The 72,089-nt window shown below is 35.8% G+C and overlaps 1 protein-coding gene and 2 long non-coding RNA genes across 5 annotated transcripts; 2 read left to right on the forward strand and 1 right to left on the reverse strand.

The window, feature by feature from the left end:
* Positions 1-15,914: 15,914 nt before the first annotated feature.
* Positions 15,915-18,682, forward strand: LOC110713385. The gene is made up of 3 exons (XR_002509905.1): positions 15,915-16,438; positions 16,673-16,747; positions 17,350-18,682. It is a non-coding gene; the product is annotated as an uncharacterized LOC110713385 (long non-coding RNA).
* Positions 18,683-22,609: 3,927 nt separating this feature from the next.
* On the reverse strand, positions 22,610-26,319 carry LOC110713442 (40S ribosomal protein S5-like). The gene is made up of 5 exons (XM_021891891.1): positions 26,185-26,319; positions 25,449-25,644; positions 24,377-24,648; positions 23,378-23,581; positions 22,610-22,894 (listed from the first exon to the last, which is right to left on the reverse strand). The coding sequence occupies exons 2-5, from the start codon at positions 25,542-25,544 to the stop codon at positions 22,840-22,842; spliced, it is 627 nt and encodes a 208-aa protein (XP_021747583.1). The 5' UTR covers positions 25,545-25,644; positions 26,185-26,319; the 3' UTR covers positions 22,610-22,839.
* Positions 26,320-26,428: 109 nt separating this feature from the next.
* On the forward strand, positions 26,429-31,821 carry LOC110713443. Of its 3 annotated transcripts, XR_002509923.1 has the most exons (6): positions 26,604-26,846; positions 26,940-27,060; positions 27,329-27,424; positions 27,946-28,137; positions 28,430-28,491; positions 31,131-31,821. It is a non-coding gene; the product is annotated as an uncharacterized LOC110713443 (long non-coding RNA). The 3 variants fall into 3 exon arrangements; XR_002509924.1 differs by having other exon boundaries at positions 26,429-26,846; positions 27,198-27,424; positions 27,946-28,491; positions 31,131-31,819; XR_002509922.1 differs by having other exon boundaries at positions 26,532-26,846; positions 27,946-28,491.
* Positions 31,822-72,089: the final 40,268 nt, after the last annotated feature.

The following is a 72,089-nucleotide window of genomic DNA, read 5'->3' on the forward strand; positions in this document are numbered from 1 at the left end:
AGACAACAATGCAGATCTTGAGCAAATCCTGAAAGCGCTTGATGTCTGATCACCCTTGCAGCCTATCCCAGCCATCCTTTAACTTAATCCATTTTCTGTTGGTTTAAGAACAATGATCTGTTTACTTTGGATGTTTTTGAACTTTATTTGTTTTTAAATATTTTGGAACTTGGTCTGTAATATTTTAAGTACTCTGGATGGTTGGATTTTTTTAAATGCTATGGAACTTTGTCTATATATGCATGCATTGTTGCGAATAAACAGGAAAATTTGTGTGAAAGTACTAGCTTAAGAGAGCTAGCCAGCGCTGCTTCCAGCTTCCTAGGCCACATTCGATGAATTGCCTGTGGGGTTGTGAGTAGATGAATAAAGCTTTGAAAAGTCAAGTTTTTGATAATGCCAAAAGGGGGAAAAACAGGAGCAAACTTGGAAGCTGAAGTTGTTCTAGTTCCAGTTAAGTAAGTAACAAAGGTTGTTCTCTTCTCTTAAAATTTAAGTTTTTAATTACTTTTTGTTTGTTTTTCATTCTGTTTTATTCTGTCATTTCTGTCTGTTTTGTTTTTGCTTATATAAAACAATAAAAAATTGAAAAATGAAAAACCAACCTTCTGGTTCTTTACTTGTTATCCTCAAGAGTTTGCTCAGTTTGTCATCATCAATAAGGGGGAAATTGTTGACCCTTATGAGGTTTTGATGATGATGTTAAGAATTGAGCAAACTTCCTTTTAATAAGGATTTTTTGGTGTTGTGATGTTTGCAAGTTCAGTAAGCATTGGGAGCTGAAGTAGGAACTGAGACAAAGGAACTTTAGAAGATCCATGAGGGCAAGTAAAGACAGAAGAAGAGTTCCAGCAATGGAACTTCCCGAAGTTTCTTAACAGGAACTTTAAAACGGGTTGTAACGACCTGGTTCCAGTGTAATGCTGGGGCAAGCCTCAACAACCAAGGATCAATGCAAAGATCGAGATATCAACCGAAAAAGATGGACTTCATAACTTATAGTTGTATAAAAGATAAGTTTGTTTTGTAGGTTGATGTAAACTCATTAATGGATGTTATGCATGGAACTTATTAGAAATCAGATAAGGCTTGGCAAACTAATCAATTCGTAAAATATAATTGTGAAAAAGTATTTATTTGATTTAATCCTAAAAATCTGATTTAACTCGGTTTTATCTTTTTCATAAAATTCTATCTTTTAACTAAAACGAATTTGATAAAATTTGGTTTTCAAATAAAACGAAATTAAATCTTTTTGGGTTTCAGTTTTAAAAAGATAAGATTAGATTTTTGTTTAACTTATCTTATTTATGAAAATCTTATTTTGTGAGCTAAGGAACCTCTATAAATATAGAAGCAATTCAACAAAGCAAAATGAGAGTTTTAAGCGTGAAAACCACTTAGTGCTTAAGAGTGAGTTTGCCAAAGGTTTAAGCTTTATCATTTTGATTTCGGGTTTCATGTGTAGATTTCCATTTATGTGTTAGAGTGTGTCTTTGTGTTGTAATTGGTTTTGGGGTGAGATTGTGAATTCTCTTAAATTTACGTTTGAGTGTATGAGTTTGAATTCTCTAAAATTCGAGTGGTAGTTAGTCACCCCGAGTGTGTCTTGGGTTGCACAGTGAGAAAAAGGAACTTGAGTGTGTCTTAGGTCAAGAAAGGAACCTGAGTGTGTCTTGGGTCGAAAAAGGTGCCTGAGTGTGTCTTGGGTCTGATAGGATAGGTTCTTATCAATTAGCAAGTGTCCAAGGAGGAACTTGCGAAGCAAAGGTCTGTGCAATAGGTTGTACTAGGAGAGTTGCCTATTATAGTGGAATTGTTTATAAGTCCCACCGAGGTCTTACTTCCAGCTAGGCACTGGATGGTTTCCTCGTAAAACTTGTTGTGTGCTTTAAGTTCCTTTACGTTTTGTTTTTAATATTCCGCATAAGTTCCGCGATTGGAACCTACTACCATTCACCCCCCTCTTGTAGTAGTTCATCTAAACTAACAATATTAAAAATTAATTATTACCCTAAACATGATACTAGGAAGCAATAAAACATCCTAACATGAGGCTAGGAATCAATATTACAAAAGCATGATTTCTATATCAAAAGAATAACAATTATATTACTTACTTGGATGCCTCGTATCTCTTTCTAATAACAAAATACACACGTTAGTAACTTCAAGGAAATATTAAATCAAACAACTAAATTAAATAATTGAAATAGAGATTTGGGACCAAACCCTCAGAAATTATCAACCTTTCACGTCTAGGGCGAAGGCAACTTTGAACTTGGCTAGGTGTGTTTAAAACTAATGAATGTGGAATTTTGTCCTAGGGAAGGTTTAGAAAAAGAATAGAGAGAGAGAAAGCTTCTAGCTTTAGAGAGAGAATAGAGAGAGATGATGATTGTGAATAATGATTCTGAATGAATGAAAACGGGGATATATGACCCCTATTGATAGAAAAAAGCAGTTCGAAATCAAATCAAGTCCTATTCGGAATAAAATACCTCCTGTCGCCAACGACAGGAGTTAGCGCCAAACGACAGGATTAGGGCCAGGCGACAACTATCAGCGCCAGGCGACAGTTGTTAGCGCCAGGCGACAACCTTGTCGTCTCGCGCTGAGTTAGAATTAAAACGCGCTTTCCACGCGAAATTCTATTCTCAATACGATAAAGCAGCTAATTTTGTGTTGATCAGATTAAAATCAAGTTTGTGACAAATCACATATTTTATTCAAAATAAAAATCTTTAAAATATAATTATTAATCCTAATCCTATTATAATTTAAAAGAACCTTCTAGATTTTCTAGAAGATTAAAATCAATCCTAATAACTTTAGGAATAATAATTAACAGGCCCTCCTCTAGATCATTGGGCCACATTTAATTTAATCTATAACTTCCTCATTATTCATCGGAATTAGGCTTATAATATATCGTTGGAAAACTCTTTTCGAGCCCAATCCAACTACACTATTATTGGAACCCTTTTCATGGACCAAACTAAATTGGATTGGCTATTTTCATAAAAGAAATATTTTCAAAAACAGAAAGAGAGATATTTAATAAAAACATCCACATCACTAGAATTTTCACACTTTCACTTCGTTCGATAATCAAATGATATGAAAGGTATTCATCACTGGGTTTGGTTTTGGGGATACACATTTGGGGTGTCTACGAAAGCCCCCACTTTGACTAAGTTTGGAGAAACGCAAGTTTTGAAAACAAACGTCAAAGTAGCGATAGGGACGGAGAATGATTCATAATGTTCTGCGATCCTAAATCATTCTTGTAATGCTGATACCTGCAAACTAGCATTAGTCAAACAGATAAAAGAGTTAAGAAACGCGTATCTTGCACCGTCAAGCACACGTCTCTGGAGTAACTGATTTGTTCCTGTATTGTCGGTGTGACGACCTCCACAATACCTCATGAACGCCATCTAAAGGTAACAGTGCCTCGCTATCTTCACTTGCTTGTGACAATCCTCCACAGTGCCTCGAGAACATCGTCAAAGGTGACTGTGCCTCGTCATCTTCAGGTTTGTGGCAGTGCCTCGCCACGGCTGTGCCTCGCCGCTATAGACAATATCCTCTCTGCTTCAGGACATCGTCGAAGGTGACCGTGCCTTGCCATCTTCAGGGTTTGTGGCAATACCTCGCCACGGTTGTGCCTCACCGTTATAGACAATATCCTCTCTGCTTCGGGACATCGTTGAATGTGACTGTGCCTCGCCATCGTCAAGGTTTGTGGCAATACCTCATCACGGCTGTGCCTCGCCGCTATAGAAAATCTCCTCTCTGCTTCGGGACATCGTCGAAGACCACTGATTGTAGCTATCTTATTTAGAGATGAAGGCTTTACTTTTTTCTTTAATAAGTGGAGGGAAACTTTCGCCAAGATGATTGAGTTGCCCACCGAAAAAGAATCTGTAAGGATGTTTATCAAGAATCTCCAAGAGAAGTATTCAAAGAATTTAAAATATCAACATAATTTGAATACTTTCAAGGCCGTCTATGACATCGGTATTGAAATCGAAGATGACCTCGCTAAGCAAAAAGCTACTAACAATAGTAAACACAGTGGCTGGAAAGGAAAGAAGAATGACAATCCTTCTTCTTCCAAAAACGCCCACTCTAGTAACAATGTTAATTCCTTTGATCTCAATGAACTCTTAGCCATGGATAATCAAGGTTCTAAAAAGAAACACAAAAGAGAACTCACACCCATTGGAATGACCTATGATGTTACTCTCGATCATCTCTATGATCGAGGATTAATCAAACCTATTGGCCCTGCCGAGGATCCAACATCAGAAAAGCGATATTCAAGATGGGACCCCAATTCTTATTGCAAGTACCATAAAGGAAATGGTCACACCACTGATGAATGCTACAGATTTCAAAATCTCATTCAATATCTCATGGAAGCAAACAAGATCCCATTGCCTCTAGCTAGAAAGAAGACCGGGTGATGATGAGCACAAGACACAGGGCGAACTTCGACAACAAGATTTCATGACCTCTTTTTCTATTTCTTTTTCATTCTTTCTTTCCCCAATAAGTCTAGCATAGGCACCTTTTTTTTCCTTAGATTTACTTTGTAGATTTTTTCTTTTTCCCTTTAAATAAAATGAGCATATATGATCATTTCATTACATCGCTTAAAAAAAAATCCATGTCAAACTAAGCACAAGGTATACCAATGATTTGAGGCACCCCTTGTAGCCACATCATATCACCTTTCACCCTTCAAATATGAAATCCTTTTTTGACAAACCACTTTGAGCCTGGTCTAACGATAGACCTTTCATTTTTCAACCCATATCTAGCTAACCTTGGGACGGGATGGTGTGTAACTTATGCAATTTAAAAAGCTTGAGTGATTTAAAAAAATAAAAAAGCAATAAAAAAATAAATAAAAGTGTACAAAAGGGCAAGTGTTCCAATGTCTTTAACATGACCATGTCTTTGATATGAACACATCTCATATTGCGTCTCTTATCGAGTGCTTGGTACCATGCCTGAGAAACATGAATGCCAAGTGAGTAATAGATCGCATGATCGGGATTGCCCACACTTATCAAAAAGATTCAAAATAAAAAAATGCAAAAGCAAGAAAAAAAAAGAGAAAAGAGAGCTAAAAAAGAGTTAAAAGCCTCAAGCATAAAAATATAAAGATTCAAAAGCAAGGTTGCACACCTTGGGGGCTTATCTAGGGTCTTAAGCCTTTATCCCTTTCTCTTCAAACCTTTAGCTTAACCACGTTACAACCCTTATAAAGACCTTTTTGAGGTATACACACACTTGTGCGAGGTTCGGCTAGAGCTACGTTCGGCCTGATTCCTAATGGATATGTAGGCAACCTCACATCGAGGTGCGGCCATAATAAAAATTCATTCATTCATATATCTGCTTTCATAAATGATCATGTCAAGGGATCCCCTATGCTCATCCCTATTCATTTAGAGATAGACTTAGGGGCTTGATCCCTACATCATTAGCCTACCTAGCCTAAGAGTCACCACCATTTGACTCTTTTCAATGTATTTTTCCACACACTTAGCCCTTGCAGCCTAACTTTAGTGTCACTTTTACACACATCACAGATACATGACCAAATATACTTCCCTTAGGAACCCTTTGTCATGAAATCTTAACACAACGCTGAAGCATGCCTTGTCATATCAACGCCAATCATCATCGCATCATGAAGTATGAAGTGCTTAGCCTCCGTGCCTAAGTTACCTAAATACTTCCATTATCAAGTCAACTAGGATAGCATAAGATGAATTATTCCTTACATCTTAAGAGAACAACATCAAACACATATATTTGACCAAGCTCATTCAACATGCACCTTCAAAAACTTCGCTTCTTTCTTTTTTGCGTCTTTCTTTTTCGGGAGAAAGTCGGTACCCTTCACAAAAAATGACAAATTTTTTTTGCTTTTTTGCATTTTCGAGTCACACAATTACATTACGATGCACACACGAGTCATGTACACAAATCACATTAAGTTAAGTCTACGCACACACGAGTCACATGAAGTGAGTCATCATACCTTGAGTCATGTCAAGTCAATGAGTCAAGCAACAATCACCTTAGGACAACCCTAATTACATGAGCAAAGTCCTATAGTCCAAATGTAAATGCAGGTACACTAAGGTTTGAAGGAAAAGGATGTAAATAACTTAGCAAATCAAGTAGAGTCAGCTTGATTACAATCATATTTGATTGTCGATAGGCCTGACGGCGGTCATATTAATTGATCGGGTTCCCTAGTACGCCAGTTAGCCCCTATAAGCAAATTGACATGATCAGTAGTCGGCTCGATTACAATCGCAGTAAGTGATTATCCTGACGACGATCGTCTCACTTAGATTAAGCGCATAAGCATTGGCTCGTTACAGCACCAACGCATCGGTTCAAAAGCAAGCACTTATACGACAATTTTTCCAAGATTGGACTATCATCCCTAACTGACAATATTTCCAAATATGGATTGTCGCGCATCTTCTTCAACGACAATTTTTTCAAGATTGGATTAACATCTTTGGCAAAGTTTCCATGCGTGGATCGTCGTGCTCCTTCTCTGTTTGGCAAATTTTTCCAAGTTCAGATTGTCATAAATTCATTGATTCATTGGCAATTTTTCCGAGATCGGATTGTCATACACCCAATTCCCTATGGAAAAATTTCCCAAAGGATTTTCGTAGGTCTCTACTCATCATAAATTTCGGCAAAGGGTTCGTCAACATGGATTGTCATTCATTTCAGTAAGTGGCAAATTTTCCCGAAGTGGATTGTCAGTCGACTCTTTTTTGCAAATGTTCCAAGACGCGGATTGTCAATAGTGGCAATATTTTCCAAAAAGGATTGTCGCATAGCGTTGGCAAATTTCCACGGTGGATTGCTTTCAAGAGTTATATTCCATGATGTGGATTGTCGCTCGTAGCAAAATTCTTATGACAGATTGTTACGAAGCATTGGCAACTTTTCCCAAAATTGGATTTTAGCAAATTTTCCGAGATACAGATTGTCGCCTCATTGTGGAAACATTTCCAAGGATAGATTGTTGCGAAGCATTAACAACTTTCCCTAAATTGGATTGTCATAAATCATACAAGAGTTGTGTTGGCAACTATTCCCAAAGAAAAGAGGATTGTCATCACCCAAAGTATCGCAACAAATGAGGATGGCTTCAGGCGAAGCAATCTTCGATCATGTTCCCTGCTTGTGGAAGATGGTCACAAAGTGGTAGAAGATCGTTTCAGGCAAATAAATCTTCGATAGGATTCTCTGGCTTGTAGAAGACTATCACAGCGGAAATTGGAGGCAATTACAGGCGTAGCAGTCTTCAGGCGGTAACCCCCATCTTGAGGAAGATCGTCAATGCTCTTTGTTCAGAGACGCGTGAACATCAAAACAAAAAGATAGCGTTCCCTAGATTGTGGAAGGTTATCACAACAGCAAATGCAACACAAATCGGTTACCCTCAGAGACGTGTGCTTGACAGTGCAAGATACGCGTTTCTCAACTCTTTCATTTGTTTAACTAACGCTAGTTTTTAGGTATCGACGTTACAAGAATGATTTAGGATCGCAGAACATTCTGAATCATTCTCTGTCCCTATCGATATTTTGACTTTTGTTTTTGAAACTTGCGTTTCTCCGAACTCAGTCAAAGTGGGGGCTTCTGTAGACACCCATTTGTGTCTCCCCAAAAACCAAACCCGGTGATGACTACCTTTCGCGTCGAATCATAATCGAATGAAGTGAAAGTGTGGAAAGTCTAGTGTTGCGGTTAGTTTTTATTAAAACTCTCTTTTTTATGTTTTCGAAAACTATTTTATTTTATGAAAATAGTCAATCCATTTTATTTTGGTCCATTACAAGGGTCCAATAATAGTGTAGTTGGATTAGGCTCGAAAAGAGCTTTCCAACGATATATTATAAGCCCAATTCCGATGAATGATGAGGAAGTTTTGGCCAAATTACTAAACTGGGCCCGATTTGATCTTTATATGCGGCCCAATGATCTAGAGGAGGGCCTATTATGAATAATCATTCCTAATGAAATTAGGATTGATTATAGCCTTCTATAATCTTCTAGAAGGTTCTTTTGGATCCTAATGTGATTAGGATTGATAATTGAGTTTTATGAGTTTTATTTGAAATAAAAGAAGTGTTTTAAATGAAATTGCAGTTTTACCCCTCGTACGGACTTTTACGCTTAATTTTATAAGAAAAATAGAAAATGTGTGGGAAATTGCCTACAGCGCCGCACGCCAGGCTGTCGCGCGGTGATAGAGGCAGTTGCGGCGACAACGACGTGTTTTATTCCTTTGCAAACTCTGATTCTTTTTTTATCAAATCCGGACTGTTTTCATTATAAATAGTGTCCTTAGACCTCCTCTTTTAATGATCAATTCTCCATTTAATTCTCACCAACTCTCATCAAGAATTTCTTGATATTCTTTCTCTCTCTCTCTCTCTTTTTCTAAACCAACTTTTTACAAACAAATTCCGCATTCACAAGATCTAGACACACCTAGCACAATTCGAAGTTGCCTTCGCCCTAGACGTGAAAGGTTTGATATTTCTGAGGGTTTGGTCCCAAATCTAGTCTAAGTTTTATTTAATCTCTCTTTCAATTATTTAATTTAATTGTTTTGATTTTATATTTTCCTTAAAGTTACTAACGCGTGTATTTTGTTATTATAAAGAGATACGAGGCATCCAAGTAAGTGATTTAATTGTTTCATTGATCTTATGATATATAAATCGTGTTTAGGGTAAAGAATAAGTTTCTTAAATCAATTAGAGATGAGATCTATAAGTAAGGTCCATGTCTAGGTTGTATTACAAAACACAATTAACAGTTAATTGTGCATCAACAGTAATCCCAAAACCTCTCTCTCTCTTTCACACGCCTATCTCGTCCCCCCATGATCGTGGTGGTTCGTGATTTGTTCGTTGCTCGTTCTTCTCCATAGAAGGTCAATTGAAGTGTTCGATTGCGACTAACTAGCATTAGTGGAGGTCTTAATCTGTGCCAGTGGACCAAGTAGAGGAACCACGCTTGAGGTTCTTTATCTTTCTTGTTCTTGTTCGATCGCACGTGGAATCACGCATCAAAGGTATTAATTATAATTCTTTATGTGTTATGCATGATCTTGGGATTAGGTGCTACATGAATATGATTCATGTTTTCCGCATTCGTAACTATAAACTCCTACAGGAATAGGTTGTTGCACGGTAATAGGAGGTTGCATTTTCCCGGATCTTGTGAGAACGTCTATGGGTGAATCTTCTTCGTCCCAAATGTTTTCCACTGGATATATCATGGTCAGTGGGGTTTCCTCCATATCCTTGAGGTAGACGTCCTCATCATCACTGTCCTAAACTCCATTCATGGTATCATCTTTTTGTTGTGGAATTTGGACTAACTGTTTATTATCAATCAGTTTCTGAATTAAATCCTTGAATTTAATACAACATCTATAGTGTGTCTCCTTGATTGATTATATGGACAGTAGAATCTGTTTTTCCTCTTTAGTGATTCAAGTGGTCTCGGTTCGAGAGGTTTGATCTTGCCACTTTCAGAGAGCATTTTGAACATATTTGCATACGTGGTCCCAATTGGAGTGTAAGACTTATTGCTCCTTTTGGGCATTTCGACTACTTGGAGAGAAAATGGCTTCCTCTTAGTAGTCTCTGTATGTGTTACCTCTTTATTGACATGTTTACTTTGTTCTATCTTTGTATGTTCAAGAACTTTTCTACACATGTCTATTGTTTTTCCCATTGTATATATGAAGAGAAAAACGTCTTCTTTAGTGGTCGATTGTTGAATTGGGGCCCAATCACTCATGGCATTGAAAAAATTTCTTCTTCTTCTTCAAGGGCATGATTTTCTTTGACTGGTTTGATTAAAGATGAGGGATCAGCACAATTTTCCTCATCAGATTTAGCCAAGGAGTCAGAAAGTGGTGCACTGTTGATACTTGGCTTCTTGTTCGCAGGAGGCACTGGGAGTTTATTGCTATCAATCAAGTCTTGGATAGCTTCCTTTAGTTTCCAGCAATTCTCAGTAAAATGACCCCTACCTTGATGGTATATTCAATGTGCATTAAGGTTCCAATTAGTCGTTCTCCTTTCGACTGGTGGATCCCCAAATGGTCCAATAGGAGTTATAAGACCTTTTTCATGAAGATGGTCAAATGCGATGTCATAACTCATACCAATAGGAGTAAAGTTTATCCTAAATGGTTTGTTTTGTCCTTGATTGTTCATGGCAAGGACTTCATTCAGATTAAAGGTGCTAACATTATTTGAGTGGGCGGTTTTGGAAGAAGAAGGGTTGTCGTTCTTCTTTTCCTTTCCATCCACTGTTGGAGTTAGTGTTAGCAGGTTTTTGCAAGGTCGTCTTTAATATTAATTCTAATATCATAAATGGCCTTGAAATTATTCAAGTTGCTTTGGTACTTGAGATGTTTGGAATACTTTTCCTGGAGATTCTTTATGAATAATCTCACAAACTCTTTTTCAGTAGGCACTTCATTCATCTTAGCAGAGGTTTCCTTCCACTTATTAAAGAAAGAAGTAAAACCTTCTTTCACTTTTTGTTTAAGTATCTCAAGTTCCCTATGATTGGTTTCAACTAACATATTACATTTATATCTATTAATGAAAGCGTTTACAATAGCATCCCAAGTAGAGGTTTTCTCTTTGTCAAGGGAAAAGAACCATTGTTGAAAAACGGTTTCAAGGGATAGAGAAAACAATGAATGAAAGACTTTCCAATCTATCCCCTTAATATTCATTATGGTCTCGAAAGCCCTTGGTGGAAATAAGGATTGTTTGTTTCCTTCAATCTAGGGATGTCATTGGAATTGAACTTTTGCGGAAGAAGCTCCTTGTCCAATGGGACCCCTTGTGAGCTAATGCCCTGAAATCTATGGTCATTGGAGATTTTGCTCAAGCTTTCTTGCATGAGCTCCATTTATTGTTGCTTCACAGGGTCATTGATTTGAAGGGCCATAGTCTTCATCAATTCAATTAAGTTGGCCACGTCCTTCCTAAGTTCATTGACTTCTTCCAGAGACGCCATTATCTTCTTAGCTTTTCTTTTACGACTAATTGGTTTGTCAAAAAGTAGTACTTGAACAAAGGTGTTGTCCTTGATTAATCGCCCTTCCTTTCTTGACCAAGCGCTGTAAATTAAACCATTTAATTGTTTTAATGACTTGACTCAAATTGACTTTGACTTTATTGGTTTAAAAAAAAAAGCAAAAAAGCAAAAATAAGGTGTATATTTTGGGAGTCAAGTAAGGGTTCAAAAAACTATGGTTTAATTGGAGGATTAATATCCGACTTACCCACCTAAAAAATGAAGGAAAACACGCGCATACAATACTTTCTAGACATGGTCAAAGCGTAACATACGTATTGGGTGTGTGCTTTAATAGTGAGTGTGAGTGACATGCTTTGACTCTTGTGTGAGACCAAGAGACTATGTGCCTAGACTCAATTAAGGACTGAGCATGATTACTTTCATTAATAAACTGATTAAACCGTTTAAGCAAATTGATTAATTAAAGGGATCTCAACAAAGCCGCCGGCGGGGAGGGGAAAGCTGCCTAGGGTTACAAGGCGATGAGGGGTGGCTGGGGGTTTTGGGATTTTTTTTTTCTAATTTTTTGTTTTTTTTTAAAAAAATTTTGCTGATTTTTTTTTATGAATTTTCTAATTGTATTTTAATTTTTTTATTGTATTTTAATTTTTTTGTTTTATAAATTTTGTTTTTTTCGTAATGTTTTGATATTTTTTCTGATTTTTTTAGTTTTTGATTTTTTTATTAATTTTTTTTTTAATTTTTTGGATTTTGTTTTTAAAAAAATTATTATTATGTTCTGATTTTTTTTTATTCTTAATGAAATTTTCTTATTTTTTTCCTAATTTTTTAAATTCTAAACTAATCATGTGTTGATACGTGGTAAACAAATTTTAAAACTATCTTTTCAACAGACTACCGGTCATTAGGACTGCTGGAAGAAAATAAGGGGTAAAGTTGAGACTTTTAGAAAATAATCCTTAGTTGAGATTATTCTAGGTAAATCGGCAATAGTTGGGAATATTAAAGTGTATTTTTCCTTAATTATACTAGTTGGAGGTCGCGTACTACGCATGCGTCAACCAACTCTAAAAAAATTAATATTTACTCTTTCTATTCTATTATTAAGTGTCCGTATACATAATTTAGTGTAAAAAATCACTTTTGTAAATACACCTTTTCATATATTACATGTATAAATTATTTTGAATAATTTATACATTTATATTTATTTATTTATTTTTGAAAGATTTTTCCATTTTTATTGTTTAAAGTATGTGCAAAGAAGATTTCAATACAATACTATAAATATGTTCTATTCAAAATACATGTAAAGCAAAGTTAAACCACGTCCGGTATTAACCGGGTAACACCCATATTTTTATATGAACTCCATTAAGTAACCCTTTCTTAAATAACTCCAATATTCTCTCTCTTACTTTCACTTTTATTTTTCTCTCTCTTCACCTTAAAACTTTCATCCACAAACACCACCAATCAAAGCACCACCATCAAGCAAACCACCACAATTCTGTCACCACCAAGCAAAGCCACCACAATTCCATCGCCACCATGGGTTGCCACCGGCTACAAGGTACGATATCAAGAAATCGGAAAGGTAAGGGAGTTGGCGTCAGGTATTTGTTTTCCTTTATTTTTAGTCATTCCAGACGAACGCCTGAAATTTTAGAATGTTCCATGGAAGGAACACCTGAATTTTAGAATCTCCCCCGGAACATTTTATAATTTCAGGTGTTTCCTCCAAGAACATTCTAAAATTTCAAGTGTTTCCCCCCTTGAACGCCTAAAATATTAGAATGTTCCACGGGTGATTCTAAAATTTCAGGTGTTCCTTCTATGATTACGAAATAAAAAAAAATGGAAAAGGATAAAAAAAATTATAGCACTCACCGACTCCGTATGCTCCGACGATCTTTCCAGTGGCGTCATTGCTTCCTTAAACTCATCCATTCACCGTTTGCGCTGATTGGTGTAGAGTAAAGCAATTTTTTTTAAAAAAATACGACGTGATGATTGTTTGGTGATTGATGGGGGTAACAAGTTAGAGAGTGGTTAAAGAAAGTGAAAGTGGAATAGGGCACATTTTATATGGGGGCATGTTTGTAAAGTCTTGTTAAATTACGGGCGTTACCCGGTAAATACCGGACGTCGCTTAGCAATTCACAAGATCTGACTTGCTTTATATTTCAAGAGTTGTTTTATGTTTTCATCATAAAAGCTTTCTTAGTGGCTTTATTTCCCATATGATTCTTACAATTTTCATCTTACAGTAGTATAATATTGTTATTATTACTTTTATTTATTTATCAGCTTATGATTTCACGTGGTTTCTAACCTATTACAAATATTATATTGCTTCATTAATAATTTCATTTTTTTAATGATACATGTGGTTGTGTAATGAAGGTTTGAATAGTATACATATATTTAAACAATAATGAATTTAATTAAGAATATATATGTGTAATATTAAAGGTATATATTAACCACGACGTTGTACCCAAAAAATACAATCCTAAACCCTAGTCAGCTAGCCTCCTTTTCTCTCTTCTATCTCCTAAACCTAGTCTCCATTGTCAATTTTATAGGAGCTTCTATCAGATTTCACCGGTGGAAATTTAAGCCTTTTGTTTTAGGTTACAATAATTTCTCCCTCGAAATAAAGGGTTTATCTCCTTCGAAAGACAAGGTTTTTTCAACCTCCTTCGAAAGACAAGGTTTTTTCGATCTCCTTCGAAAAACAAGGTTTTTCGTACTTCTTCGAAAGACAAGGTTTTATTTGTGCTTAATTTGGTCTCCGGTTGTGCGGGGCTACTATTGATTATGGCTCGAATTCGGGTTACGGAATCGGCACAAGAATTTACTTTCTCACAAAATTGTGAAGCGACGACAGATCCACTCAAAAAGTTATATGAGACAACGAATCGAGAATATGCCCAATTGTTATATTTATGTATTTGGATTCTTAGCCCTTCCCCGATTAATTCTTGTTTGATTTTGTTATATTCGTTTTCATTAATGTTCATTGTCAATAGTAGATACCGTATGGCTAATATTAATGACATTCAGTGTCTTTTAGGACTTCTTTCAAAAAAAAAAGTATATATTAACCAATATAATACATGAGACAATATCGATTTCTTTTTTAACTTTATCCCTTTTGGTATGTGTCATATCATGATTTTAATAAGTTTGAATAATTTTTAATTCATTATATGATATATATGTCATATGATTTTAAAAAACAAAAAACCAAAATAAGAAAATTATTGTAATGCCAAACGAACCCAAATTTTTAGTTTTCAAAGGGAAAAAAGCACATAGATTTTTGAAAATAAAATAATTTTAAAGTTCATATTATGGAAATTTCTTTTCAAATAGAAAACTAACTTGTGAATTACACAATAGTATGAAATATCATACTTTCCTCATTTTGTTTTAGAAGCATCACTTTATAAAAGATGAACTCTTAGGTAATTTTTGAAGCTGAGGGAGATAAAGCGAAAGGAGAAAAGGAAAGCGGTGAAATATTAATAATTTATAAACTAAAAGGAAAGTGATAAATCTAATTTCAAACTTTCTCATTTAAATTAAGTTGGGAAAACTATTAATCTAAATAAGGGCTTGTTTGACATCAGTTTTGGTTTTCAATTTCCTTTTGTTTTTTTAAACCAAAAACAGGAAACATAAAAAAAAGGTGTTTTTACTTTTCTGTTGTCAGTTTTCAAAATTATCATAATTTTAATAAGTTTATATAATTTTTGATTCATTATGGGAAAATATCATGTACTTTTAGAAAACAAAAAACCAAAAAACAGTTAACTACAGCAATGCCAAACGAACCCTAAGTATTGAGATTTATTTTTAGATGGAGTGATATAATTAATGAAATAGACTTTTAGAATCATGTCATTAAATGTGAAATCATAATACAAACAAATTTAGTTACACCTCAATACTTATTCCTCTAGTCTGTTTTACTTTCAACATTAAGATTTTGACAATACATGTTCTTTTATGCCGTCATATCGTACTTTATATGGGAAGAAAAAAATGTAGTTATGTAGAATGTTATTAAATTCATGTAGGAAAAAAAATGTAGTTATAATTTGAATTTTAGAGAGTGGTTGGGATATGCGCAATGAAAATCAACTTGATTTATGTAACAAAGAGTCGAAGAGCAAGATTAAACACGAAAAGGAAGGACGCGGAAGTTATTATACCATTTAATTCCAAACCATTGATTTTCTTTGTTATTATATGTAATACCCGAGATTTTAAAACCCGATTTATCATACTCTAATATTTATTTTACTAGCTTAATTAAGGTTTTGTCTCTATTTTAACAAGAACGAATGTTTTTGTCTTAAATTTTATTTTAAAATCATATTATACTATTCCGAAACCTAATTTTTCGAAGGAAAATAATTTATTTTAAAATGTATTTCAGTTTAAGTAATATTTTTATATTCCGTATGTTTACAGATTTATATCAAAATCAGTATTTTTGCCCGAGAGAATAAAATGACCAAAATACCCTTATTCATACAAAAGGACAAAACCCACCTCTTCAATATTAATTTCCTTCACGATTAAGTTATGAAGATCAAAATTATTTTACATCTCCTAATACTTGTTGCTTAATGTCTTGCTAAACCAATCAAGGATAATTGATTAGACTTTGCCAACTTAGCTTGAGTTTATCCTACTCCCTCAAGGTGTAGGTATAAAAGGGAACAAGAAGACAAATTCCACCTCTTCAATTACCACCTTCACGGTTAAGAAATAGATGGTACAAAGTCTAATTTTGCTTCTTTATGCAATTGATTGCTCATAACCCCATAATTATCATAATAGCAATTTGATCTTATCATCCTTTTCTTAATGCAATAAGAAGACAAATTCTACCTCTTCAATTACCACCTTCACGGTTAAGAAATGACTTGGGATAAGGCCAAGTTTGTTTCATCCAATTCCTATAAGAACCAAATTATAGTTATCAAGTGACTTAGTTAATCCTATTTTCTTCCTCCTTCTCTTGCAAGTCTTAGCAACAAACATACTACTTTCCAACCGTTAAAGAAATACCGCAATTACTGTCACCCCTCTTCTCCTACTACCGCCTGACCTCTATCATCATCGGTCAACCGTCGCCGCCCCCCCGTGTGCGCTGCCTCCCCTGTACTGCCCAAAACCACCCATCCATTTCTTTCATTTTGGGTGATGCGTGCTATGTTCTTGCCAAGTTAAAGATTGGTCTTATGAAATGAAGCTCTTAAACTTGTTTATTTATACACCCAAAGTAAGGGACACTTTATGATTTATGTTTTGTAAAAGGATTTGATTTAATTAAATATACTTGTTTACTAGCTTTTTGAAGGAATTATGATACAACTACTTTTATCAAAAAGTTCTCAAAAAGTTACGTAACATTTATTTCTAAAGATGAGTTTAATATTGTTTTCATACTAAATTAATTAAAGAGTTTATAATTTTAATAATTTTCCCTACTAATGCAATAATTTATATTTTTAAGAGGAATCGGACCTCGGAGCTCAGTTAGAACGATAGAATAAAGGCTAACAGGAAGATTGTCAGACTGTAAATCGAGGTAACGACTATTGCTAGTACCCGCATTTCCCTTCGAAATGTGTTTATAAAAGCATGATGTCATTTTTGAAAGTTATTTATGTCTCTGGATTTAATGACTTGCGGGATGATAAACATGTTTATTAATGTATTTCAGTCTAATGACTTATATGAACGATTTTATTGATATACGTTGTTTTATTGATCTTTGGATCTCGCGAAAGTATGTCATGAATCTAGGAATGACTTATATAAAAGTTACACAACATGATAAATAACAGTGAAAGACCTAGTCCGTCTGGCAGTATATGTTTACAGGTTACTTCTCGGTCATGCATGTACCCATGGGGCATTAGCTCAACTATGTCGAGCATCTGCTCTTTGTTATGGGCACCGGCCCATCGCGGAAGACGTTCCGCCATGTCATACTTGCCAGCGACTAGCGACTAGCATGTTAATAAGAACGTTATATGTATCATTATATGAATTTTTTTAAATGTTTTAAGAAAATCCATTCTCCCTGTTTTGTTAACTAAAATGAACTGAAATGATGTTACACTACTAGAGTAGTTCGTTACTGAGTCTTCGGCTCACCCGTTTTTATGTTTTTTTTTTATGTTTTAGGTACTGCTGGGGATGATGGAGACGAGTAGTAGAGAGGATTTTTACTTTCAGTTATCACTTAATAGTAGTTATAGTTTTAAGTTGTTTAATTTGAATAGTAAGACTAAGCTACTTAGTAAAGTTTGAGATAAGATAGGATTTGCTATTATAAAAAAAATAAGAATAATGTTTGTAATAAATAGATTACTATGTTTTATAAATCAAGTTTGTTAATTAAGTATGTTTGTTGCCTTGTAAATCTCGTGAGGGATTTACGGCAGTGGCGTCCCGACCGTGTTAGGTTAATTCCGCTGCTAAGATTATCTTAATAACTAAATTAGAGGTCGGGGCGTTACATTATAGTATATGGATAAAGAAGAATTAATGTCCCAAATGAGTGTTTTTTCGTAATATATAAAACGCTTAATGTATAATTAATTAAAGAAGTGTGTATAAACCGAAATCCCAAAAAAAAAAACAAAAAAATTTAAAAAAGTATTCGTTCTCAAATATATTAAATATAAAATAACAGAGGATATAATATATATACTACCTCCGCTTCATATTAGTTGCAACGTTGGAATATTTTTTATCTCACAAATTATACCCCAAAGGTTCAACTAATATAAAACGGAGGTAGTGCACATATCATGAAATCTGACACAATGTGAACACAAACTTATCGAGATAAAACATAAAGTCTACACGATACGAAATTAAACCAACTACAAATCGTTTAAATAGAGTGGCCAATATGGAGCTATATTACATTGTATCTTACAAAATTAACACGAGACAAAACACAAATATGACACGAATTTTGCCAACCCTACTCAAAAGCAAAATGTTTAATTTTTTAATAATAATATTTTTAAGATTTAGCAAACAACACAAAATGAACACACGACCAAATATGAAAACGATACTGATTTTTGCTTGTCCTACTCTTAGTAAGAGTAAAACATAAATCAGACTCGTGATCAAAGAAATTAAGTTATTTAAAAAGCCAAAATTAAAAAAAAAATAAAAAAATTCAAACTTGTTGGAGTTAAAAAAAAAATAAAAAAAAATAAAAAAAAATAAAATCTGCAGCTTGCAAGTCATCAACAATTGGGACTTGAATGGAATTTTACAAAAACAAAACACTGTACAACTACCCTTTTCTATCAAACCTTGTTTTCCCTTTTTAGAATAGCATAGAAAAAAATAATAAAAAAATTAAAAAAAAAAAAAAAAACAAGTAAATGTCGCATCTTGCAAGTCATCAACAATTGGGACTTGAATGGAATTTTACAAAAACAAAAACACTGTACAACTACCCTTTTCTATCAAACCTTGTTTTCTCTTTTTAGAATAGTATAGATTCGGAGTACACCATACTTCCTTTGTTTTTTATATGACCTATTACTTTTATCACGTTTGTCAATGCACAAATTTAACCATTAATAACTTTAATTTTCTCTGAGTAAAACTTATAAAAGTTATATATTGTAATAGTACTTATTTAGACGAATCTAACAAGATCCTACATGAACATGTTTTTCTTTATATATAATTCAGAAAAATCGGTCAAAGGTGAGTTAGTAAATAGTATAAAAGTCAAAACGGGTCAAGTAAAAAAAGAACAGATAAAATACTCCGTATTAATTATACTATTATAGTTATGTACTTCTTTCGTTCTAAATTAGACACGTTTTGACTATTGACACTATTTATTAACTTTGTTTTGACTAACATTCGTGATAGGTAAAAGAAAACATAATCATGTAGGATTTTGTTATATTCATTTCAATGTGTCTTAATTAAAATTAAACTTGTAGTCTTTTTTACAATAATATGATTAAAGATACACAGGAAGTGATACAATATTAATTTTCATACATAATTACTTTCTTCAATTTCATTATCAAAAGCAATCTCTTTTTTAGAAACTCTTTTCATGATTTCGTTTAGTTCACTAGGGTCTTCTTTATCAAATAAGATTTATAATTCTTCTAGCATTTTCTTCTGAGCTCATCTTTAGTCTCTTTGTTCCTTTTACTAATGGGTCTTTTAGGAAGGGATATAGTAAACTTTTTAGTCTTATCTAAATTTTGAAAAGGATATTTATATTTATAAGGGACGATTTTTTCTGTATTAGGTGATACTTCTTTATTAAATTGATGTCTAACCTAGTTTGTTAAAACAAATTGTATTTGTTTAACTTGTTCTTTAAACTCACTTTTTTTTTTCTTTTCTTTTTTTAAATTAATATCGGTTGTAATTATTGATATATTGCTTTCAATATTAATACAACGCATATATGCTATCAACTTCTAATTTTAATTCACCTATTTGATCAACTATATAATTAAGGATTGGGCTAAAGTTAGAAGTATTTTTCAGGAATGTGAATATGTGATAGTCTAAAGTAGGTTTCTTGAACTCAGTAGATTGACTTAGTATTCTCCAATTTTACTTATATACTAATTAATTAGCAATTTGGCATGGCTCTAATATTAAATCGACGTCGCTAATAAAAATTAATACAAATAAAAGAAATTATAGAAATTTATAAAACAAAGAGTAAATTCACTTAAGGAAAAATCGCTTATTTAAGTTCTACCACCGAATATTAATTTTATACCACTAAACAATAACGGGTAATGCTATCTAAGGACTACATTTAAGTATTAAATACACAAGTTGTAAATTTAATGCTTATATATAGCCTTAAGGACTACGTATAGCATTTTTCAACAATAATTTTTTACCACTGAGACATAAAATAATGAAAAAATTGACGGGAATAATCTGACCTTTAGCTCATCCGCCCAAAATAATCCCACCTTTCGATTATTTTTAAATAATCCGACCTTTATACCTATTCCGCTCCCAATGGTCCCAATCGGTCAACTGACTTGTTATAACAAGTCACCTGACATCAGCCTATGAATGGTAAAACAAATAAAATAAAATTTTTAAAAAGTATAATTTTTTTTAAGGAAAAAAGTTTAAAATAAAAATTAATTGATTATGTGAAAAAGCCCCCACCAGCGTAAACCACCTCCCCGTCGCCCATACCTGCCGGCCCAGATGCCGGCCACTCCTGCCCAGCAGCTCTGACCACCCAGACCCCCTCCCCAAACGTCGACACCCCCCATCATCCTCCACCGAACAACCAACCCCGGCCCTCCCACCGTAAAAATTTCGGCCCCTTCTCCATTAAAACCGCCCCTCAACCCACGAACATCCATTAATACCATCCCTAAACCCTCGAAAACCTCATCTCCGCCCCGATCCCGGCGCCTCTCCCCTTCCCCCGTTCCGATTTTGGCAGATTTCTCCTTCCCCCATCTCGATTCCGGCCTCCCACCCTTTTCCCCGGCTCGAGTTCGGCCTTCCCATATTCCCCCGCTACGATTTCGGCCTCCCTCACTTTCCCCTGCCTTGATTTCAGCCGCCCAGACCACCTACAATAGCCAGACGACGACCTGAGCCTCGATTTGATAGTTGGGGATGGTGGAGCAGGTAGATGGGGCTGGTGGACGACGATGATGCGGTGGCTGGGACTTGTGGAGGAGGCGGCTGGCTTGCTGCCAATTTTTTTTTTTTCAATTTTTTTAATTTAAAATTGTAAACAAATTGTATGGTGACACGTGTTATAAAACCAAAAAATAAAAAAAATAATTACTTTTTTTACAGGTAACCGGTCACTTAAGACCATTGGGAGCGGATTGGGTATAAAGGTCGGATTATTTAAAAATAATCGAAAGGTGGGATTATTTTGGGCAGATGAGCCAAAGGTCGGATTATTCCTGGCAATTTTTCCTAAAATAATACTCCCTCCGACCTTTTATTATATATCTGTATTTCTTTTTTGGGTCATCAAAATTAAGTTTTATTTCTATTTATAGGTTGTACTTTTTACAATATTATTCTCTTTTTTTATGATTTGTCATCCCTTTTCTTTTTCTTTTCTATACTTTAACATCAACTAGCATTTGGCCCGTTCAATGCACGGGTTATAACTTATGTTATTTTTCATATAAATGTATGCTTTTTAATAGTTGAAACTACGAAGTTATAGTTTTATGACTTTTGAGGTGAGTGGTGTGAAAACTTTAAAAAAATAAATAAAAAATAAAAAAAAAGGTGAAGGTGGAATTGTGGAAAAATATGAAGGAATTTAGTTAACCATATATACATAAATATTGTAGAATATGAAAAGACATACTAAATACTTCGTATTAGTTTAAACTATATTTTAAGTTTAAGAGATAAAAAGATTATTTTTTATTATATTTCATATGTTTATGTAATAGTTAATTCAACTTTATTCTATCATGGTAGAAATGAAACACTTCATTTTCCTACTTAATTATATATGCAAGTTACGCATAAAGGTAAAAGTGAACTATATTTAATTTTTTTAATATTAAAAAGGTAAGAGAAGTAACATTTGGCATATGAGTGAGTTGTGAGTACATGTGACATACTTCCTCCGTTCATTTTTACTTGACCCGCTTTGACTTTTTACACTACTCACCACCTCTCCTTTGACCGTCTTTGGTTAATGATATGTAAGGAAAAATATATTCATATGATATCTTTTTTAATTCGTCTCAATAAGTATTATCGTAATATACAACTTTTATAAATTTTACTTATGAAGAATTAAAGTTATTGAATTAAATTTTGCATTGACAAGCGTGATAAAAAAAACAGGTCAAATAAAAAAGAACAAAGAAAGTATGAATAAGTTGAGAGGACATATGAACGGTTGTAGTTTAAGCTTTTAAATACTAAGTATAGAAGTGTAGATATAGATTTCCAATACTTTTTATCTCCTAATTCCCAACCACTTTGTAAGTTTGTCTTACTAGAGATCTCTCTCTAACCTCAAATGCATATTTATACATCTAATTATTAGTTTTAAGAAATCTTTAACTTTCTTAATTCCCGTGCAAAAAATAGGCATGCAATAAGAGGACGAATATAGTACTGTTGAAGTAAGATTTTTGGAACTGATCAATACTCAATTTCAACAAACGAATTCACCCTACAAAAACTTTGCTGCAGCAAGCCGGCAACAAGTGAATTCTTTTCGACTTAATCCTTCTATCCCTTTTAAGCTTGTCCAAATTGACAATACCATGAATGGTAATAACAAGGAACCACACTTTCAACTCACGCATTGCTTTTAGCCCCCATCAATTTTTATCTGTTAATGACACTTGACTAAAACTCAAAACAACTTGTAAAAATGGCTGGGTAAGAAAATTGGGATGGAGGGAGTAAGTGATTGAGAGCATGATAAAAATTGATCTGAAGGTACATTAATTTTAACTCTACATACTCATCCCAAAGAAATGTATATCAATCCAACCGTAAAAGCGAGGTTGCTCACACCGAGAGAAAGAAAAAAAAGATACCTCTAGGACATCTTTGATTCTTATATAAGATCCATAGAGTACAAATCCAAAAAAAGAAGCAACAAAAATCCCAGTGTGTTTAAACATAGTCCCTAACTTAACGGTTGGCCTTGGCAACTCTTTCAATTTCATCTTTCTTCTTGATAGCATAACTGCAGGGGAAAAAAAAAAATTCAAGAAAAAATAATAAATAATCCGTAAAAGACAGCATATGATGAACATTGAGCTGCTCTGGGTATCTTTCTACGCATAGACCGTAATAAATAATCTTATATATGTATAGGATTATTATTACTATGTAAGATAATATATTTCCTTGTAAAATACTTAAGGTATAGTGAAGGTATCATTTGTGTCAAAAAAGGTATAGCAAGAATGGCGGTAGACAATATCTCTGGCGTGACATAGAATGAGCATTTGCTCAACTCCTACCAGCCACCACATATTTACTTCTTATGCCATTTTCAACAATCAAGATTGTACTGTGAGCAACAATTAAAATCATTCAAACCATGACATTTTAACATTGCACTCAGCATGTCAAGAACTGTACAGCCAGTCAGCAACCTGATACATCACCGAACATATACTGCTTAGTGCTTACTATAGAGCATTCATTAAAAGAGGCAGATTACCTGTTGGATGAACCCTTGGCAGCATTGATGAGTTCATCAGCAAGGCACTCAGCAATGGTCTTGATGTTCCTGAAAGCACTCTCACGAGCACCAGTAGTAAGAAGATAGATTGCCTGATTAACACGCCTTAGTGGAGAGATATCAACAGCTTGACGCCTCACAACACCAGCAGAACCAATTCTGGTTGCATCTTCTCTGGGTCCACTGCATAACACAACATGGTTTCAGTAACAATAAGGGTATTATTGTGTTTAAAACAACGTTACAAGGTACACGATTCGATTCGAAACGTGGTACGGAAACGGATACGCGACACGCTACCCGTGATGAATTTGGTACGAAATAAATAAAATAATAAAATATATGGGTGATTTTTATTAATAAGATATTGATTTGGAAAACAATATAAAATGTAGTTGTATCTTAGGAATTTATGTGGGTTGGTTAAGAAATAGAGTACATAATATATATAATATAAAGCCCAAAGATTTAAGCCCATTTGGAATATAACCCTAGCCGCCACCCTATGTAGTACAAATAAATAAATAATAAATACTCCAATAAAAACAACATTATAAACTTACTGGCTTAATAGTACTACTGGAGAAAGGAGAGAGGAGAGAGGAGAGAGAAAAAAAACTACTCCTAATTCCTAAGATATATAAAACCAGAAGAGAGAGAAAATGCATTGGAAATATCGCAAAAAACCATTGAACCCATTCAGTACCAGAGACGCCTCCTTCAGCGATCCAGGTCGTGAACCCTAGCGACTCAAGTCGCGTTTGTTCCGCGTTCCGATACGCGCGACTCAGTTCGCGGTTCGTGGATACGTACCGCGAACCTTGTAACGCTGGTTTAAAACAATAGAATAATGAAAGCTAATGAACAATACCAACATTTAATTCGATATTCTAAATGTCCTATGTATGTAAAAATGGTGCAAAGCAAACAAAAAAGAGCCTACAGAGAAGGCAATACAGAAGGGGGGTTTTCTAATACCTGTTAATGATGGCATCAACTACTACTTGAATGGGGTTCAAGTCAGTCAAGAGATGGATGATGTCCATGGCATGCTTAATAATGCGAACAGCCATCAGCTTCTTTCCATTGTTGCGTCCGTGCATCATGAGAGAATTGGTCAACCTTTCAACAATAGGGCACTGAGCTTTCCTGAAACGCTTCATTTGATATCTTCCAGAAGTGTGAGGGACGTACGTGGCATGCTTAACTGCAGTCACTCCGATGTAATCAGCCAAAGCAATGTCATGGACCTACATATCAAACCAAGGGCCTTCTTAACACATAAATAAGTATAACACGCAACAGAAAATAATAAAATCCATCTATTGTCAATAAACACACTCCTTAAGAGAGAATTATATTCATCTAATCTAACCACATAAGAACCAAAATTATGCAGCAATAGCAGCAACTTGCAACCGAATACAATATTGCTTATGAATTCTATAACTCTACAGTCACACACCAATTAAAATCAACATAGTACTCTAAACATGATACAGCAAGGTCATAATGAATTCCAGAAACAAAAGTCTTATTGCTACCGTGATTAGAACTTGTTATGTAACAACTAAATTAGGACAGACAAAGTGCCTTCATTCCCATTTGCGTGACAAACAAGAAAATAAGTATGACAAATACATACATTGCATATTACTATACCAATATGCTTGGAAAAAACAATTGGAAAGCCTAAATTACTCAATCCCATAATTGAAAAATCTGTAAAATTTAAATCATCTCAAATTACTAAAAGTATACAGAAAGCAGCTAATTCCAAATAATTTCAATGCAAAAAATCAATAATCAGCATGTTAAAACAACAGCAAAATAACTAACAATCTTAAAGATCCAAACAACTTAGGAAACTGTATATCATCAAATTAAGTCCAAATTCAAGCCTTTCCGGCTGGAAGCCTTAAATAAAAGTAAACTCATTTCACAAAAACATACAAATTAGTAGGAACTATCAAAATCATACACTTCATAATTAATGATCAAAAAGGAGGAGATCAACAAAAATATGAATAGGAGAGAGAAGATTACGAACAGTGACATCGTCAAAGCTCCATCGACCGAAAAGCTTGACCTCATTTTGCAAAGGATCGGGAGTCTCAACTGGGACTGCAACTTCTACCGCCGCCATGGTAAGAGATTGAGCAGAGAGAAATTAAAAGCTCGAAAAACGCCTAGAATTCCAGGCTTGGAGGTAACTATGGAATGGTATATCCAACAGACTCTACTATCTGTTAATTAAGAATGAGTTAATTAAGCAGACTCTACTATCCAACAGAGGAATGCAAACTCAGATGGTCAGATATTCAGAGAGAAATCACAAAATTGCAGAGATTATCAACTATCCCAGCACTCAACAACTTTCATATAAGTGACACAGAAAAAGAGAACTTACAAAATATGTGTTGCACAACAGAAAATCAACACAAACAAATAATCACGATATTCCAACAGAAATTTACCATAAGAGCAACATAAACATAAAATGAACTCATAAACGCAAATGAAAAAATCAAAACACAATGCATATGAAATAAAATCAAAACAAAACAAGCTAAAACAATACGCATATAGAGTAACATAATTACATAAAAATGAATAAAAAGGCGAAAAATAAATAAAACTCAACAAAATTAAGTAAAGAGAATGAAATAACCTCATAAACAAAACGCATGCAATGAATTGAAGAAATAATAGAGCAACATGAATACATAATCAGATTAAAACACAACAGAATTAATTAATGAGAATGAAATTTTTAGATAAATTACCTGGAGATGAAAGATTAATGAGTTTGAATCACCAATTTTAATGGGGAAAAATTGAAAACAAAAGAGAAAAAAAGAGAATGAAAGCGGCGTAAAATACAGGAGTTTTAGGGTTTTAGTCTTTAATCAGTCATTCAACATTTTCGCTGGTGGGCTTGGCCCACATTTATATATTATGGTTTAAACTAATTTAGTTATGCGGGTTTGATTTGGGTTGACCACTTAACCCTGACGACCATGCCAAATTTGTGATCACAATTAATTTTTATTTATTATTTTTTGTATTTGAAAAATGTGATCACAAATTTTTTATATGCAAGATATAGATTAAAAATAAATGGAACAAAAATGTTAATTTTATAAATCTTCAACCCTTAAAATGTTTGACCTTGTTCCCTTATGAACAGTAGCAACATGTGCCAATTGCATGTGTGAGAATGCTGACGTGGCATTTTCTCCTCCCTTCATTTCTTAACTATCTTTTCAGTTTTCACTTTCCTCTTTCTTGATATCTCTTCTCTGATATTTTCTGTTTTTAATCTTTCCCTCTCCCTCTTCTCCTCTATTTGCATTCTCTCTCCACAATAGTGGTCAATGACAATGGCTTTACTTCTTCTCAAAATGAAGGCCGGTCGATCACCGAACCTTATTTTCTCGTACAAAAGGTGCTCAATATTTTCCATTTTCACAATTAAATAAGGATTTATGCTATTTAATCTAGCGATGTAACCCTACAAGAGAAAAATTGTGATTTGAAGGTTGAAGATAACTTGATAAAGTGATACCAACAAGAATGGAGGTAACAAAGCTTTTAATGAGGAAAAGCCTGCAGCCTGCTCCGGTGCTCCTACTCACATTAGTCTCAAGTTTAAAGTTTAGGTAATTATTATTTTTTTTTTTCCAATATTTCGGCCTTTTTTTTGTGTGTGAATTTATATTTTTTTTTATGCATAAACAATTGCCTTTTCACTATTCCCTCTCTTGATAATTGATATACAGTATATCTCTGTTTTTAGCTTTCCTTTCCCTCTCTTCCTCCGACCTTCAAATCTTTCTCTCCTTGGAAACTGAAATTGATATACATTATAACTCTTTCTCCTCAAAATTCTCTCTACAAATTCAACAATGGTGGCGCCACAATCCACAGTAAGAGCACTGCCGGCAGAAGGGTTGAGATGCTCAGAGGGTTGATTCTGGTTCTCTTGTCTATCTTTATGCTGTCCTTGAGTATGTCGCTGCTGAGGTACCATTTCCTCACTCCTCTTTCAACTTTCCATTCAATTTTCTGAATTTTTATTGAGTCATATAGGTAGATTTTTGGTGATTTTTCTAGATTTATATTTGAGGCTTTGACTGTCTAGATCTTTGATTATTTTAATTTGAATTTGAAATGAAATTTATGCTTCTGTGTATGATTTTTGATTTTTTTCTTAGGTTTTTTTCTTTCTGCTAATTTTATGGCTTCAACGACTTGGGTATTCTGAAATTTTATTATGACAATTTTTCAGATACCTGTTATCTTATCTTGTTCAGATTAAATATTGATTTGATTTTATATTCTTCAACTTCTGACTAAGATTATATTCCTCAAAAAAATTATGTTTAAAGTGAAACCTCTTATTTAGGATTTGATTTATGATTTCTTGAATGATTTTTGTTTGATTTTCTGTGAAATTAACTACATTAATTTTCAATTTTGGTGAATTAATTGTGATGAAATGATGATATCTATGTGAACCTTTTGTTTGATTTTTCTTATAATAGGTGAATGGGTGAATCAACAGGTTCCGGAAATGGCGAGAAACACAGAGAGAGACAATAAGACTGAAGTTTGCTTTCATCATTATTTGAAATGCCAAGTTTGTAAATTTTTTTAACTAAATGCATTTGCTCTATTTCCAGGGCAGTTCTCAAGATACTTCCATAGAAGTTGCTGTTGCTGTTAAGAATTTTCAGGTAACACGTGTGGCTGAATCCTGATATTTATGACTTCCGATATCTTTATTGTGCCATTTTTCATTTTATCTTGTGAACGAGTTTCAATATGTCATGTCAAAGTGTAGAGAACCAATTTTAGAGTATTATAAAACAATTTTGTTCGAACAAAAGTTTTTGAATCAAAAGTTTTGAATTAGGTTATTTAGCTGCCATATTAGTACAGGAAAGAAAAATTATGCTTTGATTAGCTTAATTATCAAAGCAAGCATAAGCTCTAATTAGTTTTTGTTTGGGCAAATTCTTGGGAAAGCCGAGTTCTTGAATCCCAGAGGAAGTGTCAAGGACAAGATTGCTGTGAAAATCATACAAGAGGTAATTTAAGCCGAGTTTTCATGCTATTATGCTTAATTGATTGTGGTTCGTGTGGATTTGAGTCTTGCATTTTAGTATTTTGAATGTTCAAATATTGGCAAATTTTATGAGTATCTCATATATTATGTGTGTACTCCTACATGTTGTTGTTGGGCTAAGATTAAGTATAATCGACCCCCTTATATCCTACTTGGAGCGGGAGTATTAAACATTGAGGTAATGATGTCATTGTTGTTAACCTCGGGACAAATATTGGTATTTTGAATTATTGTTGTGTGATTACATTTTGTTAAAATGAGCATAACCAGCAAGAATTTGGGGGATAAAATTAGTGGTTATTTATACAAATGACACTGCAAATAAGATGAAGTACGATGATCTTTTCCCTGTTGAGGCTAAGAAATATGGGTATGATCCTAAAGCTGCTAAATTTAAGTCCGCTACATTTAAGTACTTGACTGGATTATTAGAAAGACATTGAACTTTATTTTTTTGCTTTCATTGAGTTCATCAATGCGTTAAGATTTGTTTAGTCAAGTTTGATCCTACTTTTGGAAAAGTAATCATTAAGAGCCAGTTTTCTTGATTTCAAAAATATCCTGCAGTATTTAGGATAGATCGGTTGTTGGCATATGCCAAAAATAAGTGGATAAAACGCAAAGAATATCTTATTGAAATTGTATTTATTTTTCATTATTTGAAAGCAAGGCTGAAGAATTTCACAAGTTTGGTTGTTCTGATCCTTGTTGGAAAGCAGCTAAAAGTTGAATGAAAGCTATGCATAACCAGCTTGTTTCTCTCTGCAAGCTTCTCATTTAACCTTTTTCTGGTCAAGGTTTGATATCTTTGACCAGCTTAGATTCATATCCTCTATCCATTAGGCTTAAGCTATTTTACTTCTGTTTTGATTATTAGTTTATGCGTATAAATTTCTCCACATGTTTTTTACCTGCAATTTGACGAATCCTTGCCTCCTTGGTGAAATTCTACCTGATGCACTAAAAACTTATAAGTTGAGTATAGATGTCAGCACTAGCAGTCTATCATACAGTTATTCAACCCTCTGAATTTTAGGAGTCACTCTTTTAACTCCATGCCTAAGTTGATTATTGAAATGTCATGCTTCTGTTATTCAACCCTAACTGTTTGCATTATCCATGACATTGCATTGTTCAAGAGAGCAAAACTTGTGATTTTATGGAATTTATTTGTGGGTATACTTTGATTGTTTTGCAAATATCAGTTTAAATTCACGAGTGAAGTTTAAAAGAATGGTTTTGGACAATAAGGGGTAATTTTCTTTTTAATTTCTCTTTTTTCATTGTTCTATAGGCATTGATTTCTTGTCTTTTTCTTTTTAATTTCCCTTTTTTCATTTTTCTACTGGTATATATTTTCTTAATGTTTGTATGAATTTGGTTTAATTAAGGTTAGTTTGTTGTATTATATGAAATGGTTTGTGTTCAGGTTCATCGTAGTTAGATATATCATATTGAAAACATTGTTTAATTTGTAGTTGTATCATCCAAGGATATTTTCAATTCTAGCTTCATTTTGGGGCTGCCTCCTATTTCTCACTACTTGCACTTCTCATTGTCATTTGATCATCAATTGAGTGTTTTACACTTTTACTTGAAAAGTCTATGGATTTAAATATGCTTTACTGGAAAAGTCTGTAAAGTAACTTAGGAGCAGATATACAAATGGAATAGTCTTGTCGATTGGCTTGATTTGCAGGAATCTTGTTGCCGTTGCATATGCTATAAAACGGTTTTGTGAACCAATCAAAATATTTACATTCCTCAATCATCACCATTGAATCATACAAAATCTTTACATTCCTTGTGTGTTTTTGTTAATTTGATGAGGATTTATATGAAAAGATTAGGTGTTGTTGGAATATAAGTAGGACCTCTCTACATATGTGCACCCTGAAAAAATATCTTGGAGGTAGAGGGGTGGTTTTTTGTTCAATCGGACTTAAAGATAAATGGTTTGTTATCAGTACACTCACTACATGAATCTTTGCTGGATCACACGGTAGATTTAATATTGTCCTATATAAACTATGTTGTCCAGTACATCATCGAGCTAAAACGTCCATTGGCATCAACACAGTTTGTCTCTTAGTTTAATGGGAACTATGTGCAATCTCTCCATATAGAAATTAAGTAGTGAAACTTCAAGCATTTTTCAACCAGTGTATGAGGTTCGTATCCAATTCAATGTCTGCTTCTTATAAAATTGAAGTGTATACGAGGATAGTCACCAAGGTCTGCTTCTGATAGATGTTTGTTAACTATTTGTTTTCATGACATGTTATGCTCATTTATGAAGTAGAATAATTATCATGCTAGATTGGTGAATGAAAATTACAAGATTTTAGAACCCAAATAGTAATATGTGATTATACGCTGATTAGAATACCAATGAATTTTAGATGGTGAACTATTATAATGAACTGAGAATTTGCAATAGAAAAGCTATGAAATAGAGATGGGAAGGGGTGATAATTATTATTATTTATTTTAGTGTGCTAACTTTTTTGCCCTTGAATATATTCGTTTACAATTCTTTGTTCTCCTTCACTGAAATAATGATATTGTAGCATTCTCATCCTCTTAAGTGTGGGCGTGCAGGGCTAGGGATTGCCCATCGAGTGGTGGTGGCAGGTATCCTGCATAATCTGAATTTGGTAGCTTTGGTCTTCAGGGAGATTGTGATTGTAGCTGTTACTATGAGCGCGCTGTTGGGGGCGCTATGATAGTAGAGACCATTTGGATAACATAGATGGGTATGTGTTCCTGTGATCGTTGCAGCACTGAAAGGTACCCCCACTTGCTGGTGATTGTTATAGAAGCAATAAATATATGGATTAATGCCCCTAAAATGGATGTGGTCGGAATAGAGATATGGAGGCATAAGAGGTGGTGATAGGTATGCTGCTAGTGGACCAACAAGATATGACGAAGAAATCTTTAGAGACTGGGCTTTGGGAGAAGCAAATGGAGTTGATATCATTGTTGGTTTTGCTCCTCTAATGCTGCGCAAACTGTTGTTTATCTTACAAAACCAACTTCTGTATCGTCTTCTACTAATTTGTACTTCGAATTTGCTTTGTCTAATAGTTTCAGGCTTTCAGCTGGAATGCCAAGCTTCATCAATTATTGCTTATGTTGGATATTGTTGCCTATAAATTACATAAAACTATGCAGAAACCATTAGGCTTACAAAGTCATTTTTCCTACTTTACTTACAATTACCTAGCATAAATGATGTACAAAATGTCGGTCAATTCAATGTAATTGACAACGCTTATCATTTCACATATGAATAATGTCTCGTGTCCAAACAATGTTGTCCAAAGCATTTGATTACTACACTTGTACTACTACTTCCGTTACATATTATTTGCAACGATTAGACACTTTTCCTCTCTATTTTATGTCAAATCGTTGCAAATAATATGTAACGGAGGTAGTATATATTTATTATACGGTGTAGTCCATCATAGTGCACACCAACATTATATGGTAACTAACTACACCTTAATGTTACATCCTACAAGTTAAACCATACAATTCCGCGCGCATCGCGCGCGTGGAGCCACCCTAGTTTGATAATATTGGGTATAATCTCTAATTTGTTCCTCTTATTTGATCTCCAACTACTCCATTTTAGCTTTGACTTGTTTCACAAGCGAACTTGATTTTTGATGAGGGTAATCGATGCTTGATCACGATCAAAGATAGTTTATGCAGAATTTTGAATGAGGGGCGATTGATGAGGCTTGATCTCGATCAAATATTGCTGATGTAGACCTTTGACTTGAATTTTTGATTGAGCAATGAGGACCGGCGACCCTTGATCTCAATTAATGACTATTTGATGTAGAGGTTGAACTGCACGGACTTGTGATGCGCTTGATGTAGGAATGACAACGGATTGGGTTCGGGTTGGAAGCGGTTAAATCCGAATCCGATTCGTGTAGTAAACGGACCCTGAACTAGGATCCGAATTCAGAAAAAATCCGAATTCGAGTCTAAATCCTACTCGTAATTTTCTGGTCTGAATCTGGTCCGTTTATTCTAACCTCTGAATGATCCGATTTTTTTTTTTTTTTTTTTTTTTTTTTTTGGTAATGTGTGACATACCTATAATTGTTTACACTGTCATACCGAGTAAAGGATAAGCATAATATATTTAAATTATGAACTAAGTTACATAATAAAATTTTACTATAAAGGAAGGAAGAAAGCAATTATCCCAAGTTATAGAACATATACTCATACTCTCGGAGTCGAATCGTACTCAGTCGGACTTTACATAGGGTCCAAGTCCAATCCACCTCCTATTTGGATTCGGATCTAATTTATCGGATTCGGACTAATTTTAAACGGATTAGGATCAAATTTGTTTTCTTCGGATCGAATCGGATTTGAATTGAACTCGGAATTAATTGTCATCCCTAGCTTGATGTTTTGATGTTCTTTCTTTCTGTATGTTGAGGACCATCGAGGCATGGCACGTCGAATGCTTTTTGTTCTTTTAAGTATTTGAGAGGTTTTCTCTGTATTTTGATTCACCTTGTTTCTTCCCCTCTTTCAAATGAAGCAGAGAGCCTCTATTTATAGAGTGAGACACCCTAGTGATTAGTTAGGGTTAATATGTATTGGTCTTTTGACTTGGTAATCATGACTTATTTATAATAACTTAACCAATTTTAGTAGGTTTTCATCACTATTAAATAAACAATTTAATTTAAATACTTAATGGACTAATTTAATTTATTTCACCCAAATTAAGTACATTTAATTATTTGTCAAATAAACTCGAGTCAATACTTTGACTTTTGACCTATATAATATCTGATGTGGCACTTATATAAATTTACGTGCCTATATGTAAAACCCTAGAAATTCCTTTCCTTTAAATACCCACTTTACTCTTTAAAATACGATTTAGGAATATCTAAGACATTACCGCCACCGTGAAAACGGCTAAGACAACTATCAAAGATACACAACGGAAGACTTAAAATTAAAAACCGTTTAAACAAGTCAACTCAAAAGTCCACCAAACGAAAGTAAAGTTTAAAACCGAAACAAACAAAGTCAAATAAAATCAAACTACAACTTGGAACCATTAAAGGCCCTTATTCAAAACCGTTCCAAAACCAAACCTTTGCGTTAGTCCACACATAAGATGTCATAAATAAATAAAGCATAAAACACATCGTAAACTAATGGAAACTAGCATGATTCACTCTTCACTCATGCCCCATCATGAATATGCTTCAATACTTGAAAAATTTATCTCTACTTGTCCCCACTACTCTCCATTAAAAATGGGTCATCATAGGGCCAAGATAAAGACATGGCTAAACACACAAACACACACAATCAGCAAAGCTGAGTACATAAGCGTAATTAAACACACTAACATGCTTTCACTTATCAACACACACTTACCTCAATGCACCTGTTTACAAGCACACACAAAATCAACAAGAAACTTTAATTAGACACTAAATAATTTATTTAGCGTTGATTACGCATCGAATGTGTTTCCAACTTTACCTCCCCCAAATAAATTGAGGTTAACTGACGCAGGAGCTAATCGTGCAAGCGACAAAACCACTCAAAGGTGGCGGAATTCCTGTGCATAATAATAAATAAAAAGGAATGTACAACATCCTGTACTCCATTAGAAGTTATGGTTAAATATAAAACCCCATAACTCCCCCCATTGTCCATACTCAAGGTATATACGTTCCAAGAGTTTTGGTGCGTAATCTCTTTCAATTTACGTTATTTACATGTTATTGGACCTGGTGATGACTCTCAAAACATAATAAATCAATCAACAATAATTATTCAATCAACCAAACATACCAATTTAATTCTTGAATAATTAGTGACCACATATTATTTAATGTTGAACCCTTTTTAATTCTACCTCAGTGTCAAAGACTTCTTAAATGCATAAAGCGCCAAAAATCCTATCCCTCGGTGTTAAAAACACCTTAAGTGCATAAAGGCACCAACATACAATTTATCCCTTGTGTACATAGACACTTATATAGCTTCTTCCTCATGCTTAAAGCATCAATAAAAATTATTTGAACCATAATAAAATTCCTTTTCAATATTCCAAACATAATTAAACATGTAGTTTAATTAATCGTGCATTCTAACATGCCATAAATAAAAGTGTAATTCAAACACAACATGCCCAAAATATAATTTTCTAATCCATAAACCATCACAAATAATTCATGCTTCACAATTCAATCACCAACACCATTAATTCACAATTCCATACATAAACCTTAGCATGATACTACTTGTAATGGATTGAAATCAAGCCTAGCATGATTCTACATCATCAAAATATGCTAAGTACGCGAACATACCTTGAGTGCGATCTTAAACATAATATTAAGTGTTCTACATAAAAATTCCAGCACTTTATTTTAATTAAAACTTGTTGTAATTAAGACTTAAAACACTTAAAACAAAGATCTAAACCAATATTTATCATAACCCTTCAATAATTCATAAATCAAGAACCTAGGGTTTCAAAAATTAGAGCTTTTTTTTTTAATTAAAATCAAATCTGAAAATTAATTGACATAATAATAATAATCAAACATCAAAAAATCAAATCCCAAAACTCATAATTTACACTTAGATTTAAGCATAGATTAAATTAAAATAATAAAGCTAAGTTTTTTTATACACTCGAAAAAAGGGGGAAAGAGAAGGCAGCCACCGGCGGCCACCTGCTGCCGACGGCTGACGCTGCTGGCAGCGGCGACCACCTGCTGCCGGTGGCTGGCAGCGGTGGAGGGGGGCGGAAAAACAAGGCAGCCGAAAAAAAAGAAAGGGAAAGGGGAAAAGAAAAAGAAAGAAAAATAAGGAGGAGAGAGAGAGAAGTTTACCTTGGGTTTTTCTCCACTCCGGGCAAAGTTGATTTGCCTCATAAGTGGGATATTTATACCCCTTCTCAACCAATCCCTTTTTCCCTAAACTTTCCTCTTTTAGTTTTTCCTAATCCCTTCCCTAATAAAACTTGTTGAAATTAAACTTTCTTAAAATAAAACCCCAACTTTTATAAATAAAGAAATTAAATAAACTTTCCTTTTATAAAAATATTAGTTAAAATGCCATAATTAAAATATTAAAATTATTTAAATACTTTATAAAACACATTTTTTAAATAAAATACGTATAAAAATACGGGGTATTACACTATAAGGCGACACCCGTACAAGTCAAGTTCGTGTTGACCCTAATACATAAACTGGTTGAAATCTCACTCAAAACCGATTTATTTCGGGTGGGTTTTAGTCGATTACCGAGTCAAGTCGGCTTTTGATATCCCTACTCCATAACACACTATTACAACATTATGAACTCAAAACTTTAAAATTTATTTCATCTCATCCACTCCCCCACCACTAAGCCCTAATTCCTTTCCCCACACACTCCATCGGAAATGATGCCAAGAGGTGCTGCAACACGCCCACCGCCGTCAGGCCGCGAATCTCAATCTTAAGCCATTAGCAACACCTCAATTCAGCAGCGGAGGTGTAATACCCCTCATGATAATTTTAAAAGGATTTGATATACTAATCATATATCAATAAGATGCATCTTCCTTTTAGGGAGCTCATATGCTAAGACACTTCTCAATTAGGCATGCTTGGTTGAGAGTAGTCTTGGGATGCTAACCTCCTGAGAAGTTTTCTTGGGGTGCGCATGAGTGAGGATAAAATGTGCTGGAAGGATTTTTTGGTTGGTTTTTGAGGACAGTTATTGGCCCTTGATGCGCATTTCGTTACAATAGTCCCCTCCGTAATTTGTCTGGGTCGGGGTGTTACAAGAGGCCACGATTCTGATGCCAGCCTCTACAGCATTCCTTCATCTTCCTCCTTTATCACCGCCACTAGCAGACGCCCCAGCAACAAACAATCAATGAAAGGATAGTTTAGAAAAAATGATAGGGGCAAAGGAGGAGATGATAAAAGTAGAGAATTAAGAAGACAAATCGATACAAAACTTTTGTATGAGAATGACATTAAAAGTTGAAAAAATGCATAATTACAAGACGAATATCTAAAGAAAATTTAGAGTAAGAGTAAGGAGCACCAAATCCCATGAAAAAGGAAAACTTGTAGGCCACGTAAGAGTGAGAGTGTAAAATTTAAGGAGTGGAGCATTGGTTCAGTAATTCGATTAAACATGTTTATATGTGTGAGAGAAAGAGAAGGAGAGAGAGAGAAATATATAGAGAGAGAGATAGTTCTTGTTTTTGTTTTTTCACAGTATTTAAGAAATAGGTGGAAAAAGTGGATAAAGTACAATTACAGACAAACGTTAGAGAGAGAGAAAATGAAAAAATGTACAAGACATGTATAAAATTTAAGGGTAATTTAGGAAATACAATGAGTAAAGTTAAAAAGTGAGGGTATAATGGTCTTTACATGCTACCCAAAAAAAGAAACAAGAATAACATTTTAGATCTCCAAAATAGGAAAACAAGAACTATATTATACGACGGATAGATTTTGATGAGTGTCATTTATGGCACCCATTTGTTCTCTTTTGGGGTGATTTTAGATTGCTTTTATAGCTCTTTTCATTCCTTTTTCCTTAATTTTTCTCTCTATTTCTTTAGTTTGCGCTTTCCTTAGTTGATTTTCCATTTCATGCATTTCTTGGTTTATTTTGTCTTTTTCCCTTTTATTTATTTGTTTTCTTTCATTTTCAGGTTAAGATCGTTGTCCAAGAATTCCCAAGGTTTATTCCCGGGCTTTGCATTGATTGGGATGCTTAGTGTCTTCCATTTGAAGCCCAAGTATGGAGATGTGCAAGTTCCAAGTAACCTTAGGCCGTGCATTCAATCCGTGGGGGCACCAATTCTGGTGTTGAACCCACCGTCAAGGTGTTTAGAATCTGCCATGCTCCATGTTCATCAAGCACACCAAGTGGAGCGCACGAGGAGCGTCAAGATGAAGGGGAAGGAAGCTGCCCTATTTCCAGGCGCGGGCGCGTGCGACAATGGCGTGGCTTTTGCGCGGTCGCGCGTGGCTTTTGCGCGGTCGCGCCTGTTGTTCCCCCTGTTCCGTACCCTCTTTTACGCGGCCGTGCATCTTCTTGAAGAAGGCCGCGCATGTGCGGGTCTATTTTGGACAATCTAACTAACTTCTCTTTGTTAGTTTTACTATATATGTAGATTTTTCTTCTAATTTTAGAGAGAGAGTAGAATTGGAATTAAATCATATTCTTAGCTTAGTTGAGAGCTTCTCCCTTTACTTTTAGGGTTAGTTTAGGAGTATATTTAGAGAGAGAAAGTGAGGAATTTCAATGGTGATTAAGAGATTGAAGATTCAATGATGACAATTGTGGTAAAGAACTTCTCTATTATCAATGAGCATTTCTAACTATATCTCATTTTATTGTTTTGTTTAATATTCATGTTTGTTTGGATTGATTTTGATGCTTGATGTTTGATTAGTGTAGTTGTTCTTCATATATTGTTAATTCTTGATTTCCTTAGTTGTTAATTGATTAGGTGATGATGTTAGAGTAGTTGTTTGTCTAGGGATTGGGTGAAAATTGTATGATTGATTGATTGTGCTTAATTTAGGGATTATATTGATTAATTGTTGAGATTAAAGTGATTAATGGAAATTGTGCATGTGTGTAATTTGATTAGGCCTTGAGAATTATGATAGATTGCATTGTGAGTCTACATTAATACGGACCATTGATTTGTATCTTGCAATTGTTGATTGATCTTGGTTAGTGATGTTCCTAGTTAGAGTCTATCGTAGTTAGCGCTAGCTAGACCTCTAGGAGATAGCTTGTTGAGCTCTTTTGATTGCTCTTACCATTAGTCTTCGTAACCATTGATTTGCATGTTGTTCCCGAGTTGCTACAATAGATGATTACTTGTTGATCTTCATTCCTAGTGTTTTATTTGTTTGGTTTCTTTGTTTGTTAGTTGTTAGTGTAACCTATTTACCCTTGTCTTCGACCTAGCTTAGGGCCTTAGGCGCCTAAATTGAAAGCATTTGAACATTAGATTTCCTTTGGGTTTGACCCTTGACTTGCCTACTTGTATTTAGGTTTGTTAAGTGTTTATAAATTAATTTTGACCGAGGGAGGATTAGTCAACGACCTAGACTTTTCCCCTTGTCAGAGTATTAATCCTTTCCAATAGCGTGCACTAGGAGTCGTTTGGTTAGATCAATTGGAATGGAGTTAGAATCCATTCCATCTATTTTTTTTTGTTTGGTTGAGTTATTTTAGTAATAAAATCTTATACCCAAGGGATTCTAACTCTACCCCATACCTATAGAATCCCATACCCACCACCACCCCCTTTAAGATTCACAATCTATTCAATTAATGAAAAATACAATCCATTCTAACATTAAACCAAACAACTTTAGGCTAGTATGAGTTTTAGAATCCATACATTTCTAATATGAGATTCCATTCCAATATAATGAACCAAACACCCCAAATTAATAAAGCATCTTAGAAGTTAATCCTTATACATATTCCCTATTATTAATCCCAGTAAATATTAATTAATATTCTTTAGATGTATTAACTTACAAGCAACACATGTTTCTAAAAATTCAAACTACATCCATTATTACTACCATCAATCACATTTAAATAACTTATTTAACCAGCACAAACTTAATGCTGATACAATTGTGACGAGTAATTTCCGCGCATTTTAAATGAATCCACTTCACACAAACTGAACAATCATACAATTTGAAAAATCTTATCAAAACAATCTACAAGAACACACCTAGAAATTTAGGTGTACATTTTTTTTTGGGGGGGGGGGACCTCATGCACTCCCACATTTAATGTCTAAAAATAAAAAAGTTACTTCTAATGGGTTAATATATGTAGAATGATGATAATTTATCCCATTAACATCATTACATTAAATAAATCAGTTTTTTGAATCAATAATAATAATAATAATAATAATAATAATAATAATAGTAGATGTTAAATGCGAAATACCATATCGCCATCGCCATCATTTCAACCAAACGGACAATCTTACCCTTACTAACTTTTTTCCTATTTTCTTTCTCTAACATTAGTCCATTATACACAACCATGACAACCACCACCTTCTACACCGGATAGACACGATAAGGGCGAAAGTCAAGGAGAAATGGATGTTGATCAAGGTGGCTCGACGGAAAATGAATCGGGGACACCAACTTCGCATTTTGAACAGGTACGATATTATTCCAATGGTTCAAATTCGAAATATTGACCGGAGAAACTGGCTGATGCGGTCAACTAGAGTAAAAAAATGATTTTATTGTAACCAGTTTTGACCTCCGGTTACCATGGACGATAACCGATTTGGCCTTCAGTTACCATAAATTACTGTTAGCTAGTAGCCGAAGGTGAAAACTGGTTGTTCGGTCTCGATAACTGGACGCCAAATCTGGTTGACCGTAGCTGATAATCGGAGGGGAAACCGGTTATCGATTGCAGTTTACCGGATTTGATTGCCAGTTACCATTAGCTGGCAATCGCTTTTCACCTCCGGTTGCCGAAAACTTAAAAAAAATAGAAAAAAAAATGAAAAATCGCAGAGCATACCTCTTTTCCACCCATTCCGCCGCCATCGTTGCCGCCACCTGAGGTCGCCCTAACCCGTGCCACCTCTGTTGCCTGAGTTTGCGCTGCCAACAACTTTCTGGTAAACCCAAAAAAGGTTATTGTGGTGATTTTGTGGAAAAAGATTGGTGGTTGTGTGAAAAAAGATGGGTGGTTGGTGTTTGGGGTAAAAATTACCCCAAAACGTGGACCAATCCCATAGTGACACGTGGCCCAATCAAAGGGCAATACGTGTCACTATAGGAAGATAACATGTATGCAAACCCTACAAAGAGCACCTAAAAAAGAGAGAAAAGGGGCCTCCTTACATCAAGAGGCCAAAATCCCGAGAAAGCCGCAAAACGGTGCCCCACAAGGACACGTGTCTATGCCTAATTGCACCACCAATCAGAAACGTCATTCTAGGGTAATAACCCTAAAAGACACAAATCCCCACCCCTATAAATACCCCAATCATTTATGATGGGAGGGGTGGATTGTGACATAACATTCAATAGAGCATTAAAAATAGTTCCAACTTTGTTCTCTCTACTTTCTCTCTCTGGCTTTTTCGTTTCCCGGTTACTAACTTGACTGTCGGAGCTGAATATTCCGGCAACAAAATATTTGTGTTTTGCAGGTGTTCGAGCTGTCTATAAGAAGAACGTGACCAGTGTCCCATGGGAAATCACAAAATCACCCAAAACATTTAGCCCCGTCTGTGGGGACTCTCGTCCGTTATGGCAATAGATGGTCAGACACCTAATACAGGTCCTGGTCCCGGTGAGGACGGACATGTAGAGGATATAATTTCAACAATCTATTCTAGTGATCCTCTGACTGCTTCATTTCATGAGGCAGGGGATCCTCCATTAACTGCCGGTTCACTTAAGCTTGCCTTTAGCAAGCTCTAAAAGGAGCTTAAGGGTAAAATTCCTTCTTGTATTCAAGGTCGCCTCCCAGAAAAGGAGGAGAGGGAACTCAAAAGAAGACCCAGAGCAAGGCGACTAATACCAAAGATGCTAGGAACACCCCTTTCAAACGACATGGAAGATATCCCAGGGTGCCACGGATGAACATGTTCAGGTTCCTTGAGAAAACACAGTCGGTTGGGGGGCAGACCAGACATCCTAAAAGGGAAGATCCTGAGCCATCTCGATTCTAGAAAGATTTAAGGGAATATATCCGACACAAGAAACGGGAACGAGTAGCCTACTTGGACACCGCCTCTACTCCAACAATGCCGGATGAATTCTCAAACCCCTCTCTTTCCAAGCATACCAGCTCGGCCAGGACCAAAAGAAATCAAGCTCATCATACTCAAACTCCTATCTAGTTGTTCAATTGTTTAGTATCAGACCCACCATAATTTCAATGCAATCATGTCGTCCACCCCCCATGTCTTCAAACAGTACGAGCATTATGGCTAGCAGTTCGACCAGGCTATATACCTGGCCGGACCGGCTGCACAACCTCAGCCTAGGAAAATGCGTCTGTTAAATCTTGGTGAAAAACCACCTCCTTTTTCTCAAGAAATTCTCAACTCTCTTCAACCAGCTAAGGTGAAAAGCATACTTGTGTGGGCCTATGATGGTACGGGCAACCCAGAAGAGCATGTCACCTCGTACAAGAACTTAATGTATCTTCAAAGTGGGGATGACGCCACATGGTGTCGATGCTTCCCGGCCACCCTTTCGGCAGAGTGCATCAACTGTTTCACTACTCTTAGCTATTATTTGTTGGAAACTTCTCATAAAATATTCCCCAAAGGAAGACCAGTCTTAACTTGGCTACGATCGTCCAAGGGAAAAACGAGGGGTTACGTTCGTATGTGCAAAGATTTAACTAAGAAGAAGCCCAAATTCATAATCTGCTTGATGAAATGGCCTACTTTGAATTTCTTTGGGGATTAAGGCATAATGATTTTAAGTTTGATTTAGTAAAAAAAAAGGTTCGGATGTACGCATGTGTGCTGCAGGAGACCGAAGCCTATATCAAAGCATCTGATTTTTGTTCGCTTACAAAAGTAGAACAATCAACCAAGGGGGCTGAGAAGAAGCAATCTTCTCAGCAAGACTCGGCTGGGAAGATAAAAGAAGGAAACAAGAGAAAGGAAGTCTAGGTGGCCGACTGCTAGCAGACAAAAGCAAAGAAGGCCAAGACGTATGAACCTTAGTATGAGTTCAATAAGGACTTTTACTTAATCCTAATGGAAATCAAAGATAAATTTGAGTTCGAGAAGCCCCAACCACTAAGAGGCTCGGCCTAGTACCACAACATAAACACAAACTGTCATTACTACAAGGATGTGGGACATGACACGAATGAATGCATCAATTTGAAAAGGTTGGTGGATAAACTAGCCGAGAAGGTTGGTGAAAAGGTTGAATTCGTACGTCTTGAAGTCAAATTCACGTATACTCAGACAGACAATAAACTTGAGAAGAAAAAGCAAAATGACAAGGAAGATGATGGGAATAACACTGATTCTGGCTTTGTGGCTGTAGATACCTAAAAATGTCTCCCCAAAACCAAACCTGATGACGAACAACCTTTCACCGCCATTATTGGTCGGGTTGAGTATTTAATCTTTGAGTTCTTAAATCCATATTTCCATTTCATAAACCAACCCAAATTCCAGCCCATTTACCCAAACCATAACTTATTTTTCTCTTTTCGTGCCTTTAAACCCAAAATAATTCATTTCGTGTCCTTTAAAATCATTCATTTCGTGTCCTTTTTATAAAAATGTTTAATCCAGTTTATTTTGGTCCATAATCTGGGTCCAATGATTGAATATTTGGATGGGGTTTGAAAAGATCTTTCCAACGATATATTATAAGCCCAAATTCGAGTTATAACGAATAAGTTATGTCCAAAATATTAAACTGAGCCCAAACCGAACCTAAGCCCACCTTACCTACGACCCAATGATCATGTGGAGGGTCCAAATGATTTAATCCAATTACTAAAGAAATTAGGATTAATTGGAAGCTGATACTAGTTTCAAAAAGATCTTAATTATTCTTTTTGAAAAGATAAGATTAAAGAGTTTGAAATTGAATAAAACTTCTTTTTTTAAAAGTCCTAATTTTATTCGAATTGAAAGACATTCAAAGATAGACAGATATTATTTATGTACCTCATATGTTTTATCCAAATTTTATATGGTTGGATAGACCTTGAAATTATCTTTCCAATGATATATTATAATATCACTTCCGAGTTATAACGGAAAAGATATGAATAAAATGTCAAACTCTATGCAAAACTGACACCGTCTCACTATTTTAACCATATCTTTTATTATACAAAATATTTTAATCTGATTCTAATTGGTTTAGAAGTAGACTTCAAGAGCTTTCAAGAGCTTTCCAACGATATCTTATTATCTTATTCCAATTTCTAGGTCAAAAGATATGATAAAAACCAAAACCGCAAAAACTGTTGTCTATCGCAAGAGTTTTAATCCGATTCAAACTCGATCTTTTCTTGATTCTTCGACCCTCTTTTTTCTCTGTAAATAGAGGTCATATCACCCCTTTTTCAATCATCTACAAGCTTGATCATCAAATCCTTTTCTCTTTCTCTCTTTTACACCAAAAATCATTCTCTTTTCTCTCTCCCATATTCTAAGCCTTAAACCTATATTCCTAATTACATCATTCTTCCCTTAAGCACTCTAAGGAGTATATACAATACCCAAAGTTCTATACTAAAACCGAGGCATGAAAGGTATAATTAACTGAGGGTTTGGACCAAATCAAATCTATATTTAATTAATTTAATTTTCATTTGATTTAAATTTTTATTGAAGTTACTAACAATTTATTCATGATGTAGCAATTTAAAGGAACGCGCGGAATACGAGTAATTAATTAATTAAATTACTCTTATTTTATTTTCTTATTGCTAGTATCATGATTAGGGTTATTTTATATTTGATTTGACTAACGTTATTATTGTTAAATTGCTTCAAATATTGATGTTTATTCTATTATTTTTATGATCACCACATTGCATGTTTAAAGGGAATATGTAATTGAAAATTTCGCCTAATAAGATAATTTGGACGATCGGTTTAGGTTCCTTTTTAATATTGTTGTTTAAATCAAGTGATCACAAATATTTTAGAATTATGTGTTGCATTAATATTCAACTAATTTAGCTAAATAATAGTTTGGAGCAAATTGAATATTTTGTTTGTCCTTTGAGATCACAGGAATCACTTTTCACTATAAGAATCGAGTAGAGGCCAATACGGGCGAATAAGACTCCACGATCACTTCGTACCATCATCCCCGATCCTCCTTTCGTGGTTCCGAACCATATGGAGTTAGTAATTTCATGGATTATGAATGGGGTGTAACCTTCACGGGTCAATCGTAGTTGCCTATCGTTGTCCCTTAATCTTGGTTGCCTTAAATGATCCGTGAACGGTTTACAAGTTCCTTAAAAACTTGTTGGCGGCTCCCTTCTTTCCTTGTCCCTAATCGTATATGTCAATTCCCACTTCCTATGAGTGCCAAGCATATTCACAACATGCTTTAACGTAGGCGCACTTCAAACGACGCCTACAATTTGGCGACTCCACTGGGGAGGATTCTTGGTTATTTATCGATTTGAGTGATCGGTATTTAATTGAGATGAGTGGATGAGACTTGAAAGATTCTTGAATTGTATTCCTGCAATTTAATTAGCATTGTCACATATGCATATGCATTTAAGGTTACCTATTTTGTCACAATAGTATGTGTTCTACGTATGTGGCTAGCGCGGGGGATTTAAGCTCTATCAACTCAAAAACGCTTATGGCAATAAGGGTTCATCCGAGTTTTTAAATCCACCCAAACCATGGAGTCGAGTTCGATTTCATCACGAACTTGCGGAGCCTCCCGTTGGCATACACCCTCAAGGGAGGTTGCCTTGCTAACGCGTCCAAACTCTTAACCATGGTACCCTTTGACACCCAAAAGCTTGACCATAGTGGAACATAAATCTTGACTTTAGGTTGCGAATTTCATTGCATCATTCGTGACAATGTGCTTATATGTGCATTTTTTTTACTTTTTATTTATTTATATATTTTCTCTTATCAAATCCTTTTTTTATTTTTTATTTTTTATTATTAGAGTCGAGCAATAGATTTTTTTTTAATTTTTGAGTCACCCGGATTTTTATTCCCGTATATTGCACAAGAGTCAACTTGTTTTGGTCATATCCGAAGTTCTAGAAAGAGTTACGTGTCGTGCCACTATGGATCTGTAGCCCTGAGTTTTATCTTTCATCTGGAATTAGTTTTGTCTCAATCAGAGTCACAGATCAAAAGTTATAACCAATATACTACAGCCTGTCTATTTTAGGTGTCTTTTTAGCGTAAACTTTCTTTTGTTTTATTTTAATTTTTTTTTATACCTTTCGTGTCAAGTTAGGGCATGTTCTGTTCCGTTGAAATTCAGCTCAGTTCAGTTTAGCTCAGCTCTTAATTTATGTCTAATGATATTGCTAATGATATAAAGCCAAATTTCATTCTTTTAAGCTCTTATTACAACGACAACATCAACAAAAACAACAACAACAACAACAACAATAATAATAATAATAATAATAATAATAATAGTAATAATAATAATAATATTATTATTATTATTATTATTATTAACAATAATAATAATAATAATAATAACAATAATAATTGAAATAATAATACTAATAATAATAATCAATAAATAATAATAATAATCATCAATAAATAATAATAATAATAATAATAATAATAATAATAATAAATAATATATGTGTTTAAAATGTTTAGAGGTTTCAAGTTTTTAATATATTTTCCATACATTTTATAATATATTTTCCATACATTTTATAATTATAATTATATAGTATATTTTTCGTAAATATTTTAATATGTACATTTGTATATACACATATGTATAGTAATAAATAATCAATAAATAATCAAATATCACTAATCCATAGTTAAAAATCACTAATTAATAAGTTCAGTTCAGTTCAATTCAGTTCAGCTTAGTTCAGTTCAGTTCAGTTCAGCTGAGTTCAGTCAATCGGAACATGCCCTTAGTATTAGCTAAATCCTTTAATCCGTGTCAACTCGTATAACATAGGATTATAGATTTTTTTATACCCATGAGTCCTAACTCTTCTAGAATTCTAGTCCTCTTCCTAGTTTCTTGTGATTTTTTGTGCTAACCTTAACATGTGTTCTTTGTCTTTGATTGTGGTTGATCTTATTTATGACTAATGATTGCCAATGGACCGTTTTCACCTAGTAAATAACATAAACATTAAAATTGGACAAAATTAATCAAGTTAGTTTGTCTTTTAGTCTTCCGTGCTATTTAGTTATTGGGTCCTTTGTTTTTCACAACGTCCTCATGTTTAGTCATGCGATTATACCACGAGTCTTAATAAACTCACCTAATCACACATGTTGAGTGATTGCACACACTTTGTCTCCGAGGCATGCACTATATTGTTTATGATCGTATACTAGGACCATGCATACATCGTTTTCTGTCGTAGTAAAAATGAGTGGAGATTTTTCTCACTTGTTTTCAAATGTCTATTTTTTCCCTTCCTTTCCTATCTTGAGCAATGAGTCGAACAATTAAGTGAATTATTTTATTTCACAGTACTTGGTCAAGGAGCAGGGATAGATTAATACAGTTCGAGTCATTACCGCAACAATCTCTCAGATCTAATAGGCGTTCAAAGAGAACTTTGCCATCTCCACATTACTTATCACCTTTCAATGGCCACTAAAGAAGATATTGAGAACATCAACAAATCCATCGAGGCATTGTCTACCATGATGCAAACCCTTACCACTAGGGTCACTACCATGGAACAAAACAAGGTCGCTGTTTCCACCCTTGGCAAATTGAAAGAGCAAATGAGCAAGATTTATGAGGATTTCACCTATGTGGAACGGCCTCCCACTCCTTTGGATGTGAAGGACAGACTACCTGAAAAGTTCTCCACTGCTGATATTCCAAAGTTCAAGCCTACTGACAATCTTAAGGGATTGGACGTAACACTCTTCCCTACGGTGTTCCCTCTCTCCTTAGAACATGCATGCCAACAATGGTTCTATTCCCTAGATGCCAAGCGTACTGCGACTTGGCAAGAGTCACCGAAAGTTTCATGAATCGTTACAAGTGTAACATTCAAACTAAAACTTCTGAACGTGAACTCTCCATTCTCAAACAGAAAGAGAATGAAGGCTTCACCGCTTATCTGAACAGGTGGAGGGAAATGACTTCACTCTTGGTAGATCCTCCCAAAGAAAGAGAGATGGTTCGCCTCTTTATTCAAAATCTAAATCACAAGTATAGGGAACATCTCAATTTCTTCCACTGAACACTTTCGAAGCTGTATACGACATCGACATCAATACCGAGGATGAGCTTATAAAGACTGCTGGTAGTAACAATAATAACACTTGGAAAAAAAAGAAGAACGAAAATGGTTCTAAGCACGAAAATACTACCAACAATATAAGCCAAGTTAATCTCAATGAAGTGTTAGCTCTTGATGCTCCATTGCCCAAGAAGAAAAGAACTTACACTCCTTTAGGAATGACTTATGATGCGGCCTTTGATCGCCTCTACGGTCAAGGCTTGATCACACCTATTGGGCCATTTTCAGAGCCAAAACCCGAAGAAAGGAGCACCTAATGGAATCCCAATGCCCATTGCAAGTACCATCAAGGAAGGGGCCACACTACTAAGCAATGTTGGAATTTGAAGGACGTCATTCAAGACTTGGTGGATGCAAACAAACTTCCTGTCCCTCCAGGCGGCAAGAAGTATTGAACACAAGGAGCACAACAGATCCTTTGTGCAAGATTTCATGATTCCCCCATTCATGTCTAGCATAGGTTTCCATTTCAAATTTTTATATGTCTCATGTATTTTGTTCACCTTTTCCATTAATAAAATGAGTAAATATCCTTTACATCTCGACCATAGCATTTTTCATTCACTCATTCTCAAAAAAAAAAAAAAAAAAAAATCAATTACCGAACTAAACGCAAGGTACACCGATGACTTGAGGCACCTTTGCAACCCTGTCATTCCCCTTAAACCATTTTCAATAAAATATCCATTTCTTCATCAACCACTTTGAGCCTCGTCTAACGGTTGGCCTCATTTATTCAATCCACATTCACTTAACCCTGGGATTGGAAGATGTGTAATTGTATAACATTCAAAAAGCAAGTAAAAAAAAAGCAGAAAAGCAACAATAAAATAATGTCTAAGGGCAAGTGTTCCAATGTCTTTGATATGAACACGTCTCAAATTGCGTCTCTCATCGAGTGCTTGGTACCGTGCCTGAGAAATATGAATGCTAAGTGAGTGATGGACCGCATGATCTGAGATTGCCCACATTGATTCAAAAGAATGAAAAAAAGCAAAAAAAAAAAAAAAAAAAAAAAAAGAAGAAGAAAAAATGACAATAAACTTGCAAAATTCAAAACAAAAAAATATATGAAAAATAAAACTTGCAAAGTCTAATACACAATTGCATATCTTAGGGGATTCTCTCAGGTCTTGAGCCTTTTACCCCTTTCTTCCTTAAACCTTCAGCTTAACCACATTACAACCCTTGAAAGACCTCTTTGAGGTGTACACACACTTGTGCAAAGTTCGGTTAGAGCTACGTTCGGCCTGATTCCTAACGGATACGTAGGCAACCTCACATCGAGGTGCGGCCACATTCATATTCATATCCATGCATGATCGAGTCAAAGAATATCCAATGCTTACCCCAACCCATTTAGAGTTAAACTTGGGGGCTTGAACCCACATCATTTAGCCTACCCAGCCTAAAGAGTCATCATCTTTGACTCTTCTCACATCTCTTTCCATCACCATAACCCTTGCAGCTAGCCTTAGTATCACATTCACACACTTCACTCACTCATCCATATCAATATAAATCATCCTTCCTTTTAAGAGCCCTTATCATGAAATCTTGTTTCAACACTGTGCATGTTTCATCATATTTAAAGACAACATTCATTAGAAGAAACATTGTATACTTGCTTAGCTTCCTGACCTGAGCAATATTCATTGTTTCATGCATCGCATAATGTACTGAGAAACATTTATATATCAATGATTTTTAATCATACAAAGCATATCGTGCTAAGGTTCTTGACCTAAGCAACATTCATTATGTAATACTCAATAATCACTTCATCTAAATACGTGCTTAGCTTCCAGACCTAAGTGACGTTCAAGATCGTTTCTTTACACCATATATGATGCTTAGCTCCATGACCTAAGTTATTCATCTACCGTGTCACATGATGTAATTTTCCTTAGCCTCCTGGCCTAAGAACATTCATCATGCATACATTATTTTCAAGACAAGCAATTCAATCCATACGATTCATTTCATCTTGCTTAAGGTGGAAGTTCAAAACTTCTTCCCTTTTTCATTCTTTTCTTTTGGGGAAGTTTCAAAACTTTTTCAAATTTTTTATCGAGGGAAGTTTGAAAACAAAATTTCATTTTTCACGTCTTTCTTTTTCGGGAGAAAGTCAGTACCTTCCACTCGTCTCATGAAAAAAATTGACGGAAAATTTTTGCTTTTGCATCTTCGTTTGCTTGTGTCTGCACACACATATATACACACACACACACACAGTCACATGTCATACACATGTCATGTCACATCAAGTCAAACTTGGTCAAGTCAGCGGTCATGTCAATCACAATATATACGAGTCCATAGGCAAATTTATTTTTGCAGGTCTCATCTACAGCCCATGTTCGGGGACAAGCGAACCAACTACAACCCACGTCCGGGGACAAGCGGACCATCTACAACCCACGTCCGGGGACAAGCGGACCATCTACAGCCCACGTCCGGGGACAAGCGGACCATCTACAACCCATGTTCGGGGACAAGCGAACCATTTACAGCCCACGTCCGGGGACAAGCCGACCATCTACAACCCACGTTCGGGGATAAGCGAACCAACTACACCTACGTTCGGGGACAATCAAACCACCTTCATTTCACGGCGCAAGGTTCTCGATACACAGAGACTTGCAATCTCATCATCTGTCGACTTTCCTCAAGCATGGAAAGTATTATCCGATGGATTTTTTCAAGCATAGAAAACTGCCAAATTCATATGTCGGCTTTCCTCAAGCATGGAAAGTATCATTTGGTAGATTTCTTCAGGCTTAGAAAGTTACCAAACTCATTAGTCGGCTTTCCTCAAGCATGGAGAGCATTTCAACAAACGTCATTCGGTGGATTCCTTCAAGCATAGGAAGCTACCAAACTCATTTGTCACCGAAACACTGGTGTCAGATAAGCGTTCTATCCCTTTACTCTTTTATCTGTGGAATTAACACTTTTTGCAGGTATCGGCGTATTCATAGTGATTTAGGATCGCAGAACGTCTTAAATCATTCTCCGTCCCTATCGAATACTTTGACTATCGTTTTCGAAACTACGTTTCTACAAACTTAGTCAAAGTGGGGACTTCTGTAGACACCTAAAAATGTCTCCCCAAAACCAAACCCGATGATGAACAACCTTTCACCGCCATTATTGGTCGGGTTGAGTATTTAATCTTGGAGTGCTTAAATCCATATTTCCATTTCATAAAAAACCCAAATTCTAGTCCATTTCCCCAAACCATAACTTATTTTCCTCTTTTCGTGCCTTTAAACCCAAAATAATTCATTTTGTGTCCTTTTTATAAAAACGTTTAATCCAGTTTATTTTGGTCTATAATCTGGGTCCAATGATTGAATAGTTGGATGGGACTTGAAAAGAGATTTCCAACGATATATTATAAGCCCGAATCCGAGTTATAACGAATAAGTTATGTCCAAAATATTAAACTGAGCCCAAACCGAACCTAATCCCACCTTACCTACGACCCAATGATCATGTGGAGGGTCCAAATGATTTAATCCAATTCCTAAAGCAATTAGGATTAATTTGAAGCTTATACCAGTTTCAAAAAGATCTTAATTATTCTTTTTGAAAAGATAAGATTAAAGAGTTTGAAATTGAATAAAACTCCTTTTTTTAAAAGTCCAAATTTTATTCGAATTGAAAGACATTCAAAGATAGACAGATATTATTTTTGTGCCTCATAGTTTTTATCCAAATTTTATATGGTTGGATATCCCTTGAAATTATCTTTCTAATAATATATTATAATATCAATTCCGAGCTATAACGGAAAAGATATGAATAAAATGTCAAACTCTATGCAAAACTGACACCGTCTCACTATTTTGGCCATATCTTTTATTATAATCTGATTCTAATTGGGTTAAAAAGTAGACTTGAAGAGCGTTCTAACGATATCTTATTTATCTTATTCCGCTTTCTGGATCAAAAGATATGATAAAAACCAAAACTGCAAAAACTGTTGTCTATCGCAAGAGTTTTAATCAGATTCAAACTCGATCTTTTCTTGATTCTTCAACCCTCTTTTTTCTCTATAAATAGAGTTAATATCAGACCTTTTTCAATCATCAACAAGCTTGATCATAAAAATCCTTCTCTCTTTTTCTCTTTTACACCAAAAATCATTCTCTTTTCTCTCTCCCATATTATAAGCCTTAAACCTATATTCCTAATTACATCATTCTTCCCTTAAGCACTCCAAGGAGTCTATACAATACCCAAAGTTCTATACTTAAACCAAGGCGTGAAAGGTATAATTAACTGAGGGTTTGGACCAAATCAAATCTATATTTAATTAATTTAATTTTCATTCGATTTAAATTTTTATTCAAGTTACTAACAATTTATTCATGATGTAGCAATTTAAAAGAACGCGCGGAATGTGAGTAATTAATTACTTTAATTACTCTTATTTTATTTTCTTATTGCTAGTATCATGATTAGGGTTATTTTATATTTGATTTGACTAATGTTATTATTGTTAAATTGCTTCAAATATTGATGTTTATTCTATTATTTTTATGATCACCACATTGCATGTTTAAAGGGAATATGTAATTGAAAATCACGCCTAATAAGATAATTTGGACGACCGGTTTAGGTTCCTTTTTAATCTTGTTGTTTAAATCAAGTGATCACAAATATTTTAGAATTATGTGTTGCATTAATATTTAACCAATTTAGCTAAATAATAGTTTGGAGCAAATTGAATATTTTGTTTGTATGCCTTTGAGATCGCAGGAATCACTTTTCATTATAAGAATCGAGTAGAGGCCAATACGGGCGAATGTGACTCCATGACTCACTTCGTGCCATCATCCCCGATCCTCCTTTCGTGGTTTCGAACTATATGGAGTTAGTATTCTCATGTATTATGAATGGGGTGTAACCTTCACGGTTCAATCGTAGTTGCCTATCGTTGTCCCTTAATCTTAGTTGCCTTAAATGATCCGTGAACGGTTTACAAGTTCCTTAAAAACTTGTTGGCGGCTCCCTACTTTCCTTGTCCCTAATTGTATATGTCAATTCCCACTTCCTATGAGTGCCAAGCATATTCACAACATGCTTTAACGTAGACGCACTTCAAACGACGCCTACAGTGGCCGTCATATCAGGAGGCCCTACCATGAAAGGGATTAAGCAGGATGCTTGGAAATTTGGAAAAGTGATGCACGTTGAAGGGGTAAAATTTTAACCTTTTCCAAAGGTGACGGTTCTTGAGGTGGACCGAGGTGATTTCAAAGTCTTACACAATTATCCTATGGTGTTTATTCTGAAGGTGGCCAATTTGAAGATCGGTTGAATATTAATAGATACAGGTAGCTCGTCCGATATCATCAGTTTAGCTTGTTCGAAAAATTTGAAGTTTACAGAGGATGCTCTCAAAGATATTTCCCACCCGTTGGTTGGGTTTAGAGGAACCGTCATACACCCAATCGGATAGATCTATTTGCTCATCCGGTTGGGGAAAAGGGAGGAAGGAAGGGACATGGTTGTCTGTTTCCTAGTGGTCAAGGAGCTCACAGGTTATAATGTCATACTAGGCCGCCCCACGTTAACTTCAGCAAAGACAGTAAGTGTCCCTCATCTGATGCTGTTGAAATTTGAGAGGTCAGACGGGAAAATTGGTTTGATTCATGGTAACCAAAAAATGGCTAAGGAATGTAATCAGCTGGCTGTGAAGCCAACATCTAAAGGTCGACCACGATCGTCCAAGTCAAATTTAGATGAAGGGTTACTCCAAACACATCAGGTCGGTCAGAAGCGCATCAGTAAAGAGCAGGCATAGCAACTAAAGGTCGTCGGCGAGTCAGAAGAGTTAAGGACACAACCAACTGGCGATCATACGGACATAGTGCTCAATCCGGACCATCCTGATCAAACGGTCAAGGTGGGTAGTATGGCCTTGGGCTTGCTTGGAGATGACCTGATTAAGCTGCTAAGAGAATAAAAGGATGTTTTTTGCATTTGAAGTACATGAGATGCCGGGCATAGACCTAGGACTGGTTGTTCACAAGTTAGCGGTTAATCCAATGATAAAGTTTATTTGACAGAAAAAGAGAAATCATGGAAAAGAGAGGAATCTGGCGGCCGCAACATAAGTAAAGAAGCTACTGGACGCCGGTTTCATTCGGCAATGTTACTACCCTGATTGGGTAGCAAATGTAGTTTTGATGAATAAGCCAAATGGAACATTGAGAATGTGCGTAGACTACACTGACCTCAACAAGGTGTGTCCTAAGGATAGATTTCTCTTTCCTAAAATCGAATGGATGGTCAATACAACGGCCGGACACGCCCTAATGAGATTTATGGGTGCATACTCCAAATTCCACCAGATCTCCTTGTGGGAAGAAGATCAAGAGAAAACCCCGTTTGTGACCGAGCAGTACTGCTACAAAGTCATGTCGTTCGACTTTAAGAATGCCCCTGCTACATTTCAGAGGCTAGTTAACACTGTCTTTAGAGATCAGATCGATTGGAACATGGAAGCGTACATTGATAACATGATTGTCAAGTCAAAGCAGCTGGTCGACCATCTGAATAACCTTCGAGAAACATTCACTAAACTCAGACGACATAAGATGATGCTTAATCCAAATAAGTGTGTCTTTGGTGTTGAGTTCGGCAAATTTCTCAGATTTTTAATTGATCAACGCGACATTGAGGCCAACCTTGAAAAAATCCAAGCGATCCTGGACATGAAGTTGTCAAAAACAATCAAAGAAGTGTAAAGATTAACCGGCTGCCTAGTTGCCCTCAGCCGATTTCTGTCAAGGTCAGGGGATAAGTGCCGATTTTTTTTTTCAAACAATCAAGAAAAATATATGTTTAAGTGGACCAAAAAGGCCGAAGAAGCCTTTGTAAAATTGAAGAATCATCTACATACACTTCATCGGCTCGTCAGTCCACTCAAAGATGAGAAACTATTCATGTATCTTGCTATTTCAGATCACTCTTTAAGCGTCGTCCTCCTTGTTGAGAGGGACGAACATTAGATCCTCGTGTAATTCATAGGCCATGTCCTACACAATGCCGAGATGAGGTACCCACCCATTAAAAAATTCGGGTTGACATTTGTAGACACCCAAATGTGTCTCCCAAAAACAAAATCCAGTGATGAATACCTTTCACGTCATTTTATTATCGAACAAAGCAAAAGTGTGAAAGTTCTAGTGATGAGGATGTTTTTATTAAAATATCTCTTCTTTCTGTTTTTGAAAATATTTCTTTTCTTACCTTATTTATGAAAAACGTACATTCCAATTTAGTTTAGTCCATTATAAGGGTCCAATAATGGTATATTTGGATGGGGCTTGAAAATACCTTTCCAACGATATATTATAAGCCCAATTCCGATGAATAATGAGGAAGTTATGGCCAAAATACTAAACTGGGCCCGATTTGGTTTTTATATGCGGTCCAATGATCTAGAGGAGGGCCTATTATTAATTATCATTCCTAAAATTATTAGGATTGATTATAGTCTTCTATAATGCTCTAGAAGAATCTTTTAAATTCTAATGGAGTTAGAATTGATAATTATGTTTCAAAGAGTTTGAAATTGAATAAAACTACTCCTTTTTAGAATCCTTATTTTGTACGAAGTGGAATATATTCAGATTTTATTTTCATGCTTCATAATCTTTATCCAAATATTATATGGTTGGATAGATCTTGAAATTATCTTTCCAATGATATATTATAATATTAAATCTGAGTTATAACGAAAAAGATATGAATGGAACATGAAACTCTATCCAAAACTGACACCCTTCCACTATTTTGGACATATCTTTTTATCTACAAAAGATTTTAATCTGATTCTAATTGGGTTGGAAAGTAGACTTCAAAATATTTCCAATGACATATTATATGCCTTATTTGGATTTATGAATCAAAAGATATGATAAAAACAAAATCCGCAAGAACTATTGTCCATAGAGTTTTATTTCGATTCGAATTCGGATTCTTTTCTTATTCTTCGACTCTCTTTTTTCTCTATAAATAGAGGTCATATATCCCCTTTTCAATCATCAACTCTCATCAAGAATTTCTTGATTCTCTCTCTAGTCAACCCTTTTACAAACATAATTCCTCATACATTAGCACTAGACATACCTAGCATTGTTCGAAGTTGCCTTCGCCCTTGACGTGAAAGGTTTTAATTTCTAAGGGTTTGGTCCCAAATATCTATTTCAATTATTTAATTTAATTGTTTGATTTTATTATTTTCCTTGAAGTTACTAACGTGTGTATTTTGTTATTAGAAAGAGGTACGAGACATCCAAGTAAGTGCTTTAATTGATTTATTGATATTATGATATAGAAATCATGTCTAGGTTGTTATTATGATTCCTAGTGTCATGTTAGGGTGTTTTGATCTTCCTAGTATCATGTTTAGGGTAATTTATAATATTAAATATGACAATTGTGTTTCCTGCGATGCTTCCTATATTCTTCCAAATATTCATGTTAGTATCGTGTTAGGGTTAAAGCTTTGATTTTTATTGCTTAGTGACATGCTAGGGGTTGTTATTAATCTTGTTAGTATCATGCCTAGGATCTTGCTATTATTATTATGCTTTAACATGATTATTTTAATTATGGTTATTATTATTATTATTATTATTATTATTATAATATTATTGTTATGATGATTATTATGTTGCTTGATTATTTATTGTTATTGCTTGATCACACCTTTATGCATGTTTAGAGGGAATTTGTACTTGTAATCACGCTTAATAAGATAATTAATAATCTTGTTTAGGGTTAATATGATTATAATTCAAGTGATCACCAATAATAGATTTATTTGTGCATTAATATTCAACCAACATAGATTAAACAGGTTTAGGGTAAACCTATTGATTGCATGTTAATCAGAAAGCGCACATGAATACGATCAGAATAAAGTAGAGGCCTATTATTAGGGTAGGTTCAATCTCTTTTAGGTTGGATTTGTACCTTCATCCCCGAACTACCAGTCATGGTTCCAGACCTATTGGAGTTGACGATCTCCTGGATCGTTAAGGGGTGTAACCTTCACCCTGTGAACAGTTTACAAGTTCTTAAAACTTGTTGGCGACTCTTTTGCTCTATATTCTTCCCCTTTGGACGCCATCGTACTTTAGTGTATGATCAAAGCGGGGTTCAAGCTAGGGATAATGCTTGAAATATTCCCTACAACATTGTTCATCAGATCCCCGTGTATTTCATAAGCCATGTCCTACAAAATGCCAAGCTGAGGTACCCATCCCATTGAAAAATTTGGGTTGGCATTGTTCATGGCTTCAAAAAAGCTAAGACAATACTTCCTTGCTCATTCAATAGTGGTCTACACGGACCAACAATTGAAAAAATTTGAGGAAGTAGCCGAATGCTTAAATGGGCCTTAAAGTTGAGAGGTTTTGACATAACGTTCGAGCTCAGTAAAACAATTAAGGGGTAGACAATTGCTGATTTTCTAGCTGAAATGACGCGGCTGGACTTACACGCGGAAAGGGATCAAATTTGGAAGGTTTTTATGGACGGAAGTGTTACAGCAACAGAATGTGGTGTTGGTATCATTTTTCAGTCTCCTAAGGGAGATAAGTTTGAATATGCGATGAAATTTCAGTTAGCTTCTAACAATGAGGCTGGGTATGAAGCCCTTCTTTCGGCCTTAGAATGTGTAAGGCGGTTGGGGAAACAAAAATTGATGTTAGTTTGGACTCCCAACTGATAGTCAGCCAGGTAAATGGTGACTATGAGGTCAGGGAGCCGGCCATGATGAAATATATTTAGAAGGTGAAAGATAAGGTCGATGGTCTTGTGCAGTTCACCCTACTACATGTTCCTCGTTTGGAAAATCATCAAGCGGACGCGCTCTACAAGTTAACATCCTCGACATCATGTGATACTCCCAAATTAGTGTTTTGGGAAGTAAAAGAAAAGAGGATTATTGATGCCAAGCCAGTGCAGATCATAGACAGAAGCTCCATTTGGATGGACGGGGTGTTGTCCTATATGAGGGATGGGACACTCCCGGACGATCCCAAAGAGAGCTGGCTGATGAAGAGGAGAGCGGTCTGATTCGAAATGAATATAGGGGAATTATTCAAAAAAGCGTTTGTTAAGCCATATTTGAAGTGCATAACCCTAGAGAGGGGGCAAGATGTGTTCGATGATCTCCACTAAGGGTAATGTGGATCGCACATAGGCGGACGGGCCTTAGTAGAAAAGTTTACCCACTTGGGGTACTACTGGCCAAGCATGAATTCAAACGCCATGAGAATGGTGAAAAAATGTGACAAGTGCCAAAGGTTTGCCACCCTTATTCATCGACCTGCAATTAGTTTGTCGGCCATAAGTAGTCCGCTCCCCTGTGAAAAGTGGGGCATGGACATCTTGGGACCGTATACTCCTGCATCTGGGCAGAGGCGGTATATGTTAGTAGCAGTAGACTACTTCACCAAATAGGTCGAAGTTGAGGTCGTCCGAGGAATCAAGTGGATAAATGTGTCCGCCTTTATCTTGAAAAATATTATCACTCTGGTGTGCCTCAATCAATGGTGTTCGACAATGGACCCCAAACTTGAAACACACCAACTTAAAATTGGCTAAGTGACCAGGTCATCACTCATTTTTTTGCCTTAGTCGGACGCCCGCAAGCTAACGACTAAGTGAGGCTTATAACAAGCTGATCTCCAACGGTATCAAGCGCAAGCTTGAGAAAGCAAGTGGCCTTTGGGAAGATGAGTTGGTTAATTTGTTATGGTCCATTTGAAACACAACCAAGAGTTCAATAAGAGAGACCCTATTCTTCCTACAGCACTGAAGTCGTACTCCCAATTGAGATGTACGAACTTACCCTTCGGGTAATGCTATATGATGATTTAGCTAATTGGGAGGCTATGAAGACGACCCTGGACTTTCTTCCAGAAGTTAGGGGAATGCAGCACTTATACACGAAATCTATCGTCTAAGGATGGCAAGGGCATACAACCGTCGAGTGTCTAAGCGATCGCTGAAAATGGGGGATTTGGTCTTAAGGAAGATGGAAGCAGTAGGATGATCCAAGGAAGATGGAAAACTAACCCTAAACTAGGAAGGGTCCTAGATGGGACTCACCGTCTCGAAGCCTTATATGGTAGTCCTACTCTTCGTACATGGAATTAGGGATGTTAGTGGGGCGGGGATGGGTCTCAGTTTGGCGGGTGGTGGGCCGAGGATGGGGATATAAACCATACCCGCCATGGGTGATGGGCCAGGGATGGATTTTAAGTTGTACCCGCCTCGCCCTGCCTACCCCACTTCGTACCCGCCCCATCCCCACCTCATATCCACATCTATATATCTTAAAAACCAAATTATATGCTTTTATATTATTTAATAAAATAATTATGTAAATGTAGACACGCATTTGTGTCTACCCAAAACCAAACCCGGTGATGAGTACCTTTCACGTCGAATCATAATCGAATGAAGTGAAAGTGTGGAAAGTTTAGTGTTGCGGATAGTTTTAATTTCTTTTCTCTTCTCTCTGTTTTTGAAAACCTATTTTAACAAAACAGAAAATCCAGTTTGGTTGGTCCATGATATGGGTCCAATAGTAGTGTAGTTGGATGGGGCTTGAAAAGACTTTTCCAACGATATATTATAAGTCTAATTCCGATGAATATTGAGGAAGTTATGGCCAAATTACTGAACTGGGCCTGGTTTGAGCCTTATATGCGGTCCAATGATCTAGAGGAGGGCCTAATATGGATTTATCATTCCTAATGCAATTAGGAATGGTTTTAGTCTTTTAGATTTTTCTAGAAGGTTCTTTTCATTCCTAATTCAATTAGCATTGAAATTGACTTTTGTAAACATTTTAGAGTTTTAATCAGAATAAAAGAACGTTTTTTAGGAAAATACGATTTTATCCTCCTCTACGACAATTTCTATCTGATTTTAAGAAAACGCGTCAATTTCTTAGTCAGCGCCAAACGCCAGCTGTAGCGCCAGACGCTTTGCTTGGCGCCCGGCGCTAGCGTTAGCGTCTGGCGCTAATGTCAGCGTTTGGCGCTAACCTGTTTTTGCGCGTCAGAACTATGTTTTGGTTGTTCTATCTTTTTTGGCTGATTTTTTCTATAAATAGCTTCCTAAATACTCCATTTTGAGTCACCAAATCTCATCAAGATTTTCTTGATTACTCTCTCTCTCTTTTCTAAACTAGCCTTCTCTCAAAATATAAAAATTTCGCATTCATTAGACTTAGAAACACCTAGCCATATTCGAAGTTGTCTTCGCCCTAGACGTGAAAGGTTTAATTTCTGAGGGTTTGGTCCCAAATCTCTCTTTCAATTATTTAATTTAATTGTTTTGTTTTATATTTTCCTTGAAGTTACTAACGTGTCTATTTTGTTATTAGAAAAGATACGAGACATCCAAGTAAGTACTTTAATGGTTTAATTGATATTATGATATACCAATAATACTTAGATTGTTATTTTAATTCCTAGTATCATGTCTAGGGTAACTTTAACATCAAGAATGATTAAAAGTATGATGCTTCCTATGTTCTTCCTAATATTTATGATTGTTAGTATCATGTTAGGGTTAAAGCTTTGGTTTTTATTGTCTAGTGACATGCTAGGGTTTGTTATTAATCTTGTTAGTATCATGCCTAGGGTCTTGTTATTATTATGCTTTAACATGATTATTTTAATTATGATTATTATGATTGTTATAATTGTTATAATTTATTGTTATAATTTATTATTATAATTATTTATGATTATTTATTGTGTTGCTTGATTTTTATTTTTATTGCTTGATCACGCCTTTTATGCATGTTTTAAAGGGAATTTGTACTTGTAATCACTCTTAATGAGATAATTAATAATCTTGTTTAGGGTTAATTTGATTATAATTCAAGTGATCGCCAATAATAGTTTATTTGTGCATTAATATTCAACCAACATAGATAAACAAGTTTAAGGTAATCCTATTGATTGTATGTTAGTCAGAAAGCGCACATGAATACGATCTGAATAAAGTAGAGGCCTATATTAGGGCAGGTTCAATCTCTTTTAGGTTGGATTTGTACCTTCATCCCTGAACCCTATTTGGTTCAAGACCTTATTGGAGTTGACGATCTCTTGGATCGTTAAGGGGTGTAACCTTCACCTCGTGAACGGTTTACAAGTTCCTAAAAAAACTTGTTGGCGACTCTTTTGCTCTATCTTCTTTCCCTTTGGACGCCACGGTACTTTAGTGTATGATCACAACGGGGTTTAAGCTAGGGATTAACGCTTGAAATATTCCCTACAGTTTTTTGGCGACTCCACTGGGGAGGATTTCTATTTTTATTCCTGAAATTTATTTTGGCAATGATTTAGAATGAGTGGATGAGACTCGAAACGTTCTAAGTATTTCATGTGCGTAATTTTGATTAACATTATTGTCATATGCATAAAAAAGATCTCATTGGAAAGACTATCCGTAATGAGTTAAAACATACGATTTTACATGTCGGAAATTTGAGGAATATCTTTCACAACTAGGACCGAAATAACACTGCGCGAAACTGGAAAATTTTATCGAGCACAGAAAGCTGCTGAGGCATGTAGGAATTAGCGTCAGCGAACAAAATATTAGCGCCAGAAATGTGACTGTAGCGCCAGACGACAACTCTGTCGCCAGGTTCTACAGCCAAAATCCGGCGCCAATCTCTATTTGCAGGCGCCAAATTCTTCCAATACCGAGCTAGAAATATGCGTTCTAATTTCGACCAGTTTTTCGCATTGTTTGCTCGATCCTACTTCCTGATTGAGTTTTTCTCACTTTTCTGAAACCCATATGTGTTCTACAAATGGACATAACCCTCTGCGAATTCATGCTCCATCTACCTGATTTAACGCTCTGAGCAACAAAGGGTACGTCCGAGATTATTGACTTTACCAAACCATGGAAGCGAGTTTTTTCTAAAACACGCGGTGTCCCATCCACTCGCGCCAACTCTTCACGGTTAGGCTTCCGCGCGGTGCATTCGGACAATTAACCATGGACCCTCTATTGACTAACCCATATCCCGAACTTTAGAAAACTAGAGCCATGGTTAGGTTGCAAACTCATTGCATCATATTGTGCCTACTTGACTAATTGTGCATTATTTTGTTGTGCATGTACTATGTTTTCTTAATCGTTTGTTTGACTTGTGTTAAGATTAACTAAATTAATGACTAAAAGAACTTTGCCTAATTAATTAATTAATTAATTAATTTGAGTAAATAAAGTCTAATATTTTAATCAGAATTGACCTAGTACGACTTTAGGCATACCCCTGTTGATTAATAACACCGAAAACAGTTTCAGATTGAAGCTCAAGCAATGGCGCCAAAGTTTGAACTGTAGCGCCACTCTGTGTAGTGTGACGCCTGGCGACAGATCTGTCGTCTGGCGCTACACTGCAAAGAGATGCGCCAGTCCTGTCGTTTTGACGACAATTCGGATTATTGATCGAGTCATCACCTTATGTCTAATTAACCAGTTTGCTAATTAATTCGGTTAAATTTTCCTGTCAATAATACTTTGTTAAGTCATTAATTGAGTTTAGGTACTAAGTCCCATGGTCTTACACAAGAGTCCAAGCATGTCACTTACACTCAACGCACACACTAATACACATACTTTGACCATGTCTAAGAGAGTCTTGTATGCGCGTTTTTTCCGTCGTTTTTTTTAGGGGGGGTAAGTCGGATATTAATCCTCCAATGTAAATATATACGATATTAATCCTCCAATGTAAATATATACATTATTTTTGCCAAAAATATGCACCTAATGTAAATATATACATTATTTTTTGGAAGGACGGTTAATCAAAGACAACCTTTTCGTACAAGTCCAATTTTTCGACAAACCCATAGCTCGTAAGAGGAAAGCTAGGACAGTAATGACAACACAAGAAGAAGTCAATGAGCTTAGGAACCAACTGGTTACCGTGACTGAGGCCCTGAAGCTCCTAACACTTAAGATTGATGATCTCGTGAAACAACAACAGATGGACCTCATGCAAGAGAATCTAAGCAAGCTATCTAGCGACTACAAGTTTCAAGGGATCAGTTCACAAGGGGTCTCGGTGGACAAAGATTTTCTTCCGCAGAAGTTCAATGCCAACGACATCCCGAAATTCAAATCAACCGCTAACCCTTATTTTCATTTAAGAGCCTTCGACACAATAATGAGTATTAAGGGTATCGACAATAAGGTGTTCCCCTCTCTGTTCTCACTATCTCTCGAGATCGTTTTCCAGCAATGGTTATTTTCTCTCGAGAAAGAAAAGACCTCCACCTGGGAGTCCATAGCAAACACTTTCGTTGATATATACAAATGCAACATTTAAGTTGAGACTGGCCATAGGGAACTTGAAATCCTCAAGCAGAAGGAGAACAAAGGCTTCACCTCCTTCTTTAACAAATGGAGAGAAACCTCAGCTAAGATGATTGAGGTGCCAAGTGAAAAAGAATATGTAAGGTTATTCATCAAAAAAATTTCAAGAAAAATACTCCAAGCATCTCAAGTACCAAAATAATCTCCATACCCTTCAAGGTCGTCTATGACATTGGAATCAATATTGAAGACGACCTGGCTAAGTTGAAAGCTGCCAACAATAACTCCAACAGTGGCTGGAAAGGAAAGAAGAACGACAATCCTTCTTCTTCCAAAACCACCCAATCAAACAATGTTAGCACTTTTGACCTAGGTGAAGTAATCAAGGACAAAAGAAACCATTTAGGAGGAACTTTACTCCTATTGGCATGAGTTATGACACCGCATTTGATCGATTAAATGCAAAAGGTCTTTTAACTCCCATTGGACCATTTGGGGACCCACCAGTCAAAAAGAGGTCGGCTAATTGGAACCCCAATGCACACTGCAAGTATCACTAAGGTAGGGGCCATCTCACAGAGAACTGTTGGAAGCTTAAGGAAGCTATCCAAGACTTAATCGATAACAACAAGCTACCATTGCCCCCTGCCAGTAAGAAGCCAAATATTGATAATGCGCCTCTCGCTCATTCCTTGGCTATCTCTGATGAGGAAAACGAGGTTGACCCCTCGTCTCTCATCAAACCTATTAAAGAAATCCATGCCATCGAAGAAGAGGAGGAGATCTTTTTCGACACCATGGATAACCTTCCAGAACCAGTTTGTAAAGAGGACATAAGATCGCTCACATTGTCTATGATGGAAGGATCGCATTTGCTATGTGAAACTCTCAAGGCTATAAAGGAACTCCAGAAGAAATATGACGAGGTTCCACTCCCGAAAGATGAACCTAAGAGAGAATTCACACCCATAGGAACGACTTATGAGGTGAAGTGTTTTCCTTTACAAGTCACCGAAAAATCCAAGAAGAGTAATAGACTCTACACTCCAATTGGGATCACATATATGCAAATGTTCGAAATGCTCTCCGAGAGTGGCGAGATCAAACCTCTCAAACCGAGACCATTCGAATCATTGAAAAGGACAGATAGATATTATTGTCAGTATCATCAATCAGGAGGTCACACTATCGAAAACTATTTTAAATTTAAGGATTTAATTCAGAAAATGATTGATGAAAAGAAATTAGTCTAAGTTCCACAAGAAGAGGATGTAAGTATTAATGGAGTTTGGGACAGTGACGAAGAAGACATCTACTTAAAAGACATGGTAGGACCTCCACCTTCGGTGTCAAACGCCATGGATTACTTTTGGGTTGAAGAAGATTCATTGATAGACGTCCTCACAAGATCCGGGAGAATGCAACCTCCCGTTTCAACACAACCCATGCCAACCACACAAAAAATTCCCATACCTATCATTAAAGATAATGATATCGTCAAGCTGTTCAAGAAAACAAAAGTTGAAATGAACGTATGGAAACTTTTAGCGACATCCCGAGAACATAGATTGGCTGTAATAAATGCCTTGGACAAAATAGGGATAGATTCTGACACCACTCCTGAGGGGTTGGCTAACTTCCTCACGAGTGATCTACCTAGTCCCATCAATTTGATCACCTTTACTGACAAGGATTTACCCCCAGAAGGTGACAAACACTATAAGGCATTAAACCTCACAGTAGTTTACAAGAGAATGAACGTCCCTATGACTCTTATAAACAATGGATTAGCCATCAACGTCTGTCTACTTAGAACTGCGAGGATGCTAGGCATAAAGGATGAAGATTTAACTCCGTCAACACAAGGAATAAGAGCCTACAACAACACTCGTCGTCAAGCTCTTGGTAAAATTACCATGAATATAACGGCGGGAGCAATAGAACATGCTACTACTTTCCAAGTAGTAGACATTAAAGCTTCATTCAATTTGTTGTTGGGACGCCCTTGGCTTCATGACCTAAAGGTCGTCCCCTCATCTCTCCACAAACAAGTAAAAGCCATAGTTGGGAGAATTCCTATCACCATCGATGCTTCACCTATGAGAATCAAGTCTATAGAAAATCCAACAATCAATGTGGAGCAAGATGAGGATGATGAAGATTTATGGGGCTTTAACGAAGAGGTCTCCTTAATTCAGGAGGATGAAAGGACCCCTCTTTGCCATGATTCCCATTCTAACATGATCGTAAATGTTATTCTGAAGAAATAAGGACATTTTCCTAGGATGACCCTAGGAAAGAAGAAAGGAATAGCAAAACCGCTGGAGTCGCCTGGCCTCCCTAAATTAGATACTTTCGGACTTGGTTTCGAACCGACTCGGAAAGATCTTAAGCGAGCCCAGAAAAAATCAAAGGCACGTAGGGACGCTCGCATTCAAAAGAAAGGAATCCCAATGGATCAGCACCCTCTCACGCTTAACGGTCTATTCATAAAAGAAGGAGAAGACTATCCATGCCATGAATTTCACGAACCATTTGTTGTAAACAACCCCCGTGCTTTGACTTTAACGTCAAGGGATTATTATTTGGGCGAGAAAAGGATGAGCCAACATACAAAGAGGATAACTCCTCGCTCATTCAAACAGTCCTACAAAGTGAAAGCTTTGATCCCTCGAAGATAATCACTTCGCGGAAGGATCACTACAAGGGTGGCGCAAGACCGTCAAGGTGACTACTCCAAGTGGAAGAAAGATATCCATCACGACAGGGCAAGGACCGATGTTTGAAGAGTCTTCAAAGTCAGAGTCGGAGTCTCTCCCTATAGAGTCATCTAGGTCTTTAGTAGTAGCACCTTCCCCTTCCATCTCTTCTCCTAGAATAGTTAGTGATCAAGTCCCTGAGGACATATCACTCTTTGATGTAATGATCTCAGAGTACAATAATATATCTTCTTCTCCTTACTTCTTGTGTTCTTCTCTAACCCAAGATGACGAGCATTGCTTAACTAACAATGAAAAAGACAAAGAACTTATTAAAGCAATGGAAACACTCGAAAAGAAAACACCGGTAATTGAAGAAACTAAGACGGTTGATATTAGAAATGATTCAACCAATAAAAGAGAAGTTAAAATCAGACTAACACTTAACGAACAAGAAAGAACTGATTTAATTAACTTACTAAAAGAATTTATCGATGTATTTGCTTGGTCATACGAAGATATGCCAGACATTAATAGAGAAATAGCTCAACACACTATACCACTAATTCCGGGAATGAAACCTATAAAACAAAAGTTGCGTCGAATGAAACCTGACGTAGCACTTAAAATAAAAGAAGAGGTCCAAAAACAAATAACTTCAGGTTTCATCAAGGTATCTAAATACCCTGAATGGGTCGCCAACGTCGTCCTAGTTTCGAAAAAAGATGGAAGGAAAAGAATGTGTGTCGACTATCGAGATCTAAATAAGGCAAGTACAAAGGACGACTTCCCTTTACCACACATCGATATTCTGGTAGATAAAACGTCAAATCACGCACTTCTCTCGTTCATGAACGGATATGCAGGTTATAATCAGATTCTCATGGCAGAAGAAGACAAGGAGAAAACAACCTTCATAACACCATGGGGCACTTACTGCTACACGGTAATGCCTTTCGGGTTGAAAAACGCGGGTGCCACTTTCCAACGTGCAACGACTGCCTTACTCCATGACATGATGCATAAAGAAGTCGAAGTATATGTCGACGACATGATTGTAAAATCAAAAGACCGCCCAGGCCATCAAGTAGCCTTAAGGAAATTTTTCGAAAGGCTAAGAAAATACAATATGAGGTTGAACCCATCTAAGTGTGCTTTTGAAGTCACTTCAGGCAAGATTTTGGGTTATGTCATAAGCTCTAGAGGAATAGAGATAGACCCAACAAAGATCAAAGCAACCATGTCAATGCCACCGCCCAAAACTGAGAAGCAAATTCGAGGATTTATTGGCCGGTTGCAATACATAAGTAGGTTCATATCAAAATTGACGACGATATGTGAACCAATCTTCAAAAAACTTAAGAAGAATGCACCAGTAATATGGGATGACGAGTGTCAAAAAGCCTTTGAAAAGATAAAAGCCTATCTCGCAAATCCTCCCGTATTAGCACCAGCACTTCCCGGAATACCTCTTAGGTTATACTTAACAGTTACCAAAGAAACAATGGGAGCTATGCTAGCACAAGAAGTAGAAGGCAAAGAAAACGCAATATACTATTTAAGCAAGAAAATTCTCGAATTTGAAGCACGTTACACACCACTTGAGAAATTGTGCCTCGCTTTGGTGTGGGCCACAACCAAGCTAAGACATTACATGCTAGTGCATACCGTCTTCGTAGTCTCCCGATTAGATCCACTCAAGTATCTATTCGAGAAATCTACACTCAATGGACGCATATCGAGATGGATAGTCAATTTAGCCCAGTTTGATGTAAGGTTTATGCCACAAAAAGATATCAAAGGATCTCTGGTGTCAGACTTTCTAGCGGACTTTCCAATAGAAGACTCGACGTCAATACAAGATAATGAGTTTCTAGATGAAGACTTAATGGTCACTTAAGATGATACTTGGACCTTATACTTCGACGGAGCCTCGAACCAAAAGGGATGTGGCGTTGGAGTATTACTAGTGTCACCTAAAGAAGAGCATGTTCCAATCTCCATAAAGCTTGATTTCGACGTTACCAACAACGCTGCTGAATACGAAGCATGCGTGGTAGGCCTTGAAACAGCTTTGGGATTGGGAGTAAAAAAGTTAAGAATATTCAGAGACTCTTCATTAATCATCAATCAAATGTCCAAAAGGTGGAAAGTAAGGAGTGAAAGTCTAGCCCCTTACCAAACCTATCTGGAGACTCTTACTAATCAGTTAGAGAAGGTAGAATACACATATCCACCTAGGGAAGAAAATCAATTTGATGATGCCTTGGCAAGACTAGCCTCGATGGTTAGGATTCCCACGGAAATCGAGCAAATGCCTCTAACTATAGAAAAAAGGCACAAACCAGCATACATCCAGGCTATAGAAGATGATGAGGTAGTCCAAGACGAAGAAGAAGAAGAAGAAAAAGAAGAAGAAGAAGAAGAAGAAGAAGAAGAAGAAGAAGAAGAAGAAGAAGAACCGTGGTACACGGATATACTCAATTATGTCACCAAAGGAGAATACCCTCCCCAAGATGACAAAAGAGCAAAATGAGCTTTAAGACTCTTGGCTTCCCAATATGTACTCATAGACAACGAGCTACATAAAAGGGTACCTAAGGGTCGAGCTCTCTTATGTGTAGGAAAAAAGGATGCACAAAGAGCAATGAGAATAGTCCACGAAGGAATTTGTGGCACTCACATAAATGGCAAAATATTAGTCTAAAAGATAATGCGAGAAGGATATTATTGGACTACAATGAATAAGGATTGCCATCAATACATAAAAAGATGCCCTAATTGCCAAATCTATGCCAATTTACAATATGTTCCTCCATCCTTGCTCTACACCTACACGTCGCCATGGCCAGTCTTTACATGGGGAATTGACATCATCGGCAAAATCACTCCCCCAGGAACAGGAGGCCACGAATACATCCTAGTAGCAATTGATTACTTCACAAAGTGGGTCGAAGCGCAATCATACGCTAAACTTATTGCAAAACATGTAGCGCTCTTTATCGAGAGAAATATTATTTGTCGATACGGAGTCCTACATGAAATGATAAGTGAAAATGGAACTCACTTTCAAGCCGAATGTGAAGAATTGTTACGAAAATATGGCATTCAACGTCATCATTCTTCCCCTTATAGGCCTCAAGCAAATGGAGCAGTCGAGGCAGCTAATAAAAATCTAAATACTATCATCGAGAAAATGACGGAAAATTATAAGGATTAGCCTGACAAACTTCACTTCGCATTGTGGGGTTATCGCACGTCAATTCGCACATCAACAGGAAATACGCCATTTTCCTTGGTTTATGGAATTGATGCCGTACAACCTGTCGAACTAGAAATTCCATCTTTACGCATCGCGTTAGAGAGAAAACTCAGTGAAGTTGAATGGACTAGGGTAAGATATGAAGAGCTAATTCTACTCGATGAAAAACGACTAGAAGCTCTAATCACACTCAGTGTTATCAAACTCGTATGACTAGGCATTTTAATAAGAAGGTCAAGACAAAAAACATCAAAGTAGGAGACTTGGTGTCAAAAGCATTAAGGAAAAATGTTTTAGATCCAAGGGGAAAATTTAGACCTAATTGGTCTAGACCCTACATTGTCAACAATCCTGTCAGGAGGTGCAACAAAACTAACTGATATGGATGGCAATGAGTTCTCGAACATGACAAATCTTGACCAACTTAAGAAATACTACCCATAATTACTTGAGTAGGACACTCAAGAGAGCTACGTTCGGCCTGATTCCTTAAGAAAGGATACGTAGGCAACCCTTTACAGGTGTGGCCACTTTATTTTTAAAAAAAAAATCTCGCATCCCAGAATTAATTAAAAATTCGACAGAAGATTGACGGAATATCGGTGTCACATAAACAATTTTGGCGCCAGCCGATGACCGTTAGCGCCAAACGACGGCAACTGTCGCCTGACGCCAGACTGCCGCAGCCGGCGCTAGTCTTGAAATCATGGCGCCAATTTACAGTTAATAGTCTGGGAATATTTCGGTCTTTTTCGGAAATTTTTTTACTTCCGTACTCGGAAAAAATTTCTGGAAAATTAATTTTTCGGTTTTCATTGCTTTAATAAAATAAATTTAAAGTAAATAATTTAATTAAAAGCTGGAATTTCATTAATAAAATAAATTACATTATTGATGGAATTTAAATAAAGCTTAAATAAATTAACTTTAAATAAAAAATAAACTAAGTCTAATAATTGGAAATTAAGCAATGCTCTTAATCTTTTTTCTCTTTCTTAGCCCTTTTCCAATTTTTTTCTGCTTCTTCCTCCTCATCCATAACCTTATCTAGTAAGCATCCTTTAGAGGACCTACATTCAATCTTGGAGTAAATAGTTTCCCTCTCAGCTAGGACTCCATGCTTCTTTTCTACCCAAGCTTTCTTTCCTGTGGTGTCAGCTTTCCTTTTCCCTTTATCTTTTGCAATGATTTTCTTCTTAGGTATTATAGGTGTCTTGAATTCGATCCTTTCACCCAGGCGTTCCTTAGTAGGAATCACCTTGTCACCTAGACGACTCTTCACATCAGTTTTACTCTGATTTTTCTTCACGTCCTTTGAGGGTTTCCTTAGAAGCCACTTTTTCACATCCTTGGGCAAGGAAGGAGGAACCTTTTGGGTAATGACTTCCCATAAAGGTCTAGTGCTCCAATAAGCATCAAATATGTCTACTTCCTGAGAGATAGGGAACTCGAAGGGACGACAAAGATCTCCGGAAGGAATAGTCTGGATTAGGCCATATTGTCTTTTTACCCTGCAGGGATAATAAAAAGTCATATGGGACAAGCTTGGAAGACGGCAGAATGGTTGCTTGTTAACACCAACCATCTTTTCTATTTTCCACCAAGGGATGAACCACTTGATGGCAAAGTTGCAGGATTCGAAGACTTTCTTCCACTCATGGCGCCCCATCTTAGAGAAGCGTTTCTTCCTCCTCACGAAGCAATTGGAGTGTACTTCTCAATGTTGTCTGGAGGGCTAATTAACTCCACTCTTTCCATTAGCCACATCTGTAAAAAAAAAAATTGCAATGCAAATAAATTATTATTACTATACAAAAATATATTTTTGATTTATGTAATTAAAAATATTATTTTTCTACCTGTAATAAAATTGGAGAGCCCCGAAAAGGTGCTTTTAGATTCCTCTTTAATTCATCAAGACTAAGCATATTCTCTCCAACTATTAAAGGCATTGGATTTCTCCCTGATTTAATTTGTTCTAATATAGTGGATATAATTGATTGACCCTCATTATTTTTACCACTAGTAAGGAAAAATTTATTGAGCATACAAAACAAGAAAGCCCTTTTTCTATAAACATGGAAAGATTCAGAATAAGGTCTATCAAAATAATGGCGAGAAAATTCTTTCAAATTAACTATATTACCATCTACTATTTTTCATAGATCCCTGTCTTTTAAATTGAAGAAGCGTTCAAAATCCTTATAATAATATGCATCTATTCTAGGGATTACTACAAGATCTATTGCAGGGAAGTCTAAAATAGCACCCTATTCTAAAGTAATGAGTATCAACATCCCAATATTCTAGAGCGGTATGAATAAAATCTGAGTCAAGATCTACCCCTTTGATATCATAAATACCCCCCAAGTGAAACACATCTAATTCTTTTCTTTCTTTAGCATTAAGAGACCGACACCATTCATGGGTGTAGTTGGTGAAACTCTTGGTGACTAGAGACATGACATTATTTTTCTAAAAGCTAAGAAACATTTTATTTGCTGAAATTATGAAGAGAATCGACTGGGCAGGGGGCTATTTATGCACAAAATCAGAGCAGTTTTAATCTGGCAAGGATTCGGAGTCAGCGCTCTTTAGCGCTAGACGCCAACTATTGGCGCCTGACGCCAGAGCCTGGCGCCAAACGCTAAGTGTAGCACTTGGCGCTACACCAAAACGCGTGGCGCCAGCTGGCGCCAATATGCCTCATCGTACGCGCTTTCCAAAAACCGCGTTTTTGACTTAATTCGAGTTTGCTAATGACTTTACGGTTTCCTTATCTTTTTCTAAATATTCATTTATTCCTCTCTTTTAATTAATATAGTTATTATATTAATTAAATTATTTTTTTGGATTTTATTTAGACTAATTTCCAAGTTTTTATAAATCCAATATTTTATTTGACTTTTCCTTTTTTTCATTTTTCTTTTTGGGGAAGAAAGTCAGATACCCTACATCAATAATAAAAATGACGGAATTTTTGCGCAAAATTATTTGTCACACTTCCTTGCACACACAAACATGCACATAATAATAATAATAATAATAATAATAATAATAATAATAATAATAATAATAATAATAATAATAATAATAATAATAATAAAATTGAAAAAACATGAATAAACTCTTAATAGTATGTAC

Source organism: Chenopodium quinoa, unplaced genomic scaffold, assembly GCF_001683475.1.
Source record: "Chenopodium quinoa cultivar QQ74 unplaced genomic scaffold, ASM168347v1, whole genome shotgun sequence".
NCBI lineage: Eukaryota > Viridiplantae > Streptophyta > Magnoliopsida > Caryophyllales > Amaranthaceae > Chenopodium > Chenopodium quinoa.

Coding starts and splice junctions, on each gene's coding strand:
- LOC110713442 (XM_021891891.1), bottom strand. CDS start 25,544: ATGGCGGCGGTAGAAGTTGCAGTCCCAGTTGAGACTCCCGATCCTTTG. Junction 24,649..25,448: donor GGAGCTTTGACGATGTCACT/GTTCGTAATCTT, acceptor TTTGATATGTAG/GTCCATGACATTGCTTTGGC. Junction 22,895..23,377: donor GCCAAGGGTTCATCCAACAG/GTAATCTGCCTC, acceptor TTTCCCCTGCAG/TTATGCTATCAAGAAGAAAG.